Source organism: Nicotiana tabacum, chromosome 9, assembly GCF_000715075.1.
Source record: "Nicotiana tabacum cultivar K326 chromosome 9, ASM71507v2, whole genome shotgun sequence".
NCBI lineage: Eukaryota > Viridiplantae > Streptophyta > Magnoliopsida > Solanales > Solanaceae > Nicotiana > Nicotiana tabacum.
The window spans coordinates 7,802,834-7,874,922 of NC_134088.1; the positions used below are offsets into that span (position 1 = coordinate 7,802,834).

General features: G+C 34.8%; 3 protein-coding genes across 3 annotated transcripts; 1 reads left to right on the forward strand and 2 right to left on the reverse strand.

Moving 5' to 3' along the window:
• Positions 1-12,316: 12,316 nt before the first annotated feature.
• LOC107788102 (uncharacterized) lies at positions 12,317-14,350 on the forward strand. Its single transcript, XM_075221421.1, has 8 exons — positions 12,317-12,665; positions 12,757-12,801; positions 12,888-12,947; positions 13,031-13,089; positions 13,186-13,239; positions 13,425-13,487; positions 13,580-13,626; positions 13,702-14,350. Exons 2-8 carry the CDS (start codon positions 12,786-12,788, stop codon positions 13,787-13,789), a joined length of 387 nt encoding a protein of 128 aa, XP_075077522.1. The 5' UTR covers positions 12,317-12,665; positions 12,757-12,785; the 3' UTR covers positions 13,790-14,350.
• Positions 14,351-22,489: 8,139 nt separating this feature from the next.
• LOC107788104 (eukaryotic translation initiation factor 5A-3) lies at positions 22,490-26,092 on the reverse strand. Its single transcript, XM_016609763.2, has 5 exons — positions 25,877-26,092; positions 23,782-23,904; positions 23,620-23,676; positions 23,277-23,351; positions 22,490-22,855 (listed from the first exon to the last, which is right to left on the reverse strand). The coding sequence occupies exons 1-5, from the start codon at positions 25,997-25,999 to the stop codon at positions 22,751-22,753; spliced, it is 483 nt and encodes a 160-aa protein (XP_016465249.1). The 5' UTR covers positions 26,000-26,092; the 3' UTR covers positions 22,490-22,750.
• A 41,118-nt stretch (positions 26,093-67,210) lies between these two features.
• LOC107808304 (putative LRR receptor-like serine/threonine-protein kinase At2g24230) lies at positions 67,211-70,662 on the reverse strand. Its single transcript, XM_016632816.2, has one exon. The coding sequence runs from the start codon at positions 70,012-70,014 to the stop codon at positions 67,456-67,458; it is 2,559 nt and encodes an 852-aa protein (XP_016488302.1). The 5' UTR covers positions 70,015-70,662; the 3' UTR covers positions 67,211-67,455.
• Positions 70,663-72,089: the final 1,427 nt, after the last annotated feature.

The window sequence follows — 72,089 nt, forward strand, 5'->3', positions numbered from 1 at the left end:
AGTTTTAAGAAGTTGCTCCGATGGCACTTCTTATCTCCTTTTGATCTTTTCTTCGTGGGCCTGTAAAGAACCTTCCAATTGCTCCACCATCATAGAGTCTAAATCTTTAGATTCCTCAATAGCACACACCACAAAATCAAATTTAGGTGTTAAAGTGCGAAGGATCTTTTCTACCACACGGACATATTCTATGTCCTCCCCATATCTTCTTAGTTGATTTACAACAGCCTTCACTTTTGAAAAACAATCCGAGATGCATTCGGATTCTTTCATTTTTAAAACTTCAAAATCAGCCCTTAGAGTTTGAAGTTTTACCTTTTTCACCTTGTCAACTCCTTGAAGAGAATTTTGTAAAATCTCCCAAGCTTCCTTTGAGGTGGTAGCATCTGCCACCTTATCATCCAAACATTGGTGGATGAGCGTGAGAGCTTGTTGATCCTTCTTCCTTGTCTTTGCCAAGACCTCTTTTTCATTATGGGGCAGAGCGTCCTCATTATCGAGTTTTGCATACCCTCTATCTACGATTTCCCAAACATCTTGAGAGCCAAGGATGACTTTCATACGTAGACACCATTTCTCATAATTATCTTTTGTCAGACAGGGGTACTGAAAAGATAGCGGACCATTATTTTCCATGGCTCTGATACCACGTTATTGGGATAAAATAAATAATCCCGCTCAGGAATAATATCCACAGCAAATAATAATAACACAAGAGAGTAACAATGACATCAAATATTTTAGCGGGATAAAATATAATATCCGAGTGTAGCAATATTACCACTATAATATTGCAACTCAGTAGTGTCAATAGACTACTACAACTTTGAAAGAAATAACACTCTTTATATAAAACACCTCACTACAATATTACTACAACTCACTAGTTATCTCATAGACAACAATTTGTGGATTACTCTCTCTAACTTCTATTGTTTCTCTCTTATTTTGGTGTGATTCAAATGAAGAAATGAGGCCGTTATTTATAGGAAAAGTTTCCTTGTTTTCAGTCAATCATGGCATGCTTTGAAAGTTTGTTTTCAGTCAATCATGACATGCTTTGACAACTTGCAATTGCAAATTGGATTTGCAAATTGCATCAGAAATGTAGGCGCCTACCTTTGTCTTTCTCTTATCCAATCACGTTTTTTTTTTCTCTTTTTCATTTGTTATTTTTATTTAGAGACCCTACAAATCTCTCCCTTAATTTTGATTTTTCTTCTTCATTCCAAGTCTTGATCTCAATCTTTGAAAATCTTCAAACTTAAGAGGCTTTGTGAAGATATCTGCAACTTGATCATGAGACTTCACATATTTGAGCCCGACTTCCTTCTTGGCAATGCACTCTCTGATGAAATGATACCTTGTATCTATATGCTTGCTTCGATCATGATATACCGGATTCTTGGTGAGTGCTTGTGCAGATTTGTTATCAATACAAATCTCTGTAGCTTCCATTTGTGGCAAATTGAGCTCCTTTAATAATCTCCTTAGCCAAATAGCATGACAGGTACATGATGTTGCTGCTATATATTCGGCTTCACAAGTCGAGAGAGTAACAATGGACTATTTCTTTGAACTCCAAAAAATAACAGAATCACCCAAGAAAAATACAAAACCAGTTGTACTTTTTCTATCATCAATATCTCCCACATAATCACTATCACAAAATCCCACAAGGTTGAAATCATTAGAAGAAGAATAAAATAACCCAAAATCAATCGTACCTTTTAGGTAACGAAGAATTCTTCTAGTGACCTTCAAGTGAGTAGAGGTAGGAGCCTCCATGAAGCGACTTACTACTCCAACTACAAAAAGTATAACTGGTCTGGTACAATCAAGTACCTCAAACTTCCCACAAGACTTTTGAAGAATGTGGGATCCATTTTTTCTCCTTCATCAAACTTGGACAATTTTGTCCCACTTTCCATCGGAGTGTTCACGGGGTTGCAATCGAGCATGTTGAACTTCTTCAATATCTCCTTTGTATAGCTTTCTTGAGAGATAAAAATTCCATCCTCCATCTACTTCACTTCTAGGCCCAGGTAATATGACATGGGCCCTACGTCTGTCATCTCGAACTCACGGGACATATCTTTCTTAAAAGTTTTAAACAAACTTGGATTATTACCCGTGAAAATAAGATCATCAATATAAAGACAAACAAGTAAGATATCTCCATTAGTATGGACTTTAAGGTAAAGAGCATATTCATGGAGACAACGAGTAAACCCATTGTCTTGAAAATACTTGTCGATGCAACTATTCCATGCTCGTGGGGCTTGTTTTAATCCATATAAAGCTTTCTTCAACTGCAACACTTTATCTTCATGGTTTTTGACCACGAAGCCCAATGGTTGTTCAACATAGACTTATTCTTCAAGATAGTCATTCAAGAAGGCTGACTTTTGATCTAGTTGATATATCTTCCACTTCATTTGCGCCGCCAAAGAGATCAGCAAACGAATCATCTCCATGCGGGCAACAGGTGCATAGACTTCTTCATAGTCAATGCCTTGCCTTTTCTTATAGCCTTTAGCCACAAGTCGTGCCTTGTATTTCTCCACATCTCCATCAACATTCTTCTTATTTTGTATACCCATTTCACTCCAATTGCTTGATGACCCTTGGGAAGAGTTGTTAACTCCCAAATGGTGTTCTTCTCTATTGACTGGATCTCCTCCTCGATGGCTTGTCTCCACCGTTTGTCTGTAACAGCTTCATCAAAGTTCATTGGTTCACTGTCAGCAAAGAGACAATATAAAAAATCAAAATTAGTAACTTCTTCAGTGTCATCATAGATCTCTTGAATGTTCCTTGTCCTTTGCGGCTGTTCATTTGAACTTTCTTGAGAAGAGGGAGATGCAACATTTGTTGTAGAAGAAGGTGGAGTTGTGTCCTACCCAGGTTCCACGATCTCCGGTTCTTCTTCATCACCAAAGTATGGAAGAAAATCATATGAAGTTTCTTCCTCAACTTCCCAATTCCATGCCAGTTCTTCATCAAATTCAACATCACGACTTACCACCACCTTACCGCTGTTTGGGTTGTATAGCTTGTAGCCTTTTGAAATCGTATCATAGCCAACAAACACATGCTTGACACTTCGATCGTCAAGCTTTGCTCTCCTTTGATGTGGTACATGAGCATAGGCTATGCTCCCAAAGATTCTCAAGTGTTTGACACTTGGTTTTCTTCCACTCTATACTTCTTGAGGGGTTTGATCTCTAACATTTCTTGTTGGAGACCTGTTATTCAAATAAACTGCACAAGAAACAGCTTCGGCCCAAAATTTCTTAGGCATACTTTTAGCTTTCAACATACATCTAGCCATATTAAGAATCGTTCGATTCTTTCTCTCTGCAACACCATTTTGTTGAGGTGAATAAGGTACCATTAGAGGCGACGAATTCCATGAAATTGACAGAAGTCATTAAATTCGTTTGAGGTGAATTCGCCTCCTCTATCGGACCTTAGAGCTTTAATTTCATAGCCACTTTCTTTCTCCACAAGTACTTTGAAATTTTTAAAAGCAGCAAAAGCTTCAGATTTTTGGTTCAAGAAATAAACCCAAGTCTTTCTACTGAAGTCATCAATGAAAAGCAAAAAGTATTTTCTTTTACCAAAAGAAGGTGGATTGATTGGTCCACACACATCAGTGTGGACAAGCTGGAGCGGCTTGGTTGATCTTGACATGGCCTCCTTTGGAAAACTCCTCCTTGCATGTTTTCCAAGAAGACAAGCTTCACACAATTGATTGGGATGGTTAATTGATGGTATCCCATGCACCATGTTCTTTTCTCCCATTGATTTGAGCGCTTCAAAATTTAAGTGCCCAGCATGTGCCAACACCATGATTCATCTTGCACATTAGTCTTCAAACAATTTGCATCAATTGTTTTAAGATTCAGAGAAAACAATCTATTCTTTGCCATATGCACTTTAGCAATTAGAATTCCACTTGAATCTCTAAGCCAAAGATGCATATTTTTCATGTGGATGTCATATTCCTTTTCAAGAAATTGGCCCAAACTTAAAATATTACTTTTTAATTTTGGCACATAATAAACATCTTGAATTAACTTGTGACTACCATCTTTACAGGAGATCAGAATCGTACATATCCCTTCTATTTGAACCTTTGAGGTATCTCCAAAGGACACATTATCTCTCACTGTTTTATTGATCTCCACAAACTTCTCTTTGCATCCACACATATGATTGCTTGCTCCATTGTCCAAATACCACGAGCTGCAATCATCTCTATCTTCTTCCTTGAGTGCCATCAACAACGTTGACTCATTTTCTTCTTTCTTGTCGTCAACAAGGTTAGCCTTTTCTTCAACATTGCTACGACATTCCCAAGAGTAATGGCCAAATTTATGATAATTATAACATTCAATTTTTGATTTGTCATACATTTGTCCATTATTTTCTTGGTAGTATCCACGTCCTCTTCCTCTCCTTTGTCCACGACCACGACCTCTCAATGTTTGGTGGATTTTAACCTCATTGTTGAAGTTGTTACCGTTACTTCTTTCTCTTCCATGACCTCCTCGACCTCGACCTCGTTCTCGTCCGTTTCCTCGATAGCTTGTTTCACCTCCATGATCCTTGAAGGATGCCTGAGTTTTAAGAAGTTGTCCCGATGGCACTTCTTGTCTCCTTTTGATCTTTTCTTCATGGGCCTGTAAAGAACCTTCCAATTGCTCCACCATCATAGAGTCTAAATCTTTAGATTCCTCAATAGCACACACCACAAAATCAAATTTAGGTGTTAAAGTGCGAAGGATCTTTTCTACCACACGGACATCTTCTATGTCCTCCCCGTATCTTGTTAGTTGATTTACAACAACCTTCACTTTTGAAAAATAATCCGAGATGCATTCGGATTCATTCATTTTTAAAACTTCAAAATCAGCCCTTAGAGTTTGAAGTTTTACCTTTTTCACCTTGTCAACTCCTTGAAGAGAATTTTGTAAAATCTCTCAAGCTTCCTTTGAGGTGGTAGCATCTGCCACCTTCTCAAACATGACATCATCCAAACATTGGTGGATGAGCATGAGGGCTTGTTGATCCTTCTTCTTGTCTTTACCAAGACCTCTTTTTCATTTTGGGGCAGAGCTTCCTCATTATCGGGTTTTGCATAACCTTTGTCTACGATTTCCCATACATCCTGAGAGCCAAGGATGACTTTCATACGTAGACACCATTTCTCATAATTATCTTTTGTCAGACGGGGGTACTGAAAAGATAGCAGACCATTATTTGCCATGGCTCTGATACCACGTTGTTGGGATAAAATAAATAATCCCGCCCAAGAATAATATTCACAGTAAATAATAATAACACAAGAGAGTAACAATGACACCAAATATTTTAGCGGGATAAAATACAATATCCGAGTGTAGCAATATTACCACTATAATATTACAACTCAGTAGTGTCAAGAGACTACTACGACTTTGAAAGAAATAACACTCTTTATTTAAAATACCTCACTACAATATTACTACCACTCACTAGTTATCTCACAGACCACAATCTGTGGATTACTCTCACTGCTTTATGCTTCTCTCGTTATTTTTGGTGTGTTTAAACCGAGGAAGCATCTCTATTTATAGGTAAAATAGCCACCCTATCAGCCAATCAAAATTGACTTTTGCATTGCAAATTGAAATCTTGATCAGCTGCCCATATGCAATTTTTCAAGCAGCTTATTTTGTCCTCTCCAACTTTTCCATCTTATTTCCTTTAGTAAGTGAGGTATGGACCCCACAACGTAGTAAGTGAGGATATTTGTCTGTGCGGGATTATTTATTTTATCCCAACAACGTGGTATCAGAGCCATGGCAAATAATGGTCCGCTATTTTTTCAGTACCTCCATCTGACAAAAGATAATTATGAGAAATGGTGTCTACGATTTCTCATACATCCTGAGAGCCAAGGATGGCTTTCATACGTAGACACCATTTCTCATAATTATCTTTTGTCAGACGGGGGTATTGAAAAGATAGCGGACCATTATTTGTCATGGCTCTGATACCACGTTGTTGGAATAAAATAAATAATCCTGCCCAGGAATAATATCCACAGCAAATAATAATAATACAAGAGAGTAACAATGACACCAAATATTTTAGCGGGATAAAATACAATATCCGAGTGTAGCAATATTACCACTATAATATTACAACTCAGTAGTGTCAAGAGACTACTACAACTTTGAAAGAAATAACACTCTTTATATAAAACACCTCACTACAATATTACTACCACTCACTAGTTATCTCACAGACAACAATCTGTGGATTACTCTCTCTAACTTCTATTGTTTCTCTCTTATTTTGGTGTGATTCAAATGAAGAAACGAGACTGCTATTTATAGGAAAAGTTTCCTTGTTTTCAGTCAATTATGACATGCTTTGAAAGTTTGTTTTCAGTCAATCATGGCATGCTTTGACAACTTGCAATTGCAAATTGCATCAGAAATGTAGGCGCCTACCTTTGCCTTTCTCTTATCCAATCACGTTTTTTTTTTCTCTTTTTCATTTGTTATTTTTATTTAGGGACCCTACAAATCTCTCCCTTAATTTTGATTTTTCTTCTTCATTCCAAGTCTTGATCTCAATCTTTGAAAATCTTCAAACTTAAGAGGCTTTGTGAAGATATCTGCAACTTGATCATGAGACTTCACATATTTGAGTCCGACTTCCTTCTTGGCAATGCACTCTCTGATGAAATGATACTTTGTATCTATATGCTTGCTTCGATCATGATATACCAGATTCTTGGCGAGTGCCTGTGAAGATTTGTTATCAATACAAATCTCTGTAGCTTCCATTTGTGGCAAATTGAGCTCCTTTAATAATCTCCTTAGCCAAATAGCATGACAGGTACATGATGTTGCTGCTATATATTCGGCTTCACAAGTCGAGAAAGTAACAATGGACTGCTTCTTTGAACTCCAAGAAATAACATAATCACCCAAGAAAAATACAAAACCAGTTATACTTTTTGTATCATCAATATCTCCCGCATAATCACTATCACAAAATTCCACAAGGTTGAAATCATTAGAAGAAGAATAAAATAACCCAAAATCGATCGTACCTTTTAGGTAACGAAGAATTCTTCTAGTGACTTCAAGTGAGTAGAGGTAGGAGCCTCCATGAAGCGATTTACTATTCCAACTGCAAAAAGTATATCTGGTCTGGTACAAGTCAAGTACCTCAAACTTCCCATAAGACTTTTGAAGAATGTGGGATCCACTTTTTCTCCTTCATCAAACTTGGACAATTTTGTCCCACTTTCCATCGGTGTGTTCACGGGGTTACAATCGAGCATGTTGAACTTCTTTAATATCTCCTTTGTATAGCTTTCTTGAGAGATAAAAATTCCATCCTCCATCTGCTTCACTTCTAGGCCAAGGTAATATGACATGGGCCCTACGTCTGTCATCTCGAACTCACGGGACATATCTTTCTTAAAAGCTTTAAACAAACTTGGGTTATTACCTGTGAAAATAAGATCATCAACACAAAGACAAACAAATAAGATATCTCCATTAGTATGAACTTTAAGGTAAAGAGCATATTCATGGAGACAACGAGTAAACCCATTGTCTTGAAAATACTTGTCGATGCAACTATTCCATGCTCGTGGGGCTTGCTTTAATCCATTTAAAGCTTTCTTCAACCGCAACACTTTATCTTCATGGTTTTTGACCACGAAGCCCAATGGTTGTTCAACATAGACTTCTTCTTCAAGATAGTCATTCAAGAAGGTTGACTTGACATCTAGTTGATGTATCTTTCACTTCATTTGCGCCGCCAAAGAGATCAGCAAACGAATCGTCTCCATGCGGGCAACATGTGCATAGACTTTTTCATAGTCAATGCCTTGCCTTTGCTTATAGCCTTTAGCCACAAGTCGTGCCTTGTATTTGTCCACATCTCCATCAGCATTCTTCTTTATTTTGTATACCCATTTCACTCCAATTGCTCGATGACCCTTGGGAAGAGTTGTTAACTCTCAAGTGTTGTTATTCTCTATTGACTTGATCTCCTCCTCCATGGCTTGTCTCCACCTTTTGTCTGTTACAGCTTCATCAAAGTTCATTGGTTCACTGTCAGCAAAGAGACAATATAAAAAATCAAAATTAGTAACTTCTTCAGTGTCATCATAGATCTCTTGAATGTTCCTTGTCCTTTGCGGCTGTTCATTTGAACTTTCTTGAGAAGAGGGAGATGCAACATTTGTTGTAGAAGAAGGTGGAGTTGTGTCCTACCCAGGTTCCACGATCTCCGGTTCTTCTTCATCACCAAAGTATGGAAGAAAATCATATGAAGTTTCTTCCTCAACTTCCCAATTCCATTCCAGTTCTTCATCAAATTCAACATCACGACTTACCACCACCTTACCGCTGCTTGGGTTGTATAGCTTGTAGCCTTTTGAAATCGTATCATAGCCAACAAACACATGCTTGACACTTCGATCGTCAAGCTTTGCTCTCCCTTGATGTGGTACATGAGCATAAGCTATGCTCCCAAAGATTCTCAAGTGTTTGATACTTGGTTTTCTTCCACTCTATGCTTCTTGAGGGGTTTGATCTCTAACATTTCTTGTTGGAGACCTGTTATTCAAATAAACTGCACAAGAAAAAGCTTCGGCCCAAAATTCCTTAGGCATACTTTAAGCTTTCAACATACATCTAGCCATATTAAGAATCGTTCGATTCTTTCTCTCTGCAACACCATTTTGTTGAGGTGAATAAGGTACCGTTAGAGGGCGACGAATTCCATGAAGTTGACATAAGTCATTAAATTCGTTTAACGTGAATTCGCCTCCTCTATCGGACCTTAGAGCTTTAATTTCATAGCCATTTTATTTATCCACAAGTACTTTGAAATTTTTAAAAGCAGCAAAAGCTTCAGATTTTTGGTTCAAGAAATAAACCCAAGTCTTTCTACTGAAGTCATCAATGAAAAGCAGAAAGTATTTTCTTTTACCAAAAGAAGGTGGATTGATTGGTCCACACACATCAGTGTGGACAAGCTGGAGCGGCTTGGTTGATCTTGACATGGCCTCCTTTGGAAAACTCCTCCTTGCATGTTTTCCAAGAAGATAAGTTTCACACAATTGATTGGGATGGTTAATTGATGGTATCCCATGCACCATGTTCTTTTCTCCCATTGATTTGAGCGCTTCAAAATTTAAGTGCCCAAATCGCATGTGCCAACACCATGATTCATCTTGCACATTAGCCTTCAAACACTTTGCATCAATTGTTTTAAGATTCAGAGAAAACAATCTATTCTTTGCCATATGCACTTTAGCAATTAGAATTCCACTTGAATCTCTAAGCCAAAGATGCATATTTTTCATGTGGATGTCATATTCCTTTTCAAGAAGTTGGCCCAAACTTAAAATATTACTTTTTAATTTTGGCACATAATAAACATCTTGAATTAACTTGTGACTACCATCTTTACAGGAGATCAGAATCGTACATATCCCTTCGATTTGAACCTTTGAGGTATCTCCAAAGGACACATTACCTCTCACTGTTTTATTGATCTCCACAAACTTCTCTTTGCATCCATACATATGATTGCTTGCTCCATTGTCCAAATACCACGAGTTGCAATCATCTCCGTCTTCTTCCTTGAGTGTCATCAACAACGTTGACTCATTTTCTTCTTTCTTGTCGTCAACAAGGTTAGCCTTTTCCTGCAACATTGCTACGACATTCCCAAGAGTAATGGCCAAACTTATGACAATTATAACATTCAATTTTTGATTTGTCATACCTTTGTCCATTATTTTCTTGGTAGTATTCACGTCCTCTTCCTCCTCTTTGTCCACGACCACGACCTTTCAATGTTTGGTGGATTTTAACCTCATTATTGAAGTTGTTACCGTTACTTATTTCTCTTCCATGACCTCCACAACCTCGGCCTCGTCCTCGATAGCTTGTTTCACCTCCATAATCCTTGAAGGATGCCTGAGTTTTAAGAAGTTTCCCCGATGACACTTCTTGTCTCCTTTTGATCTTTTCTTCGTAGGCCTGTAAAGAACCTTCCAATTGCACCACTATCATAGAGTCTAAATCTTTAGATTCCTCAATAGCACACACCACAAAATCAAATTTAGGTGTTAAAGTGCGAAGGATCTTTTGTACCACACGGACATCTTCTATGTCCTCCCCATATCTTCTTAGTTGATTTACAACAACCTTCACTTTTGAAAAACAATCCGAGATGCATTCGGATTCTTTCATTTTTAAAACTTCAAAATCAGCCTTTAGAGTTTGAAGTTTTACCTTTTTCACCTTGTCAACTCCTTGAAGAGAATTTTGTAAAATCTCTCAAACTTCCTTTGAGGTGGTAGCATCTGCCACCTTCTCAAACATGACATCATCCAAACATTGGTGGATGAGCGTGAGGGCTTGTTGATCCTTCTTCCTTGTCTTTGCCAAGACCTCTTTTTCATTTTGGGGCAGAGCTTCCTCATTATCGGGTTTTGCATACCCTCTGTCTACGATTTCCCATACATCCTGAGAGCCAAGGATGACTTTCATACGTAGACACCATTTCTCATAATTATCTTTTGTCAGACGGGGGTACTGAAAAGATAGCGGACCATTATTTGCCATGGCTCTGATACCACGTTGTTGGGATAAAATAAATAATCTCGCCCAGGAATAATATTCACAGTAAATAATAATAACACAAGAGAGTAACAATGACACCAAATATTTTAGCGGGATAAAATACAATATCCGAGTGTAGCAATATTACCACTATAATATTACAACTCAGTAGTGTCAAGAGACTACTACAACTTTGAAAGAAATAACACTCTTTATATAAAACACATCACTACAATATTACTATCACTCACTAGTTATCTCATAGACAACAATTTGTGGATTACTCTCTCTAACTTCTATTGTTTCTCTCTTATTTTGGTGTGATTCAAATGAAGAAACGAGGCTGCTATTTATAGGAAAAGTTTCTTTGTTTTCAGTCAATCATGGCATGACAACTTGCAATTGCAAATTGGATTTGCAAATTGCATAGAAATGTAGGCGCCTACCTTTGCCTTTCTCTTATCCAATCACGTTTTTTTTTCTCTTTTTCATTTGTTATTTTTATTTAGGGACCCTACAAATGGGTGCCAGGTGGCTTGATGTTGGAAGATTTCTAATGGGAATTGGAGCGGGAGCTTTCCTTTATGTGGTAAATAGCTAAATTAAAAGCAGATTTCCATCATGGTGCAGGCTCCTATATACATTGCAGAAATCTCGCCACAAAGTATTCGACGGGCATGCACAGCTTCCATCACGGTAAATGAGAAACCATTGTTTTCTGCGACTTAAAACTGTTCAAATCTTGCATATTTAATACTGCTGTGCTTTTGCAGTTCATGGCATATTTTGGCATTTCAGTGATGTTTCTAATCGGGAATATCCTGACTTGGCGTCCCTAGGCTATAGTAGGTAGAGTGCTACCTATATTTATTGTTACTTCTCTATAATCATGTATGCACAGCCAGGCACAAAGAGAGAAGGGGCTGCAGAGAAGATAAGACTACATATTGTGCGGAGTAGAATAACTGATTTACTGTCTTTGCAATTACTTTTTCAGGAATTATACCCTCTTTGGTGCAGTTACTAGGCATATTTTTCATACCAGAGTCTCCGAGATGGTTGGTGAGTAGAGTATGAACTTCAAACAAAGATATATAGTGGAGCGTTCCCTGTCCAAAAAGGCAAAGTTTTTCATATTCCTTCTGTTTTCCCCTTTTATTGGAAGAAAGGGGGTGGGTTTTCTTGTTATGTAGTGTGTTTCTGGCATAGTTGGATTAATTTCCTTATTCACTGATTGAATTGTTTGCAGGCTGCGACTGGCCTGGACAAAGAAGTAGAAGCATCTCTAAAGTATCTGAGAGGAAAAAATGTTGATATTTCTTCAGAAGCAGCTGAAATTAAGGTGAGACTAGCTTCTGAATGTGTTACTGTTAGCTTAATGCTTACAATGAGCTTATTCTCTTTCCTGATATATTGCCATCTCTCATCTGTTATGTTGTTTGATTGAAATACCTTCTTCCCAGGAAAATGTGGAGTCCCTTCAAAAGCTCTCAGGATCAAGATATCTGGATATGTTCAATCGTGAATATGCTCATTCATTCATTCATTGTAAGCTTTAATATAAATATAATGCATAAGTACATTATTACACAATTATTGTATAATATTATATTTGTCAGAATCATTGCAGAAGAAAGGTATAACGCTTGGGAACCGGAACAGGATTAAGCCTTTAAGCATGCAGATGAGTGTTTGCTGTCAGCCCCAATCCTTCGGTTTCCGGATTGGAATAAGGAGTTCCATGTTCATACTGACGCATCACTCTATGCCATTGGATGTATGTTGGCGCAAGAAGGGCCGCTTGATCACTCCATCTACTTTTAAAGTATACGACTTTCCGCTTGGGAATTATACAACCACCGAACCTTCTTTATCATGATTCGACCCATACCTCAGACCCAAGATCGAGCACCAGAGCTGCTCATAACAACGTACCAAAAAGAATTTTGTTGCAGTCTGGAGGAACTGATGCCATTGCATCTTTCGCTAGTTCAATTTTCAAAAAAGCTGGTTAGCACTTAGCACCTCATAGACTGTTTGTAAAAGGAGCTATACTTCTATAGCATTTGGCAGAAATAAAGAGATTATTGCTTTTGTATAGGTTCCTCGGTTAGTTTTGCAACTACAACAATGGGGACTTATCCAGGTTTTGACTCCTGAAATCACAATGTGACGCAGAACTGTTGCTAAAAAGTTCTCTCAAACTATTATCTATTCATACTTCTCTTCCAGCTTCCTTTTGCTGCTACAGGCATATTATTACTATCTACTGGAAGACGGCCAGTTCTGATGGTTAGAAATTAGTACCTCTACTAATGTGTTTACTTTAATGATCAATTGTGGATCAATATTGAAGCTAAATGAACTGGTTTCAGGTTGCTTCGGCTGGGACATGCTTAGGAAACTTCCTGTAGGTATAGGCTTTTTGTGTAAGGTACTCAACACACCCTCCCCTCCCATCCTCTATAGATTGAGAAATGACTACAATTTCACTTTCTAGACTTTTCACTTTCCACATTTTTCCAAGCAGGATTATGATCAAATGAGTCAGTTCTCTGCCACATTGGTGGTAACTGGCATACTGGTTTGTGCTTCACACTCTTTTCCACATTCAACATTTACTTCTTCCTTCATCCCTTTAATTTGCTAAACATGTTGTCCTCGTATCTGCAAAAACTTCCTTTTACCAATTTGTAGCTAAAACTGTCCAGTTAATCTTGATTACAACTATAATCAAGATTCATGTATTGCTAATCCATATGTTAACAGGTATTCAGTACTATATTTTACTCAATGGGTGTGGTTGGTGCAGCTATGGCAATTATTTCAGAGGTCAGCTATATAGCAATCTTCCTCCATATGTACATTACACAACTTATACCTTTTCAAGTACAATAGTTACTGACTAGTCATTACCAATTCAGATATTTCCTATGAACATAAAAGTATCAGCTGTAAGTCTTGCCTTCAGGTATGCATCTCTCCAGAAGAGCTCGAACCGTTGTCTTCTTTTTTTTCAAGGTCTGATAGTTCTGTATTTTACTAGGTGTGTTCTTCATGTTCACAATCTTTGCCGGGTTGATGATTCCATTTGTTGCAAAGATAGTACCAGAGACCAAAGGTCGGACGTTTGAAGAAATTCAGGCATCCATGACATTGCTCAACTGATATTGATTTCCTTTTCAAGAAAAAGGATTAGTTCAACCCTCAGATTGACCTGGTGTCAATTGACTTGAGCCTTGGGTGGTCTCAAGTTCGAAACTCATTGGGTGCAAACAATTTCTGAGGGCCATCGGACCGTGTAAAACCTGAATTAACCGTGGTGCACTTGCGGGAAACTCCTTGCCGAGGGCCTGTGCACCCCCGGGAATAGTCGGGGCTCGAAGAGACTCGGACACCCGATGCAAATCAAAAAAAAAAAAGGATTAGTTCATCCACATTTTATGATTTATCGTACTGATTCCATTTTGCTCAATCTTTACTAAATTCTTTAAAGAATCTGACTCCAGACAAGCTTTTACTAATTGAATATTCTTTCCAAATATAAGTGATCAGTGTAGCAAGCAAGCAAGCCGCCACCGAATATAATGATAAATTCTTTCTTATTGAATTTTGAAGCCTTAAAATTGGATATAACTTTACAGCCATAATTTATTTTATTTTATTTTTTCCAGCGAGAGGCTAGTTGGACAAGATACCATTTAGCCTAGGAGCTAAGCTTTTATCAAGTGACCTTTATCTCAAAATGTTGCTTGCCTCCATTTTATCCTCCAAAATAGAGTAAAATTGCTTTAATCATTATTTCATTTTTTACTCCAAAAAAGAATATTTTATTTTATATTCTTCTCTCTTTTCAATATTATATTATTATCTTCTATTTAAATTTTATTTTTTTATTTCTATTAAAGAAATTTTATCTTTTTTTGTGTGGCTATTTTACACATTCATCACATGTAATTTAATATAAAATTATTTTATATCATAAATTTTTAAATAATATAATTTGTAAGCAAATATTATAGATTATATATATTAATGGATAATTCAAATAAAAGAGAATCATTGAGATACAAGATAATTAAATACATATTGCATTATGATAAAATTCAGATTAAATACTGCATAAGTATTCAACTTCCACTTCTAGTATGCTCCCATAAATTATCTATAAATGCATTGTAAAGTACAATTATATGCCAAATAATAAATGCACGAAAATTAATTTTTCAAATTTATACGTCAAAGTTAAGATATAAAATTATTATTATAAAGATATTACATAAACATAATTAAGTATATTAATAAAAAGAAATAAATTAGAAGAATTAAATAATAAAAATAATAATAAGTAAGGATGAATAGTGACAGGGGAAATGAATAATTTGGAGTGACACAATTCATCCTCCATTTTGCAGTCAAAAATAAATCACTGAAAAAACAAAGGAAAAAGACAAGGGGTGACTCACCAGCCACAAGATATCCCCAGCCTTCTTAGAAATAAAAATGAAATTCCAACTAACAACTTTTTTTAGTGTTGGTGGTCCCCAATTATTTATTTAAGTTGTCAATAAAAGATTATATGTGTCTTTTTATTTTCAAGGGTAAAGGTAATAAGTATTTTGATTTATTTCACAGTATCTTGTGATAACTTTGAAATAATAAAATGCAAAAATTTGGCACCTAAAATATCTATCTATATTTATATCTATATTTATCTATCTATATCTATATCTATATCTATATTTATATTTTACACTAAATATTGAGAGACAAAAATATCCCTGTAATATTGATAGACTTTTATGCTCTTAAAAGATTAAAATATTTGTTAACAAACCAAGTTAAAAATGGATGTAATTGTAAATTTCAAAACATTATCCACGGACAAACTTCTTATTCGATTTAAACTACACATGAATATAAAATTCTAATTCATTTTGGACTACTATTTTACTCGCCGCCAATATGCATATGGTTCAAAGGATATCATTATTCTTTATGGATAGCAATATATGCATGCTAGATGCTTGATTTTTTGGTTCTCCAATTTGAATGAAAAACTTATGCTTACTCATATGCTTTATACTTTTACGTTTAATAGGTATTTATTAAATGTTGAAACTATAGTAAAATATATTAAATTAAAAGTTTTCGTAAAACAATATATTACGTTGATCGATTTTTATGTCTTTTCAAAGCTAAGTTCCCTCTAAAAACAATTCCATGTTGGATAAAATCATTATCTTATAAAAAGTTTATCCAATATTTACGACTTTAAATCAACTAAAAACTATCCTTTAATTACTTATGTGAAATTAGAAACCTAAGATTAAATATACTAAACTTTCCTCTAGGTAAACGTAGAGTACATACAATCCAATTCAGTGGAAGTTAAATCAATTTTATATAGTCAAATATTTTTAAAAAAACTGAAATTAAATTTATTAGGAGTAGTTACAAAATTGAAGCAAAATAATATCTTTATAAGTTCGATTTTAAAGTGATTTTACTACTTTTAACATAACTCTCATAATGTTTAATTCCATTTTTTCTCAATATTGTGTCAAAATTTTATTAATGTTATAAATAATATTTTATTTATGGTGAATGTCTATATTTAGAGAGATCTTAGGGTTTGTTACTTGGTGGCTAAGTAAAATTATGATATCATTATTATGATAGCAGTATGTGATAAGTCTGAAAGAAGATAAAATTATTACCGTAAAGGTATCAATGGATGTGTACGTGGTAATAGACGAAATTATAATCATTATCATTGTGATAATGAGAACAATAAGAATTCTCAAAATAATCCTTCACTTTGTGAAAGTAATATTTGTCATCGATTTGACATGAGATTTTGTAAAGCACATATAGATGATTATGGTCCATTTATGATGTGAATGTGGCAACATGTGATTTATGAATATATATTCATGCTTGGAAGAATATGAACGTGCTAGTGGTAGTGAATATACCACACTCACCCCTAGAATGAGGTTTGAGGGAAAATAAGAAAATAATATCATTATTATGGCGTGAATGGTCATTGATCACGTACCTATTGTGATTAGCCAAAATATTATGGCAATGCGATTATTACATGGCAAAAGTAATAGAAGCAACATATCTTGCCTATAATGATTTTGACCATGGCCATAATAGTATAACTTTCTCTTTAAAAGACATATTCACCATATGGATGTTGATAAATATGTGGTCGTACCAAATTAATTGAGAGCTTTGGAAGAGCCAATTATTACTATTTTGGAGAAATATAATTGATTATCATGTCAATTTATTGTGTTGTAGTAAGTCCAAAGAAACTTATTGACTTTTTAAAGTATTCGCGAAAGCGGTTGGTTATATTAAGACTATAAATAAAGGAAAGATTTAATATCTTCTATTACTACAACTTGTAATATGTATGTAAAAAGTTACCCGCTTTATTCTCCTGTTTGTACTATACAAACAAAAGAATGCCACAATAAAGTAGAAGTTTATTGATATAAAAACTCATATCATAATAAACTTGAGTTTATTGATAATTGCACACGTCATGGTGTAAATCTGAAGTTTATCAATGTTGATAATTTATTCAGTTGGCATAATTGGTTTAGCCATATCAATTTAAGTATGATGTGCAAAAATTAAAGAGAATTCATGTGGGTAAATATTAAAGAACTAGAAAGTTCTTTACGAATTCTCTTATGTTACTTGTTCTCATTAATTAATAAACCAACTAAAATTGGAATTGAATTCCATGAATGCTGAAAATATCAAAAGTGAATATGGGCTCATTCACCTGCCATGTATACCACATAAGATGCATTTATGAGATGGTTACACGTGCAATTATTATCAACCCGCAACATGGTGTTTTGCGAGGTAACTTGCTCAATAATTTAATTTCGAGCATAATTTCCAGATTTTCTATTCAAGAAGTTCATCTTGATAAGTTGGTTTACATCATAGTTGGTTTAGCAAAATAATTTAGTGAGTGCCTCCACTTAATAGGTAAACTATTGCTTATGAGAACAAAGTTATATATATCAGTTTGATATACGTTATATACGAAAGTATATTATTTTCTCCCCTCACAAGCGGTTCAGGGTCAGGAACCAAATAATTCCATCTTATTATTATTGATGTGCGGTGTATATTTTGATTAACACCATAACGCACAAAGATGGGTTCTCAAAGTTGAGGAAACAAGTTAGTTTTTCTAACATGAAGGGGAGACATGATAAACATTTGAGAAAAAGTTACGTGGAATGAATTATCATTTGTATATTTAGATCCTCGAATATGATAATATGAACTTGAAGTTCATAAAAAGATAATTCATTTGCAATATACTGCAAAGCATGTCAGATGCATTTGTTGACCCAAAGAAAGTAATTGTATTCTCATTGGAAATGCCCATATTAAGTCCTAGAAGGACAAAGTCTATAGTACGCTTAAAGCGTATAGACAAATCGGTTTCAAATAAATTTCTTGATAAAAAAGATGAGCAAATGATCAAAATGATCATAATAAAGGAGGTAAGTGATCTAGAAGATCACATGATATAACATTTCATAAAATCTCAGGAGAGACAGGTATCTGAATAAATGAATGAAGAGATCTCTATGTTATGTCTATATGAAAATAAGGAGGTTGGAACCGATAAAATGTTTGTCGATGACATCTATAATAGCGCTAAATATATATATAAGGATCTTAAGTCTAGAGAAACAATTCAAGTAGAATTGGTTTCATATGAAAGATATGTTGTTTTGGACATGCAATTCAAACACCTGAAAGTATAAAGTCAATAGCGTGTGCAATCACTTTTATTTATTTTATATGTCTAGCATGACATGAAAAGTTGATATGCATTTAAAGTCTATTTAAATGGCTTATTTGACTATACTTATATGACAATCCCCAAAGGATTTAAATTGCTTAAAGCATATACAATTCTTGATCTTGAAGTACCACATCCTTAGCGCAATTTGTGCACAAATGTATCTTGCTATAATTATAAGCATGATAATGTGATAGCGAGAATTTTCAAGGTGCAACATATTCATTGGAGTTAATATGGGTGATTTATTCATCAAATCTCTGTCGACGTCAACCTTCAAGAAGCTAGTGCACAAGATTGGGATACGAAGGCTGAAGGATGTGAATTGATGCTCTCATCAGGAGGAGTTAATACGCGTTGTACTCTTTTTTCCTTACAAGGTTTTGTCTCATTGGGTTTTTCTTGCAAGGTTTTTAATGAGACAACCAAAAGGCGTATTGTTAGATATGTGTACTCTTTTGCCTTCTCTAGAATTTTTTTCCCATTGGGTTTTATTTTAGTTAAGGTTTTAACGAGACACATTATCTGTTGAATAGACATTCAAGGGGAAGTGTTATAAATAGTATTTTATTTATGGTGAATGTCTATATTTAGAGAGATTTTAGGGTTTGTTACTTGGTGGCTAAGTCATTTTTTTCCCTATAAATAGAGGGGTTCTATTCCATTGTAATTGATCCCAAATCAATAAGAATTCTCTCTCTATACCTTTCTCTGTAATACTCTTATTCTTCTTTTATTGTTTTATAACGATTAATGAGTTGTTCGAATTATATAACATATATTTTTTTTGTTTTAAGGAACTGAATATTAAACTTTATACATTTTCAGTAACAAGTAGCAAGGTTAATTAGAATTTTTAGGTAAGTAAAAATTAATTTATTACACATTTTGTAATATTTGATATAAAATATTTCGTGCGAGGCACGAACATAGAGACTAGTTATTAACTATATTAAAAGCACGAAGGCCCCTAGCGAAATGTCGTTCGCCTTTTTTACCCTCTAAAAATAAAGTTTACATTGGACAAGATCGTAATTAAATTATCTTTCTAATATTTAGGATAATAAAATCAGCTAAATTATACTTATCTGATCGGCAATATGTATATTTGTGTTGCATAATTTTGAGTTACTAAATTATATAAAATATCAATGGTTATTTAATGTTAGAACATGTGAGTTTTGATAGTTTCTTGGTAGCCTAATACTTGTATTGGAAGTTATTGATCTGAATCATGAAGATGAATAGTTAAATTAAGTTAGATAGATATTTTAATTACTTCTATTTTATAAGGTACAATTAAAAACGTTAGTACTTAGTTGTATCTCATGATAGTTCATTTTTTTTATTTAACGGATTGAAGTTCTTATTTAAAGATGTATTATTAATAGTGATGAATACATGATTTTGTTTAACGGGATAACTTGCTATACTGAAGTGATAAAATTATATAAGTAGAACAAAGTTAAGTTGAATATAATATTAAGTAAGTTTATTTAGCATCATTACGGGTGGCAATTTGAGCTCAAACCCATCTAACCCGCCCAACTAACCCAGAGATTAATGGGTTGGGTTAGAAACATTTTAGCTCATGGGTCAATTTGGGTTGAGCCCAAGTTAACCCATTATTTTTTATAGCTTATTCTGACCCATTTAACAACCCAAATACAACCCATGAAACTCACCCAAAACAAAGGATCTCAACCCAACTTATCTAGAAATTTACTTAGTTACCACCCACCCCCACCCCCACCCCCGCAATTTTTTTGTTTAGCCCATCTTGATCCAGCCCATCTTAGCCCAAGTACACTTTGGGTTGGGTTGGGCAATGACCCATTTAATGACCTAACCCATCTTGACCCGCCCAATTTAGCCCAACCCGCCCATTTGTCAACCCTAAGCATCATGCTGATGAGAGTGGCGCATAGCTTAACCTCTTTAGTGCAAAACCAATTTGTAGACCAACTTGAACTTCTCTTTATTGCATGCGTTTTACATGAAAACGTAAAAAATGCGGGCAATTTTTTGTATAATAATGTGCCAAGTATTTTGTGGTACGAGCTATGAAGCTTATCCATAATTATATTCAAAATAGTCAAATAAAATTTTAGTTTCAATTATATGATGTGTAACTATCATTCTTCCTAATTAGATTTAGGAAAAGATATATATATTTTGCCTAGCATGTTACGTTGTAGCAATAGAGGATTCTTTGTGCTTTTGTCTCTGTATTTTACTTTAAAACTTAATTTTTAGATTATTACATTGGACATGTTTAATATTCAATAATTAAGTATAACAAAGTCCTCCTTGACCATAGGCTTCGAACAGCTAGTATTTCAACAACAACAACAACAACAACCCAGTAATAATCCCATTTAGTGGGGTCTGGGGAGGGTAGTGTGTACGCAGACCTTACCCCTACCCTAGGGTAGAGAGACTGTTTCCAAATAGACCCCCGACATCCTCCCCTCCAAGAACTTCCCCCTTGCTCTTGGGGAGACTCGAACTCACAACCTCTCGAACAGCTAGTATTTCATTGCATTTAAAAGTTTTGGTAGCTAGATATAAGATTTGGACGTCGAGTGTGAGATTGTTAAATATTTTTCTTTTGAGATACTTGAAGCATAATTTATGATTAGATTGAATGACTTATATAGCAAAAGAATCATAAAGATCACAAGTACGTAATTCCATAAAGTTGTTTGTTGAATAAGTTTTATATTTTAAAGATCTAATGATATCTTTAGGATGTACTATTGGTCAAATGTGTAATTTAATTATTAAATATTTATTATTTTTCATTAATTAAGAATTTAACGATTGGATATTTATTTTTTTATTTAAATTATGTAGAAACTCCTAATATTCAATTGAGTAAGATTTTACTAATATAAATTCTACGAATACAAATAGACTAAGTACAGCACTCTTAATTATTAACTTAACAAATTTATTCACAATAAAGTTGTAAAATTTAAAGATGTATTATTGGTAGTGATGAGTACTTGAATTTGTTAACAGCAAAGGAATCACAATAACTTATGAAATTAAACTGATACATTAATTATAAAAGTAGAAAAATTTAAGTTAGAATATAATAACCTCTATTTTTCAGTTTCTTCCTTTATTGAGCTAGCTTTAGGATCAATACTCATCATTTTCAGAAATTTACATTTTTATTTATAACTCAAACATTTTTATATAATATTTATGTGAGTTTTGTAAAATATAATACTCATTGAAACAGACCACACACCCTGAAACTAGTATAGTAATAATTGTGTAAATAAAGAAAAAGTAGATTGTTGGACAAAAAATTAGTCGACAGGTTAAGTGCTCTTAGAAATTAGAAATCATCGATCCAATCTCGAAACCAAACAATCCTTTAATTCAGATACCAATTAAAACCAAACCTAAAGTGTATCTCATAGCTCAAATACATTACATTTTGAATTATGTCCCAAAGTTGATAACTTTACTTCACACAAACACTACAACCATGTCCTTGTGCTTAAACCAAACCTGTGGCTACCTTGCAAGAGAATGTATGTTGTTTTAACCTCTTCTACTTATATACTAGACTTCTATCTATGACCCGCGCCTAACCTACACATCACACGTTATGCTTTTGTCGTTGAACAATACCCCTAGGAGTGTATTGCAAGTACAAATAAAGATTTTTTTAAAATAGTGGTGCATAGCCAGTTTGTGCTCACCTCGACTGATCTACCGAGTATCTGTTACCTCCCACCAGAAAATATATCAAGTAACTCAATCCATCAAAACTTAGACGGATAAGAACCACTCAATCTTTTTTTTTTTTTTTTACTTTTTTGGTGTGTGCGCAAGAATTTATGAATTAAGGGCACATTCTTTGTCTAAACATCTCCAAAATGAGATTATTTAAGTCATCAAGATATCTTGAAGCTTGCAACAGATGCATATGTTTCAAACTACTACTACTATCTTCACTGGATGCAGATTAAGCAAAATATAAGGCAAACAATTAATTAAAATAACAGAAGTAACATTCCTGATTGTGCTGTCACAGGCTCAAAGCCATTTCTTTCCCTAACCAGCAGCAGTTGTCTTCTATCTTTGTTTTAACAGTGCAAATCAAAACATTCAAGCCATCTCAATATGAGATTTTTAACGCGAGTTTTTAATCAAGTGATATCGAAGTACCACGTTAGGATATGATAATGTCTTAACTAAAGCAAAGATTTATGCTGCAGAGACACAACTAGTTCTTGGTACCAATGTCCTTAACGGCATTAATCTGCTCTTCGCCCATTGCAGACATAACAGACACCACAAGATCCTTTCCTTCCTGAAACCCATCTTTAACCTACGAAACACAAAACGAAAAAAACTCGGTCACTGCCACTGTGTTTGGTATGACAAAAATCATTTTCCATGAAAAATGTTTTCCAGGAAAATAATGGAAAAATCCTAGAAAATGTCTTTCGGTCTTTGGTTGACGAGTGGAGAGTATTTTTAAGTGTGTATATATATATACACACACTAAAATTAATAGTAATATTAGCAAATCAGATTGTTTTTGACAAAATATTTGAGTACTAAAGATTAATAATAGTGTTGTTAAATGTTAGTTGGAGCAACTAATATGCAGTTAAAAAGGCCAATATAGTTGTAAGGAAAATAACTTCTGATCACAAGTGGGGGAAGTCATATTTGTTCCTCTTTTGTACTGTATAAAAAGTTAAATTAGAAGAAACATTTTTTGCTGTATAGTCAAAAGTTTATACCTGCTTCAGCAGAGCTTCATCGGTGGGGAGACGGAGGTCATCCTTGGTGTTTCCACTTTCAGTAAGAAGGGAGACCTAATACAATGAAACGAATCAAAATACATTGAGAACAACTGAAGAAAGAATCAGCAAACGAAATTCCAGCTTTGCAAACAGAAATTCAAGGATTAAATTTTGGTATTAAATCGAAAAAATTGGATAAATTGTATCACAGAAACTTGGCAAACACCCAAGTTATTTTCCACTATTGACTTCTCGCCCATTACTCAATTTGGTCTTACTAACACCTAAAGAGTATCAGTGACTGATCCCCACTTCACATAAGTGGTAAAAGAAAACTTACAAAACCATCTTCAGAGATGTCAATCAGCTGATAGTCTGTACGATTGACATGTGGCACCTGAGAAGAACATGTACAAAACAGGATAAAATCAAACTTCCTTTGCTGGTAGACCAAACAATACAATAGTAGAGACAAAAAAGAGGAGAAAAAACACTTCGTTACATCACAGTTGTGGGAGGAAGGAACGATATCTTCAAGTTTCTTTCCATTGAAAATGTCAATTGCCACAAAGTGACATTTAGCATGTCCGTGCTTGCCAGTTTTTGAAGTGGAGACCTCAACAACCTGCTCAAGATTACCATAATAAAATTCAACAACCTTCTTTGAAGAGCCACACATAAAAGTAGACCAGTAAATGAATATACCAGGTAGCAACAAGACCAAAGAAAATAATGGTAACTCAGTATTTTGGCTGACACAACAGTCACACTGAACTAGAACCTATACTGGCCTTGCCTTTCATCATTTTCAGGAATAGAGGGGGGAATCAAGCGAGATAATGTGTTAATCTTTTAAAGTGAACTTATTTATACTACAACACTTGCTGTTTATTTACTTTTACAGCTGAATAGTACTTGAAGATTCAAATCCATGATAAGGTTGCTAGTGAATAATTAAAAATCCGAATAGTCTGATGTAAATGGACTAGTCAATTTTATAGAATCCCAGGAAGTTCCATTATTGCCTAGGAGCATGAGCACTATTTAGATATTTTATCCTCTTTGACCACCTTTTTCAGACAACGTCAGGTAGCTCTATCATCGGGCAATACTACGATATTTTTCCATTTCAGAATGTTGTTTTGAGTAAAACGAGTGTAATAAATACATTGCAGAAGATATACAATAAAGAGAAGAGACGGCAATTGATGGAATGTATCCAACAGATAATAAATCTGAGTTAAGATCCACTTCCTCGCTCACTTGGCTATATCCGCCATTTGAAAAGACATGGGTTGTCTTGAAGAAAAAAATCTTGGGTAAAGAAAGAAGGTAAATGTGGCACTAAAAAGCCGCTAGTAATAAATTTAGCCCTCTATCAAGGTTCCTAATTCTTAACCTGGTCCTGGTTTGGTTTGAGAAGAAAATATGGTGAAAGAATGAGATGAAACCATCTCTTTTCTTTCTGTCTCATTCGTCTTGAACCTTACCATGCACTAAATTAAAATGTAAATGACATCCCTTCCTAGTTGTAAAGGGCGAGCTATTTAGAAGTCAACAGTCATATGGCACGAAAAAGTGCTAAATATGGTTTTGATGGTTTGATCGTCACTACCACCAAGCAAAACTTTACTCCGCATGACAGACTAATCTCATTACACCCATCCTCACATTTCCTAGCGAGATCAGAAGGTTGGGCTAAATAGCTTGCTAAGAGCATATATTAATTAGTTTGCAGGCTACTCCAACAAAAGACAAACTCGGGAGTGACGAATGACTGTAGAAGCACCCGTAAAGAAGTTCAAAGAGATTGAACCTTAAAATTGCATTTCAAAAGGAGCCTTAGGTAATGGCAAATATAGATACTAAATCGAGCTATTCAGTTTAGTTACCAAAACCAATCCAATTCAGCAAACATTTCTCAAGCATCTACTCAATAACCAGATTCTGAATAAGGTTTCAAAGATTTTGACTTTCAGACATTTGACTCATTCCAATCACCCCCTCTGTCCCATTTTGTGTGATACACTTTCAGTTTTTAGTCTGTCCCAAAAAGATTGACTCCTTAAAATATTTAGAAGCACTTTAGCTTTAAACTTCTCATTTACCGTTAGTGTAATATTTTTATAGCCACAAAAATATATGCATAAAACATCTTGATTTCTCGTTTATAGTCAAACACCATCAAATAAATTCGGACGGAAAGAGTAATAGATAAAGCACGGAAAAGTACAGCATACCAATCTGACATGTCAAATTACCAATAAAACATACTAGCTGACCAATATATACATACACATTAATTCAATCAATCATCATTCTTTTTTTTAAAAAAAGACAATAAATCTAAGCAACTAAACACACCCTTTTTCCTCTATCAGTAAATACATCTAAAAATAAATTAAAAAGAAAGATCCAACAGAAACTTAGGCCAATCAGATTCAGAAAACAACACACACAGGGATCATAAGGAGATTATCATCAAGATCCGATTTTTATGCACACCCAATTCCAGAAAAACACATCAAAATTCAAAATATATGAACTAACAAGGTGAATTTAACCAAAAAAGAAAAAGAAAAAAAAGTGAATTTAACCTTGCAGGGACGGCCCTTGATGACTATATAACCATTTTTGCGGATAGTACCAGCTTGTTGAGGGTAAGTTTTGGAGGCGCCTGCATCTGCCTTTGACTCAAAATGGTGTTCTTCGTCCGACATGCCTATGCTTCTCTCTTTCTCTCTCTAGATTGGAATTCTTTTGCTATTTGGGGGAAGAACACAAAATTTGAGGACCCAACAAAACTGAGGTGACGCTTGTTTTATTTACGGAAAATTAACCCCCTTTTGCAACACATTTTAGTGGGCGTTTGGACATAAGAATTGTAAATTTTCCAAAAATATGGAGAAAAAAATTATAATGGTATTTAAAAATTAGAGTTGTGTTCGGACATTAATATAATTTTGGATTATTTTTGAATTTTTTTGAGTGATCTGAGGAAAAATTTTGTAAAATATTTGTTTGGAGTTTTTCAAATTTTTTAAAAATTCCAAAAATCATGTTTAGGTGAAAATTAGAAATTATATGGCCAAACACTGATTTCGGAAAAAAGTAAAAAAAAAATTCATAGCCAAACGGGCTCAATCTCACACAAGTGTAAAATTTAGGAGTAAGTACACGATTGGCCACTAATAACACATGTATTTATTTTTAAGTTACTGTTTAAAATGTCTTTAGTGTTTAGTCACTGCTTTAATAAACTTTAATTGCCCAGATGAAAATACCCTTCTGCTCATGTCCTTAACTTTTGAACTTAACTTCTGGACATAAGGACTACATGTCCTTAACTTTTGAACTTGTAATTCTAAGTTCAGGACTCCAGGACTACATGTCCTTAACTTTTGAACTTGGAACTCTAAGTTCAGGACTTCAGGACTACATGTCCTTAACTTTTGAACTTAACTTCAGGACTTCAGGACTATATGTCCTTAACTTTTGAACTTGTAACTGTAAGTTCAGGACCAAGTGTCCTTAACTTTTGAGCTTGTTAGTCTAATTTTATGACCTATTTTCCTTAACTTTTGGGCTTCTTGGCCTAAGTTCAGGATCTATTGTCCTTAACTTTTGAACTTGTAACTGTAAGTCCAGGACCTATTGTCCTTAACTTTTGGGCTTCTTAGCCTAAGTTCAGGACCCATTATCCTTAACTTTTGAGCTTATTAGTCTAAGTTCAGTACTTCAGGACCTATTGTCCTTAGGGGTGTTCAAAACTGATCTGAAATCGAAAATCGAACCGAAACCGAAGTTTAATGGCTTATTGGTAACGGCTTAACGGACGAGCAATGGATTGAAATTTTTTTATTAACGACTTATCGGTTTAGGGGGAAGTGTTGCCTCAGTTGTAAGAGAGAGAAGCCAAGAGGTGGAAGATTTGGAGGTGGTGGTCGCGGTGGCTTCTCTAACAGAAGAGGTGGAGGTAGCTTTTCTGGAGGAAGAGGGGGAAGAGGTAATGGTAACTTTGGTTGCAGATTATTAGGAATGAATGCTGATACAATTTTTTTGACACAGCTGACAATACAAGATTTTGTCCAGTTGCATTCAAAATTTTGGTATAGCGAAGAAAATATATCAGATTTCATTAAAGATTTCTTACTATGTATTAATTAAATTTATATAGGTTTCTCCTCCATGCACCTCTGCTTCATTCAGCTTTTCACTAGTTGGCCTTTCTTGTAAGGAAAAAGAGTTGTAGTATTCCGGTTTTACGATATGTTTGGTTGGACAATTCAAGTTATTGGATGACCATTTGGTTTTGTTATTATCTGCAGAAAGCAGATGCAATTCAATTTTTTAGATGGAAGTTTATTTATGATATACAGAATTCAGATTTTATTTATGTCCAAGCAGAAGGAAATCAGGTGGACGGTATAAAATTTGGATGTTTGATTCTACCACCAGTCTCGTTTTCTTGCATATATAGGTTGAATTAGGCCGATAAATCGTCTGATAACCGCCTGATAAGAGCTAAACCGATACCAATCCGCCAGATATCTTATCGGGTGGCTAGCGGATTAATACATTTAACTTTTGAACATGTAAATGTAAGTTCATGACCTATTGTCCTTAACTTGAATTTTGAAATTTGGGAAACTTCTGGTTCTTAATTAAGATCTCTTGTTTACCTTATTTCTTTTTTTAATTGCTATTAATTAAGACTCTACTTTAAAGTCTGTTCTAGACCAAAGAAAACATAAACTACAAACCAAGTAGCAAACCTGATAGAAAAGCTTGAGATTTCTTAAGAGTGCAGTATCTCTCATTTGGTCGATGTTGAATTGTATAGTCTGTCACCTAATCCCCAAGAGAGAGAGAGGGAACTGGGTTGGCTAGTGAGATGAGCTCACCTAGCCGATTTCGAGGATGAGAAAAGGAACAAAGAGCAAGGACTTTTGACACTGAAGCAAAGAAGATGTGCTGGGCCAAGGCGGGGTCAAGAGATAGAAGAAAGGGTAACACCGTCTTTTCATATTAATTTTAATAGACCAGTGGCTAATTTTGGTCAGCATTAAAAATGTTGGATAAAAAATAAAGTACCACTTTAAAAAGTAGCTACCCCACGCAATTTTTACTAAAATTTAGCCCAAGGAATGTTATGTGATGCATATAATTTTTACGTCCTTGATTAAAAATAAAATTTTTAGCTAGCGTTTAGACATAGATTTGGTTGAAACTTGAAAAAAAAATAATTTGAAGTTATGCTAAAAAATAATTTGAAGTTGTGTTTGGACATGCATTTTATTTGAAATTTTTTTAAAAAAAATTAAAATATTTTCAAAAACTGATCATATTTCATGAACAAATAATGTTTCAAATTTTTTTCGAAAAATAATAGCCAAAATTTATGGCCAGATAGGATATTAATGTATATTTGATGTTAATATTAAATCAATAAATGCGTAACCTGAAGAGTAGAGATACGTAATGCCAAAGGGTTTGATTGAATTTAATTCATCAAAAAATTATACTACACAAATAGAACAAGAACAATTGTTTTGTTATATATAAATTGTCGAATCACCTTAATATACGGAAGGATTCTAATGTAATATAAGAATGAATTCAAAAAATAGTTAAGGCTATAAGTTAAAACCCAAATTATGATGTTTTAGAGAGGTAAGATGTAAAATTTTAACTTCGACATGAAAAAAAGCTTATCCACGTCGGATATTTACACCTAATATAATTAAGCTAACCATAGAAGACAACTAAGATCTAAGAGCCTTATTTTAAATAAATAAATAAAAATTAAAAAGAAAGAAATAACAACGTAGAAGGAGTAAGGTCTAAGAGTCCTGCTTTCTTCATTCCTTGAGTATTCCGAAACAATAGCCTACTAATTCAGATTAAGAGCCATAACATAAAAAAAAATTATTTAAGCTTTTATATTTTCTACTTGTAAATGGCAAGAATCTTTCATAAAGCATGATGGTGTTTTGCTCGATTTAAATTGAATTTACTTTTACTATAATAATTACTGGAAAGTTAATGCAAAGTATTTTGCCAAGAACTCAACCATAAGTTTATATTATGGGAGATAAATTTTTCTGATAAGCATATATTATTAGTTATATCTATACAGTAAAAAGAAATTACAAATATAGCTACGATATTAGAATAGAAGTAAAAATTTCTTTTCCAGATAAAAACTAAAATATGTTTGTATAACTAATTATAATTACAACAAGTGGAAGGAAAAAAAATTATGTTGCTAATGACGCGTAATGGCCGATGATGGCACAAAAACAAACTGTACCGTCAATTTGATGTTACTGTTAGCATAACGGAAATATGAAAACATTAAGTATTTTAGTAGACTATTATTATATTTAATATATCTCAAAACTAGTTAACTATAATTAAGTACCAATAATTCTAGTTAAATAAAGTGACATGTGTTGATTGTTTAATGGCCGGGTGCCCGGTACGGGTAAGTTTTTTCCCTTCGACATTGCTTGACGTGTTTGGACGTTGCACTTAAATTTATTGTACAAACATTGGATGGGGTAAGTTGTTATTCCATCCATTTCAATTTAGATGTGGTAATTTGACTCGATACAGAATTTAAGAAGAAGAAAAAAAGACTTTTAAAACTTGTGGTCTTAAAAGGTTAAGAGGTAAAAGTTTTGTGGGGCAATGACATTTGTGTGGTTATAAAAACTTCTCATTAAGAGTAATTAGGTAAAATGAAGAGTTTAAAGTTGAATTATTTCCAAATATAGAAATGTGTCATTCTTTTTTAAGCAAACTAATAAGGAAAGTGTGTCATCTAAATTGAAATAAAGAGAGTACTATTTTTAACTAGACTAGTTCTCGAACACGTGCGTTGCACGTGTATAATAAGTGTCCGCTAAGTTGCACAGAAATTGAAGAGGAAAATTGCAAGCTCAATGTGATGAATAATGAGCTTATAAGTCAACCGATATTTATTATCATTGCAACGCACAATTATATTGAAAATTGCTAGGAAATGAATTTCAAAATTAATATTCGAGCAAATTCAATCATGCAATTCTTATAATATTTCAAGTAATCAACTTGACAGTAATTCCTTTTGAATATGTTAACACAATTTAAAAATCATCTATGACTACAGATATTTCATGCCTTAAAGTATTAGCCTTTTTTAAGAAACTGTAGCCTTTACCTTTTTTACAAGAAATAAAAGGAGAATTATCGTAAAAACAAGCTCTAGAAATATTTTACACATGCATGAGATGTTTATAAAATTAACTTTATATAAAACTGGGTAGCCCGTGCTATTTTAACAAAAACTTGTGATATGAAGCCTCTTTCCCTTTAATAGATCTCTTGTAACATAAATCCGAATTAATCAGATTAATAAAATTTAATATTTACTTCCTCTGGTTCACAATAAGTGACCAATTTATTTTTGGCACGCTCATTAAAAAAATATTAAATTGTGTACAAAAATACCTAGTATGACTAAACTATCCTTAGTTAAATATTTAATGTAAGGAGTAAGAAAACTTTTTAGGGATATGCATATAAGGATAATTTTGTAAAAACAAATTGAATTTTTTCTTGATTATATAAATAGACACTTATTCTGGACTAAAATAAAAAAGTAAATTGATCACTTATTATGGACCGGAGGGAGTAATAATTATTCTTATATGGCTTTTTGTTATTAACCAAGATATTAGGCTAAAAAGAACTATTGGGCCGAGAAGAAGCCACAAGGCGAGAAGGCCTTAGAAAAGGTTAATTTGGGATACGGGTCCAAGAAGTGCAATCACACATCAATTAAAAGGGATTAGGCGTTAGCATGGAGATGTTAGGCTGAATTTTGTAGAAACTTCCCCTCTCTGATTTCTCTCCCTCCAGTATTTCTCTACGTGGCTCTGTCTCTCTCATCCCTTTTTTCTGTTATTTAGTTATTGTTACTTTTCGGGATAATTCCTTTATTATCAATATCAATATATCAATATGCTATTTTTATATTGGGTCGCGAATATTGGATTCATAATACTTTTGAACAACAAACAGTCACATCAAAAAGGGGATTCTGGCTTTATGATCAAATTCGTGCCTGAAAGGTACATGTATTTATTGCTTTAGTAATAGACACTATAATGTTTGGTACGACCCCATTTAATTATCTATCTTTGACTTTATACAGCTAGAAAATATTTAGGGAACGTTTTGTATCAGGAATAAGAATAATAATTTCAGAATAAAATTTAAAATTATATTTATCCTATACTTGATTATATGTATTTTGAGATAAATTTTACGCAAAAATGATAAGAATTAACTATCCATATAAAATGTAATATAGCTAATACCATAAAATATCCTAGTTTATCTCACTATTATACCAAACTATTATCCTATCAAAAAATGAGGGACATCTTTCACTAACTTTTTTTTTTTTGTCAATTTAAGCAAGAATCTTGAAATTGACAACATTTATTTAACGTTTTCTAAGACTATTGGAGAAGGAATTAGATGCTTCTAGTGAATGGACAGAACAATTCCACATCCTCATGCTATTTTTAGGTATAATATCTTATGATTAATATTTATTCACTTTCGATTTTTATATTAAATCGAATAACTTAATTTTAATTTTAAATTAAGTAAAAATAATTAATGTTATATGAAAAAAATATTTTGTATTTATTTTATTTGATGTAAACATCAAATTTGCAAATAAATTTTTACCATTCCTTATTTTTATCTTCTTGTTGATAAATATCCACCTTATTTCTTTCAAGTTATTTATTTTATTAAGGGAAAATGTATAAGTACCCTGACTTATACCCGAATTCCCAACTACACACTTTATCTTTATGGGAATCCTATTACTCCCCTAAACCTTTTTTAAATGGAATAAATACCACCCTAAAACTAGACAATCAAACTCTTGGCAAGTAGTGAATTACACGCGCTCCCACATATATTTCTTATTTCTTATTATTCTCATTTTTTTTTGGTTATTTGATTCTCTTTCTTTTTGATCACCGGCAGCATAAAATTGTGGTCGTCGAAATTTTACAAACACCATTTTTTCCGGCGATTTTTTTTTTCCGGCGACAGATTTTTATCCCGATCTAAGTGTGTTTTGTTTTATATATATATAAATTTTTCTTGAAAGTATAATTTATGTGTGGGAGGAAAAGCAAAAGAAATAAAAATGAATATAAGCTCAGAAGACTTTTTCCAGTTAAAATTTCAATACATCATCTTTTTCCGGCGTGGGAAGATTTTTCGATGCTGAATTTTTTCCCCCAAATCTAAGTGTATTTTGCTTTGCTTATGAATAGATCTTTTTGAGAGTTTAATTTGTCTGTGAAAAAAAAAATGAAAGAAAAGTGGTTTCACAAAGTCACCGGTGAATGAATATCTACCGGAATTAGAGAAGAAACAAAAAAAAGTAAAAGAAAAAGACAAGGAAAAAGGAAAGGAAAAGGAAAAGGGAAAAAAAGTAAGAAAAATGGTAAAAAGAATAAAAAAATAATCTGAAAATCATTTTTTTCTTGTTTCTCACTCTCCTTTGGGAGAGTGAAATACACACACTCTGCCATGTCAGCGTTAAGGGTGCAAATAATTCCATTTAAAAAAAGTTTAGTGGGGTTATAGGATGAAGGATTGCGTATAGATGTTCGTAACACGCAGCAGAAGACAATAACAATCCTAGCCAGAACTTTTCGCGTTTAAAATTTATTTACATGTCAAAGATCGGATCTAAGACGTACCTAGTGAAGAGAGTCTCGTTTCAAAATTTCTTCGATAGTGCGAAGACTCTATGTGTATCCACACCGAGACCGATCTTTACTATCAATTCTTTGAACAATGAAACACGCGAACAAATTGAACGAAAAACTTGTGCTGAAATTTTTCTCAAAAATCTCAACTTAATGTTAGAAGAACAAGAAACACTTTTCTTGTAATTGTATTTTCTCTCTTGTCTTGTGTTGCACTCTCACTTTCACAAAGTGTTTTTCTTTTCAAGAATTCATTGGCAAATTTTCTTCCACCATCCTTTATATAGCATTACATGTAAACCCTTTTCCTATTTGATTGAGGTAATGATTTAATTAGGGTAAAAATTTATTCCAAAAATAAACGTATAGAATTTTCTAGGAAGAATTCGTAATCCCATTCTCAATGGTAACGTTACGGTCGATTTCATTGACTTTCCATGACGTCCAATTCCAAGTATTGGAATTTTCTATTGAAAATAATGAAACCAAATTTGAGGTGGTAGGCGTCCTTTTAGACTTTTACGTGAATCCAAATTCCAATTGAAACTCACTTAACAAAGTTTCATCAAATCTTTTTAGTAATATTTTCCTACTGAAAATATAATCCCATTCTAAATGGGTTTAAAATTGCCGACAAGTCCATATGGACTTTCCACAATTAATTAATCCAATTTAAAATTGAATTTACTAACAAGACTTTATTAATATTTTATATAACATTTTTTATATAAAATAAGTGTTAATTATATATATCACATATATATTTTAATAATATTTTATTTGGACTAATAACTAATTTATTTGACTAATTAAATTCTTTAATTTAATTATCAAATAATAAAATAATTTATCCTTTAGCAAAGATCAGAACACTCGTTAGTGTGCGACCCCATAGGTTTAATACTAAGCCGGTAGCAAATTGATCACATCAATATACTAATCAAGAGTGACGTTTAGCAATACTCCTTAACGACCGGATAACATAAAGTATATAATTTACTCTCAAGAACCCGTAAAAGAATAGTGTAGTAATTCCTTCTATCCTTATAGCTCTGGATCACCATAGGATATGGTTCAACTGTCAAATCCTAATAGGCGACCAACTATGTGTTCATGTCCAATATAATCGACCATTGAATGACTTAAGAAACTCATTTCTTCTTTCATTCAATTGCTCTGGCCAAGGTCTTAGTTTGGTCGTTTATAATTCATGACAACCTGGAGCTTAAACTCATTACCAAGAGTTGACAAATTCCATCTTGATCAATCGCTAATTCTACAAGTATTTAATCATACCCAATATCCTTTCAACTATCGCCCTAGGGCCATAGGTGTTAGGACCGAAAAAGTTAGGTGTCATACGGAATCTAGCAAAATCAAACCTTGAGCGATGATAAATCATACAACAAAGGAGAAATATACCAAAAGAGACACAAACATTTAACGTGATTCGGTCAACTGACCTACGTCCACTGCGGAGATCAAATTGAAAGGAAAGTCTGGAGCATGCTTGACATCTTGAAGAACTAACGTTGAACCATTATTAGTTTTCAAACAAACTGTGCCAACACCAAAAACCTTAACTTCACTGGCGTTGCCCATTTTTAACACTCCAGAATCAATAGGAGTATAAGATGAGAAAAAGTCTTTTCTTGGTGTGACATGTTGGGTAGCTCCAGAATCTACTATCCAGCCCGTCTCATGGGATACCAAATTGATGACATTTTCATCATAAGCAAAAAGAAGGTCATCTCGAACAATAGCAGCAACATTGTTCTCGTTATTTTCAACTTTCTTTCCTTCTCTAATGTCTTGATTCAACTTGCGGCAAAACCTTTTGATGTGTCCTTTTTTGCCACAGTGGTTGCATGTAATATTATAGTATTTGGACCTTGACTTACTTCTACTTTTATCTCTATTCCTTGAGCCTCTTGTTCTATCTCTCCCCCGGTCTTCAGTAACCAAGATATCTACTTGTAAGGACGAACCCTGAGATTTTCTCCTTACTTCCTCGTTCAATACACCACTCTTGGCATATTCCATGGTCACCTTACCTCCAGGAGCTGAATTTGTCAAAGAAACACGAAAAGTCTGGCAGAGTGTTAAGAAGCCAAAGTCCTTGTATCTCATCATCAAATTAACTCCCATTCCTGATAGCTGGTCAAGGACGCCCTGAAAATCATTTATGTGATCAAGGATAGGGATGCCTTCCTTGTATTTAAAGGTCATCAATTGTTTTAGCAGAAACAATTTGTTGTTCCCGATTTTTGAAGCATAAAGAGTCTCTAGCTTTTCCCACAATGATCTCGCATGTATCTCGTTCACAATATGGTTGCGAACATTATCTTCAGCCCATTGTCGTATATATCCACATACTTGTTGGTGCTCGAAATCCCAATCTTCATCTGATATACTCTCGGATTTATGAGCTGAAAAAAGGGGTAGATGCATCTTCTTCACGAACAACAAGTCTTTCATCTTGCTTCTCCAAACATTATAATTTCTCCCATTTAAACATACCATCTTGCTCATATTCGCCTCCATTTCGTAATAACCCGGATAAATAACCAAGGCTCTGATACCACTGTTATGTCGAGGAAGAGGCAAACCCGAAAATAAAGAAGATAAAGAACACCAAATTTTAACGTGAAAAACCCTTCAAATCGAAGGTAAAAACCACGGGATCACAAAGATCCAAAAAGCTCCACTATAACAATAAGAGGGTTACAAAATTTCTCCAAATTGGCTACACAACAAGTGCCAAACACGGAGCAACAATAACAACAAGAGTAACAACTAATCAATTGAAGAAAGAGTATAATCCACAAAAATAAAGCTAGTGTTCGAGGCTCGAAATCAGATGCTACGAGCCTCCAAATCCGATATCCACCGTTCAAATCTAATAGCAAGATGTTACGAACACTCAATCAAAATTTTAGTCCGCTCCAACGGTTAACGAATCGGAAAACGTGATTTGAAGTTGGCTGGTCGGAATAAAAATCTGTAGCAAAACAAATATTTTTCTTCTCTCTTCTCTCTTGATGAAAGCTCTCTCAAAAATCACTCTTATGTGCTTAAGTCTTTCAAAGACTTGTATCAATGAGCATAGAATAATTCTCCAAGGTTGTCCTATTTATAGATCATGAGTGGTGCTTTCTCTTAAAGGTTAAAACCCACTCAAAATAGGAATAAACCAAATCCAATTCCAACTAGGATTGGAAATCAAAAGAGAATAGGATTAGACCATTGGGTCTTTGGCTGGAAAACATGGGCATGAGCCCAACAAACTCCATGAGAATGGCACATATGAGTTAGTGAAATTGCCGAAAGGTAAGAGAGCTTTATATAACAAATGGATATTCAAAATAAAGCAAGATAACCATACATTTGCGCCTAGATACAAGGCGAGGTTAGTTGTTAAAGGTTTTGTCTAGAAGAAGGGAGTTGACTTTGAAGAAATTTTCTCCCCTGTTGTGAAGATGTCTTCTATTCGTATGGTTCTAGGCTTAGCTGCAAGTCTAGATTTAGAGGTTGAGCAGATGGATTTCAAAACTGCTTTTCTTCATGGTGATTTAGATGAGGAGATTTATATGGAGAAACCTGAGGGTTTTGTAACTAAGGAAAGATTAGACGATGAAGGTTACCATAATGCCCTCTTTAATGGCCAATGGAAGCTCACCAAGGGCTCGTTAGTAGTGGCTCGAGGAGTCAAGTCTGGTTATTTATATGTGATACAGGGCTCTGTAAGCACGTGATTTTTGCCCTATATGAGAATTACTCCCAAAAAATTCCAAAAATAAAACAATTTTTTGATTGTTTGCAATTGTTGTGAATTTTGTGTTATTTTTCTTGTATTGTTTGCATTTTGTCTGTGCATGTTTATTTGCTAAATTAATAAAAAATATAAAAATATGTCGCATTTGCATTTAGGATTTAGATTTGCAATTATGAGTAATTAAGTTTGTTTTACAAGAATGAAAATTACAAAAATAGGCATCTTTTGTATTTTTAGCCTTTAATGTCCAAATTGTGTGATTGTATTTTAATTGTCATTTCATTTTATATGATAATTGTTGCTAGGAACTAATTAGTATTTTTAACAAGTTAATTTAGTTTGTAACTTAATTTAGAATTTTAATTTTTAGAAAGTAAAAGAAAAGAAGCAATAAAAGAGGAAGAAAATCGGATTGGGTCACCTTCTAATTTAAATCAACCATGGCCCAAACCAAATAAACTCCTACCGGGTCGACCCGACCCGGTCCGCCCCATAACCCCAAGCAAACACCCCCACCCTTTCTTCCATTTGGATTTTGTTTTGAAAAAAAAACCCCTAAAAACCTAAAAGCTACCCCCCCTCTTCTTCTTCTTCTTCTTCTCAAAACCACCCCCTACTCCTACTCCCTCCTCCGCTCACCACTGCCAAAACCACCAGTGTTGCTGCCCTCCTCCCATGGCTGCCCTCGCTACTTCTTCTTCGTCATCAGCTGCCCGTCGACCACTCTTTAGTCGAGCAGTTGCCCCCTCCTTCTTTTCCATCGAGCAGCAGCATCTCCAGCTCTCATGCCCATGGCTGCCCTCCCGTCGTCACCACCCCAGCTTCGCCTGTTGCTTCTTCTGCTTCATTTTACCAGTCCGTCAACGTCCAGCCATCGTCGACCAGCATCTCACTTCGAACAACCACCCCCACTGCTCTCGACCACTCTGCCAAATGACCCCTCTACGCCCATCCAGTAGCCATGAACAACCCATACTCTCCATCTTCCTCGTCGTCAACCAGTCCATCGCCACCAACGACCCCCCCAGTCCGCCTGATGCTGCGTTCCTGCTCGTCGATATTCAGCCATGCTCAACCATGAACATCACCCAAACTACCATCAGCTTCCATGTCCATGGCTGCTGCTGCTTCATCTCCTCATCCCAAGCAACCACTCGTCGAGCAACCCAGCTCACTCGTCCGACGCACAGCAGTCCGTCGACCACACTGCCGAGCTCCGCCATTGACGAGCATGCAGCGCTGTTGCGTCGACCAGCCTCACGCTGCTTCATCGCTGTCTTCGTGGTCGAGTTCTTGGCCGTCTTCGTCGTCCAACTTCATCGCCTAAAATCAACCAGAAAACATACAAAAAATTTCGGGCAGATTCGAGTTATTTTGGTTTCAAAGTTTCCGGGCAGATTTGTTTCCGTTCGAGTTCGTCGTTGTTCCGAACCGGTTAGTTGGTTTAAGTTTTATTTTTGTCCTTATTTTGTTTGATATTCTCGGATCTGAACTCAGTATATGTTTGATTCTTTTCTTGTTCGCTGTTTATCATTTCTTGATTATTTCTTCAGTTTGTTTTTATTCATTTGTTCTTGTTTAGTTTTAATATAAGAATGTGTTAGATTTAATTCGGGTTCATTATTTTGTTTGAAGTTTGTTAGTTTTTCATCAAGTGATTTAACGTGAGTGTTTATGTGTTGGTCTTTAGTTTTTGATTTAGTTTGAATCATTCATCTTTGTTATGATGTTGTTTGATTTAGTTTGAGTTCAACTGATGTAGAGTTTAATGATTTAAATCTACTTGTTTGTCGTGTTAAGTTTGTTGATATGAATCTGACTATGTTAGTAATTCATGAATGTTGTTAATTTGGCAAGTTTATTATGCAAAAGTTGATTATATGTTGATGAAATTTGATTAGGAATTGGTTATAGCTGCTATAGTTTGGTAAATTGATTTAGGAGGATTGGATATAGCTGATGGGGGTAGAATAGTAAACTGCAGTATTTTCAGGGGTAGAATGGTAATTTCAGTATTTCAAGGGCATTTTCGGGATTTTAAAGGAGTCTTAAAAATAACTAATGAGTGCTTTGTCCACTAAGTATTAAATAATATTTAAATAATATTAAGTAGTGGAGGACAAGACATAATGGTGGGGAATTTATACATTGTTTAATATAGTGGGTAACAAAACATGCGGTAGTGGGGCAATAAGTGATTTAAATAAGGGAAAGATATGTGTTAGTGGGAATTAATACATTGTTTAATATAGTGGGAGACAAAACATTAGGTAGTGGAAAATTAAAGGGGGATGAGTAGAAGATAGTGGGATTTAATTTTAAAATGCTGGAAGTTGGTAAATAAATAGAGGAGCTAGACACAAAACGAAAAGAGGGGAGAATTCCAAAAATATTGAGAGAACTCCGAAAATATTGAGAGGATATAGGAGATTTTCTGAATATTAAGAGAGATTTGAGGATTTTTCGGAACAGAAAAATATTCTGGAAATTTAAAGAAAGAGTAGTATACACCCGATATACAATTTGAATACACTGAATATACGGATTCAGAAATTAAGGGTTAAACATTAACTGGTCTTTCAATCTGAAAAAGATTCAATTTGTTTCTGCCCGTTGATTGTTGTTGGTGTTTCTGGATTTTTCATTTGGTTTGTTCCTTGAGTTTGGTTGGTTATTTGCTACTACTTCACTGGTTGTTGCTGGATTTCTGCTCGGTTTTTTTAAATCTGTTATTGGGTGTTGCTGTTGTTGTATGCTACTGCATTCCTACTGATCTTCCTTTTCTTTTGCTTCCAATATCAGTTACACAACTGACACGCTGGTTACTGTAAACTGAAATATGAAGCATGAATATTAAATGAAGAGTTGAAGTTCTGAATTATCTTAGTTATATTCTCAATTTTATTTATATATATACATTATTTAGCTTCCTCTAAATCAGAATCATGTAGTTGTTTAATATATATAATGGAACATATGACAGTAGCTTAGTGGACGAATTGTCTATGTATTGCCTAAAAATAAATAAATGGTGTAGTAACTTTGTCCATATTGTGTTTACACTCTGATTTAACAAATCACGTTCGGAACCCGACTATAACAACTCGTAAGCATGTAAATAAATTGGGATCTTTTCTCTTTCATTTTTTAGAGACAAATTTAAAATAAAAAAATGTAGGCATTTTAGGATTATCTTTTTAAAATAAATGAGATGAGCCTCACCCAATAAAACGCACAAGTTGCGGGGCCCTCAATAAATGGTTAATAATTGTATAGACTTCGGGATCGGTCGTTTATCAAATTTCACGGCCTTACCCAAAATAATGATACACTAGTCGTTTTAGGTGCGCCTTTTACAATTTATTTTTTTAAACTCGGGTGCACATTTATGTGACCCAAATCCAAATCTCAACAGAGTCGAAATATGTCGATAACCACGGGTACATTGATATGACGTGGTTCGAGATATATTTTCACGATGTTGCAATTCTCTGTTAAAATAATAATAATGATAAAAGCGGTTAAAAGTTAAAATTCACACATATATTCAACATGTATTATATCAGATAATCAAGCCGAATATGACAGTTGAGCGACCGTGCTAGAACCACAGAACTTGGGAATGCCTAACACCTTCTCCCGGGTTAACAGAATTCCTTATCCGGAATTTCTAGCGCGCAGACTGTTAAACATAGTCAATATTTTCCTTGATTCGGGATTCAACCGGTGACTTGGGACACCATAAATCTCTCAAGTGGCGACTCTGAAATAAATAAATGGTTTCGATTGTCCTTTAATTGAAAAAAACTCCTTTCCGCATCCCTTTGCAGGCGGCGCGGGCGAAAAAGGAGGTGTGACAGCTCTGACGACTCTGCTGGGGATATGGACCCAGACGTTTTGTTCAGGGTTCAGAATTCGAGCTTAGATAAATTGTTGTATTTGGTTATATATGATTTTCCTACATGATTTTCAGAACGTGCTATATGTTACCGCTTTGATATTATCTAAACTATATATAAATTGTGCCGACACCCTTCTCTCTTCACCTCCGGGGATGTGCTTACTGGTTGAGACTCCCTATTCTGTTAGTGTCATACCTTGAAATAAGAAAGAGGCTTGGATAAGTTACTAAGCCGGATGACCTTTTGGTTCCCGGAAAGTTGCCCCTCCTCGACTCGAGTTGTCCGCTCGGGCGCACAGTCTAGAACACCGACCCAGGTTTTGAACATAGAATAACGTGACTTCATGCCGGATCCCTAGTAGGTTGCATCACGTTGCATTTGACTTAGGGGACTCAACACAGGGGTTGGGCCCGTCTAGGACTAGCAACCTGAAATGAAAAGACCATCCTGATTCATCCTATTTGTTTTCCGTGCATTTATTTGTCTCGCGCCCGCATGCTGACCGGCTTTTGAATATTAGTAATATTGTGAAATTGAGTAAAAGAAAAAAAAGAGAGAAATAGCGGTTAGGGAGTTAATTGTTTATTTTTGAAAAATTCAATGCCCAAATACTGTCGAAACTCTGCCGAAATTTTGAGAAAATGAAAAAAAAAATGTTTTGTTAGTTTGTTTTACTAAAAGCAAAGGAAAAATAGAAAATAAAAGTCGTTGTTCTGTCGTGTTTTCAAAAATAGAAAAGGAAAATAGTTTATCTTGCCATGAAAAAAAGTCTTATTTTTAAAATAGTTTTTTTATTTGTTTATGAAAATGCCAAAAATGAAAAGGAAAAGAGTCGTGCTTTGAAAGTGGTTTTGTTATTTGCTGCCAAAAATGAAAATAAAAAAAAAAGTCCTGTTTTAAAATAGTTCAGTTAATTTGGCGAATTACGTTGGTTTGATTTTCACCGGATGTGAGATACGTAGGCAACCTTCATTGGGTCCAACCTCCCCTTTTGCAAAAATAGCCAAAATAATGTCAAAATTTTTTGTCATAGAGTTTGATGATGCTGTTTTTGTCAGAAATAGCCGAATGTTCCCAAAAAGGACGCCGGAATGCTGACTTTGCATAAACGGCCACCTTTGGTCATGTTTTTAGGATTTTGGTCGGTTAGCTAAAGCAGCCTTAAAATCTTCGTCCCCGAGGTGCTGAAAGGCCGCGTTGGCAAAACCTGGTCTTTTATTTTAATTTGAAAAATAATAAGAAAAAGAGTCATTGGTCAAGAATCCCGTTTAGATTTTTGGTCAAAATAAGCCGAGCCAGCTTCGGCGGTGTCTTAAACCGTTCTTGCCGAGATAGCCTTAGAGTATCTTTCAGTTGTCAAAAGGCTATTTTCGTAAAAGAACAGACAAGTTTGTGAAGTGTCATAAAATAATCTTCCCGGCCTCAAAATTCATGTGAAATTGGGAAGGGGCCACGTTTGCAAAAAATAGCCGTTTGGTCAAAATCGGCATATAGGGGAAGAAATCTGTCATTTTATTTTTCTTGAGTTTGTATTTCTTTTGATTAGAGTATGTGGGCCGTTTGACTTTCGAGTCTGTTGTTCGTCTTTAAATGATTCCAAAAATATTTTATTACCTTTTAGGTCCGAACTACGCAAGGTCTGATTCATGCGGGGTCATGATACGTAGGCAATCTCCATAAGATTCTACCACAATAAAAAAGAAAAAAGAAAAAAAAAGAAAAAAATCGAAAAAAAGAAAGAAAAATGAAAAAAGAGGGAAAAAGATGTTGTTAATAACGAGGACCGACTGAGTCCATTCTAACCTGTTTTGTTTTGAATTGCAAAGAAAGTTAAAGTGGTTGGTTTGTGGTAAGCCGGAAACACAAGATCCAGGAAAACCTGATTGTAATCCAAGACAATGACACCCAGAATATCACGCAGAATTCTTTACCTGCACATCATGATGCACACTTTGTGGGGATGAGTCATGATGACAGGGAGCACTCGAATCCTATTGGGAACTTGTTGACTGAGGTTGATGATATTGAAGTTGGTAATGGTCTTGGCAATATTGATGCGAAGCTTAGTGGCTAAGATGTCAGGTTTGATAAAGTGGGAGGACGCTCCGTTCCTTGGTTAGCAAGAGAGAAGCTTTTGGTGGCTTATTTTGTCGTCATTTCTGTTGTCCGGATTATTCTTAGGGTTGTAATCCGGATATTGTCTTGTGTCAAACTTTCTTATCTTTCCATTTTTGTCATAGCGGTTTGTTTAGTTTTGTCCAGGTTTGTTTTGGGATTTTATTCTGGTTTGTTTTTGTTTGTTTTGTTATTCAAACCATTTCACCGTTAGTCTAATGCAAAATCCGGTCTTTTATTATTTCCAGTCATCTTTTTGTTTAGTTCTTTTATCATTTTGTTCAGCGCCGATTCTAGTGACATGACATGCGCACACAGTTTGAGCCTAATCTTAAAAGTTAATCATAAAACCATTGAGAGGTGATCGGAACATTTAAAGGAAATAAGGACGGTTTGAGATTATTCGGAGCTCGAGTCATGTGGAACTGGGGCAAGTAAAACATAAAGAAAACCGTTAAAGGCAAGATTCGCCAAATTGACATGAGGGTCGTTCATGATAATGAGAGTGAGAGTGTTGCCCAACAGTGCTTTAGAGATGACAAATGAAAAAGCAAATGTGTGAATATAATTGTCAAGTTCAGCACCATCAGAAGAGGCTACAAATCTTTTGTGTTGTTTACACTTGACATGTTTTGAAGATTGGAATGACGAAGACATTTTATTCTGCTATCTAAACACTTTATCCTTCGTTAACTCTTTGAGCCTTATTGGATTTCTTTCATACCCCTCGTTTGGAATCAGTAGCAACGACTAGAAAACATGAGCATGGAAAAAAAAAAGGGAAAAGAAAGCAACAAAAAACAAGAAATGAGAAAAAGAAAGGAAAGAAAAGAAAATAATAGGTAAATGAAAAAAATAAAATAAAGAGGAATTGTGAACTACGTTCGACCTGATTCCTCAAAGAGGATACGTAGGCGCCTCATGGCTCGGTCATAGTGTAACAAAAAAATTAAAAAATCCCCAAGCAAGAAACTGGGGCAAGGGTTGCGCTTGTTGTAAACAAATATGGTTCCGAAGGTTGTAATTTTGAACCCAAAATTGATTTGTTTTTGAGCCTTTAATACCCTTTCTTTCTAGCCTATCCAAAATCTCACATTACGGTCCAAAGAAAGACCTTCTGATCAGTCTTCAAAAGATGCCAGGTCAGACAAATGAGAGTCTTAGCGGTGAACATAACACTCTGATCCACAGCAGAAAGGACTCTGATCCCCAACAGAAAGGAAATAAAAAGAGAGTCTTATGGGTAACACCCCAATCCCCAACTGGAAAGTAATACAAATGAGTCTTATCGGTGAAGATCTTCACGGGCACCATAAGACGATGAAAGCTGAGAGAAAAACCAAAATGAGAGAGGCTTGATAGTGAAAACCCTTCGGGCACTACAAGTCGAATAAGATTGAGAATAAGATGGGGAATCACCAAATGAAGATCTTGAAAGACGATTGACGGCAGAGGATAGGCCACATGTGCATGTCATGACCATTAGAGTCGGTATCTGCGTTTGATAGGTTTTTATTTATAGTTTCTCTTGTTAAAGAGTCATCTTTTTCCTTTGTCTTTTATTCGGTTCCTTTTTGTTTTTTTATCTTATCTTTCTCCTTTCATGGAAAAATTTCCCAGTAGAGTCTGTTTAGTCAGAACAAGTGAGAAATGACTTCAAAATATGCCATCATCTTTCCAATTATGCAAGACCAGATCTGATTAGAACATCCAAATGGTCTAAGTCAGGAAGGAACAAGCGTGAGGCCAGTGTCAAGAAAGATATCCCCAGCAAAAGGAGATTGACAAAAGGATGGACGAGTGTCAAGAGGGATATCCCCGCCGAAATCAAAGGTTATAGACCTCAAGGCCAAGGCCCGTGGACAAATCAAGAAAGAACAACACGGAGAGCAATGGACATGATTTGGGAAATTCATATGAGACTAAAAGGACGTGGAAATGCCAGTTTCCGAGCTATGCCACAAAAGAAGAGGGATATCCCAGGAGAAAAGGTTGTTTTCAGTGACACGAATGAACAAAGAATGTGGTTTATCAGCAAAACATTGCAAAATCCTCAAGGGGAATCAGCTATCATGGAAAAGATACATGGACAGATGGAAAACAACATTGAGAGGTTGGTGAATAAGGAATCGACAATAAGGTCGGAAGTTATCGCCCAAGTTTCAAGATAGCCGAACGACGCAAAGCAGGGCAAGTCATTCTAAGACCAGCAGGAATATCATCCCCAGCAAACAATATCATCCCAAACAAGTTTTGATAGTGTAATGGAACGCAGAGCAGGGAAGGAGAAAGGGAAAAACCATCCCCAGCAGGAGTATCACAACAAACCATCACGTTTTAAACTAACAAATTTTGTTTGATTTGAAACAGGTAAAGGAAATGGCATTGATGGCGGAAATGCATGCCACAAGGGAGATTATCAAACTGGGGCAGAAAATTTTCCTTTCATTTAGAAAATTTTCTGGAAGTTAGGTACCCATTTGGGGAAGAATAAAGATAACACCAGTCTCAAGGGAAGTGGTCTTTGAACCAGTGTTATCCCCAGCATAACAAGTTTTAATGAAGGAAGTTGTCCCCCAGCGGACAGAACAAAAGGATGAAACTTGTGCTCGGAAAAAGCAAAAGGCCAGTGTCATTCCCAGCAGCCTTCAGAAGAGTGAAGCACTAGTTTTAAAGGAATCAAAATCCCCCAGCAGTGTTATCCTCGACAGCGTTATCCCCAGCTGATAACATTTTTATCCCCAGCAATGTTGAGAGAAAATAAAAGTTTTGAAGGAAGTAGTTTTGGGAAAAAAGGGGAAGAAAGGAGATTCCCCCAGTAGTATTATCCCCCAACAGGTAAGTAAATAATTCCCCTGCAGTGTTATCCCCAGCAGTTTCGAGGGAAGACAACACGAGTTTTTAAGGAAAGCAGTTCTGTAAGAAGGTAATTCAGGAAGAAGGAAATGGTTCACGCATAGGAGACGCACTTCCTAAATTAAGATTTCTTGCATAGGAGACGCACTTCCTAGTTTAAAATAATTAAAGTTTCACCCATAGGAGACGCACTTCCTAAGTTTATTTTTACCCCTAGGAGACACACTTCCTAAGTTTATTTCTACCCATAGGAGATGTACTTCCTAAGTTTATTTTCATGCATAGGAGATGCACTTCCTAGATTAAGATTTCATGCATAGGAGACACACTTCCTAGTTTAAAATCATTAAAGTTTCACCCATATGAGACGCACTTCCTAAGTTTATTTTTACCCCTAGAAGACGCATTTCCTAAGTTTATTTCTACCCAAAGGAGATACACTTCCTAAGTTTATTTTCATGCATAGGAGACGCACTTCCTAGATTAAGATTTCATGCATAGGAGACGCACTTCCTAGTTTAAAATCATTAAAGTTTCACCCATAGGAGATGCAGTTCCTAAGTTTATTTTTACCCCTAGGAGACGCACTTCCTAAGTTTATTTCTACCCATAGGAGATGCACTTCCTAAGTTTATTTTCATGCATAGGAGACACACTTCCTAAATTAAGATTCATGCATAGGAGACGCACTTCCTAGTTTAAAATCATTAAAGTTTCACCCATAGGAAACGCACTTCCTAAGTTTATTTTTACCCCTAGGAGACGCACTTCCTAAGTTTATTTTTACCCATATGAGACGCACTTCCTAAGTTTATTTTACCCATAGGAGACACACTTCCTAAGTTTATCTTTACCCCTAGGAGACGCACTTCCTAAGTTTATTTTTACCCATAGGAGATGCACTTTCTAAGTTTATTTTACCCCTAGGAGACGCACTTCCTAAGTTTATCTTTCCCCTAGGAGACGCACTTCCTAAGTTTATTTTACCCCTAGGAGACGCACTTCCTAAGTTTTTTTTGCCCCTAGGAGACGCACTTCCTAAGTTTTTTTTGCCCCTAGGAGACGCACTTCCTAAGTTTATTTTACCCCTAGGAGATGCACTTCCTAAGTTTATTTTTACCCATAGGAGACGCACTTCCTAAGTTTATTTTACCCCTAGGAGACGCACTTCCTAAGTTTATCTTTCCCCTAGGAGACGCACTTCCTAAGTTTATTTTACCCCTAGGAGACGCACTTCCTGAGTTTATTTTACCTCTAGGAGACACACTTCCTAAGTTTATTTTACCCCTAGGAGACGCACTTCCTAAGTTTATCTTTACCCCTAGGATATGCACTTACTAAGTTTATTTTTACCCATAGAAGATGCACTTCCTAAAAGTTTGTTTTCATCATAGGAGACGCACTTCCTAAATCAATAGTTTAGTCATAGGAGACGCACTTCTTAGTTTTAGTCATTGAAGTTTCACTCATAGAAAACACACTTCCTCGTCTTGGTCATTTAAATTCACCCTTAGAAAGCACACTTCCTAGTCTTGACCATTTAAATTCATTTTTAGGAGACGCACTTTTTAAGTTCGGTTCATTCAGGTTTTAGGATAGCAGACGCATCTGCTAGTCAGAGTTTTAGTTTTACTCATAGGAAACGCACATCCTAGCCTAGTCATTAGTTTACTCTCACCACTGCATCGATAGTATAAGTGGTTTACAATATTGCTAACAGTTCACAAATCTACCTAGTGCAAACTGGGGCAGAAAATTTCCTTTGTTTTGTCTATTTTGTAGCGGTTAGGAGCCCCCCTGAAGAACAGAATGACGATTTATTTTTAAAGTTGTTGTCGAGGTCAGGAGCCCCCCTGAAGAACAGAATGGCGATTTATTTTCGAAGTTGTTGTTGAGGTCAAGAGCCCGCCTGGAGAATGGAGGCTGAATTTATTTTAAGTTGGAGAAGTCAGGAGCCCGCCTGTAAAATGGAGGTTGTTATATTTTAAGTTGAAGAAGTCAGGACCCCGCCTGGAGAATGGAGGTTGCGTCACCTTTCAAAAATTAAGTTGGTGTCAGGAGCGTCCCCGCCTGCAAAATATAGGAGTACATTTCAAGATCAAATCAGAAGTCAGTAATAAGGAGGGTTACAACAAAAATACCCAGCATAGCAAGCTTTAATGTAGGAAGCAGTGTCCCCAGCAGATAGAGCGGAATAATAAAACTTATGTTCAGAAAGGCAAAAGGCCAGTGTCATCCCCAGCAGTTTTCGAAAGAAAGGCACCAGAGGAAACACAAGCCGACAAGAGACACAAGAGCATGACTGAAGATCTAGATAAGATTTTGTAATTCATAGACTATAATTTAGTCTAGCTTCTTGTTTTCTTTCAGCATGGTGTAATAAGGAGGTCGGCAAGCAGTAATAACAGCATGCAACAACAGTAACATTGCAGTCCCATGGTAATCCCAGCTACCAAAACTTCTCGAACTACATTAACCTGATTCCCTTCTAGCCAGGGATATGTAGGAAACCTTTGAAGCAAAGGTTCGGTTAAATCTTTTTCAAAAAAAAAATGCTTCACACGGAGTATTCGGATGGGCAAAAATCGCTCACTTTATCTTTGCACGAAAACTCTTCGTGTCTTCGGACAAAGAGGGGCAGCTGTAAGCACGTGATTTTTGCCCTATATGAGAATTACTCCCAAAAATTCAAAAAATAAAACAATTTTTTGATTGTTTGTAATTGTTGTGAATTTTGTGTTATTTTTCTTGTATTGTTTGCATTTTGTCTGTGCATGTTTATTTGCTAAATTAATAAAAAATACAAAAATATGTCGCATTTGCATTTAGGATTTAGGTTTGCAATTATGAGTAATTAAGTTTGTTTTACAAGAATGAAAGTGACAAAAATAGGCATCTTTTGCATTTTTAGCCTTTAATGTCCAAATTGTGTGATTGTATTTTAATTGTCATTTCATTTTATATGATAATTGTTGCTAGGAATTAATTAGTATTTTTAATATGTTAATTTAGTTTGTAACTTAATTTAGAATTTTAATTTTTAGAAAGTAAAAGAAAAGAAGCAATAAAAGAGGAAGAAAATCGGATTGGGCCACCTTCTAATTTAAATCAACCATGGCCCAAACCAAATAAACTCCTACCGGGTCGACCCGACCCGGTCCGCCCCATAACCCCAAGCAAACACCCCCCACCCTTTCTTCCATTTGGACATTTGTTTTGAAAAAAAAAACCCTAAAAAAGAAAACCTAACCCCCCTCTTCTTCTTCTTCTCAAAACCACCCCCCTACTCCTACTACCTACTCCGCTCACCACTGCCAAAACCACCAGTGCTGCTGCCCTCTTCCCATGGCTGCCCTCGCTGCTTCTTCTTCGTCATCAGCTGCCCGTCGACCACTCTTTAGTCGAGCAGCTGCCCCCTCCTTCTTTTCCATCGAGCAGCAGCATCTCCAGCTCCCATACCCATGGCTGCCCTCCCGTCGTCACCACCCCAGCTTTGCCTGCTGCTTCTTCTGCTTCATTTTACCAGTCCGTCAACGTCCAGCCAGCGTCGACTAGCAGCTCGCTTCGAACAACCACCCCCACTTCCCTCGACCACTCTGCCAAACGACCCCTCTACGCCCATCCAGTAGCCATGAACAACCCATACTCTCCATCTTCCTCGTCGTCAACCAGTCCATCGCCACCAACGACCCCCCCAGTCCGCCTGATGCTGCGTTCCTACTCGTCGATATTCAGCCATGCTCAAACATGAACATCACCCAAACTACCATCAGCTTCCATGTCCATGGCTGCTGCTGCTGCTTCATCTCCTCATCCCAAGCAACCACTCGTCGAGCAACCCAGCTCACTCGCCCGACGCACAACAGTCCGTCGACCACACTGCCGAGCTCCGACATTGACAAGCATGTAGCGCTGCTACGTCGACCAGCCTCACGATGCTTCATCGCCGTCTTCGTGGTCGAGTTCTTGGTCGTCTTCGTCGTCCAAATTCATCGCCTAAAATCAACCAGAAAACACACAAAACATTTCGGGCAGATTCAAGTTATTTTGGTTTCAAAGTTTCCTGGCAGATTTGTTTCTGTTCGAGTTCGTCGTTGTTCCGAACCGGTTAGTTGGTTTAAGTTTCATTTCTGTCCGTATTTTGTTTGATATTCTTGGATATGAAATCAGTATATGTTTGATTCTTTTCTTGTTCGTTGTTTATCATTTCTTGATTATTTCTTCAGTTTGTTTTTATTCATTTGTTCTTGTTTAGTTTTAATATAGGAATGTGTTAGATTTAATTCGGGTTCATTATTTTGTTTGAAGTTTGTTAGTTTTTCATCAAGTGATTTAATGTGAGTGTTTATGTGTTGGTCTTTAGTTTTTGATTTAGTTTGAATCATTCATCTTTGTTATGATGTTGTTTGATTTAGTTTGAGTTCAACTGATGTTGAGTTTAGTGATTTAAATCTACTTGTTTGTCCTGTTAAGTTTGTTGATATGAATCTGACTCTGTTAGTAATTCATGAATGTTGTTAATTTGGCAAGTTTATTATGCAGAAGTTGATTATTTGTTGATGAAATTTGATTAGGAATTGGTTATAGCTGCTATAGTTTGGTTAATTGATTTAGGAGGATTGGATATAGCTGATGGGGGTAGAATGGTAAATTGCAGTATTTTTAGGGGTAGAATGGTAATTGCAGTATTTTCAGGGGTAGAATGGTAATTTCAGTATTTTCAAGGGCATTTTCGAAATTTTAAAGGAGTCTTAAAAATAACTAATGAGTGCTCTATCCACTAAGTATTAAATAATATTTAAATAATATTAAAATAATACGTAGTGGGGGACAAGATATAATGGTGGGGAATTTATACATTGTTTAATATAGTAGGGGACAAAACATGCGGTAGTGGGGCAATAAGTGATTTAAATAAGGGAAAGATATGTGTTAGTGGGAATTAATACATTGTTTAATATAGTGGGGGACAAAACATTAGGTAGTGGAAAATTAAAGGGGGATGAGTAGAAGATAGTGGGATTTAATTTTAAAATGCTGGAAGTTGGTAAATAAATAGAGGAGCTAGACACAAAATAAAAAGAGGGGAGAATTCCGAAAGTATTGAGAGAACTCCTAAAATATAGAGAGGATATAGGAGATTTTTTGAATATTAAGAGAGATTTGAGGATTTTTCGGAACAGAAAAACATTCTGGAAATTTAAAGAAAAAGTAGTATACACCCGATATACAATCTGAATACACTGGATATACGGATTCAGAAATTAAGGGTTAAACATTAACTGGTCTTTCAATCTGAAAAAGATTCACTTTGTTTCTGCCCGTTGATTGTTGTTGGTGTTTCTGGATTTTTCATTTGGTTTGTTCCTTGAGTTTGGTTGGTTATTTGCTACTACTTCACTGGTTGTTGCTGGATTTCTGCTTGGTTTTTTTAAATCTGTTGTTGGGTGTTGTTGTTGTTGTATGCTACTGCATTCTTGCTGATCTTCCCTTTCTTTTGCTTCCAATATCAGGTACACAACTGACACGCTGGTTACTGTAAACTGAAACATGAAGCGTGAATATGAAATGAAGAGTTGAAGTTCTGAATTATCTTAGTTATATTCTGAATTTTATTTATATTTATACATTATTTAGCTTCCTCTAAATTAGAATCATGTAGTTGTTTAATATATATAATAAAACATCTGACAGTAGCTTAGTGGACGAACTATCTATGTATTGCCTAAAAATAAATAAATAGTGTAGTAACTCTGTCCATATTGTGTTTACACTCTGATTTAACAAATCACGTTCGAAACCCGACTATAACAACTCGTAAGCATGTAAATAAATTAGGACCTTTTCTCTTTCATTTTTTAGAGACAAATTTAATAAAAAAAAATGTAGGCACTTTAGGATTATCCTTTTAAAATAAATGAGATGAGCCTCACCCAATAAAATGCACAAGTTGTGGGGCCCTCAATAAATGGTTAATAATTGTATAGACTTCGGGATCGGTCGTTTAGCAAATTTCACGGCCTTACCCAAAATAATGATACGCTAGTCGTTTTAGGTGCGCCTTTAACAATTTATTTTTTTAAATTCGGGTGCACATTTATGTGACCAAAATCCAAATCTCAACAGAGTCAAAATATATCGATAACCACGAGTACATTGATGTGACGTGGTTTGAGATATATTTTCACGATGTTGCAATTCTCTGTTAAAATAATAATAATGATAAAAGCGGTTAAAAGTTAAAATTCGCACATATGTTCAACATGTATTATATCAGATAATCAAGCCGAATATGACAGTTGAGCGACCGTGCTAGAACCACGGAACTCGGGAATGCCTAACACCTTCTCCCGGGTTAACAGAATTCCTTATCCGAATTTCTGGCGCGCAGACTGTTAAACAGAGTCAATATTTTCCTCGATTCGGGATTCAACCAGTGACTTGGGACACCATAAATCTCCCAAGTGGCGACTCTGAAATAAATAAATAAATCCCGTTTCGATTGTCCTTTATTGAAAAAAAACTCCCTTCCGCATCCCTTTGCGGGCGGCGCGGGCGAAAAAGGAGGTGTTACAGGCTCTATTCTTAATGACTCAATAAATCTGGTGGAAAGTGATACTTTGTCATAATTGTGGCATCGAAGATTGAGTCATATGAGTGAGAGGGGAATTACGTGTTTGATTAAGAAAAGTTTGCTTTCTGGTGTGAAACAAGCAAAGCTCAAAATGTGCATACATTGTTTAGCTGACAAACAGAAAAGGGTTTCCTTTCATAGCCATCCTCCCTCAAGAAAGACCGATTTATTGGAGCTAGTACACTCTGATTTGTGTGGTCCTTTAAAAGTAAAGTCAAAAGGTGGTGCACTTTACTTTGTGACCTTCATTGATGATCATTCTCGTAAGCTCTGGGTGTATCCTTTGAAACTTAAAGATCAAGCACTTAGCGTGTTTAAGGAATTTCAGGCCTTAGCTGAGAGACAAACGGGGAAGAAATTAAAATGTATTCGCACTGACAATGGTGGTGAATATTGTGGTCCCTTTGATAACTATTGCAAGGAAAAGGAATTCGTCATCAGAAAACTCCGCCCAAGACACCTCAATTGAATGGTTTGGCAGAGAGGATGAATAGAACTCTAGTTGAGAGAGTTAGATGCTTACTTTCAGAGGCTAAACTTCCAAATAAATTTTGGGCGGAAGCACTTAACACTGTTGCCTATGTTATCAATTTGTCTCCTGCAGTTGCTTTGGATGGTGATGTCCCAGACAGAGTTTGGTTTGCCAAAGATGTTTCTTATGATCACCTGAGAGTTTTTGGGTGTAAAGCTTGTGTGCATGTTCCTAAAGATGAGAGATTGAAACTGGATGTAAAAACTAAGCAGTGCATCTTTATCGGTTATGGTCAAGATGAGTTTGGGTATCGTTTTTATGATCCAGTTGACAATAAACTTATTAGAAGTCGTGATGCAATATTCTTTGAAGACCAAACTATTAAAGATATTGACAAAGCTGAGAAGATAGATTCTCAGAGTAATAAGAGCTTAGTTGATATTGATCCAGTTTCAATTACTAAGGCACCTATTGCACATGAAGGAACCCAAGACAATGATGGAGATAGTGATCAAGATCAAAATGATCATCATGGTGTAGATGTTATGGATGCTCCAATTGATGAAATTGTGGTTGATCAGCAACCAATTCATGTACAGGTAACTATTTCGAATGCTCCTGAAACCTCTCTTAGAAGGTCTACAAGGGAAAAGCAAAAATCCATGCGATATCCTCCTGATGAGTGTCACACCTCCTTTTTCGCCCGCACCGCGAGGGGTGAAGGAGTTTTTTCCAATTAAAGGATAATTGAAACGGGATTTATTTATTTATTTCAGAGTCGCCACTTGAGAGATTTAGGGTGTCCCAAGTCACTAATTTTAATCCCGAATTGAGGAAAAGAATGACTCTGTATTACAGTCCGCGAACCAGAAATCCGGATAAGGAATTCTGTTAACCCGGGAGAAGGTGTTAGGCATTCCCGAGTTCCGTGGTTCTAGCACGTTCGCTCAACTATTATATTCGGCTTGATTATATGATATAATACATATTATAAACTTATGTGCATATTTTATCCCTTAGCCGCTTTTATTATTATATTTCAAAAGAATGTGAACATCGTTTAAAAACATGTCTTTGGATTGCGTCACATGAAATGCACCCGCAATCCGGAACATATTTTTATTCAATGTTTTGGGATTTGGATTTGGGTCGCATGAAATGCACACCCGAGTTTAAGAAGGTAAGATTATTAAAATGCACGTCTAAAGCGATTAGCGTATTTATTATTTTTTGGGTAAGGCCGTGGAGTTCGCTAAACGGCCGATCCCGAGTTCTAAGTAATTAACACATACATTTTATGAGGGCCCCGCAATTGGTGCGTTGTATTGGGCGAGGCTCATCTCATTTATTTTTAAAGGACAATCCTAAAATGTCTACATTTTTCTCTATTAAATTTGTCTCTACAAAATGAAAGAGAAATTGTCTTAATTTATTTACATGCTTGAGTTATTATAGATGAGTTTCGAATATGATTCATAAAATCTGAAAATGATGCAAACAGGACAGTCCGTTGCCAATGTGGGCCCAGACCCAACGTGTATGGCATAAAACTAGACCTGGGCCGTCTTATTCACATGTTACTACCTAGTTACATTATACTAGGCATGTTCTCAGTTTGTCAAATTAAAAAAAACTTAGCAATCTAATTTTAATCCTAGATCATTTACATGCTGAAATTAACCAATATTATTTAACTAAACAATATTCCTACCAAGTTCCTACTAGATGTTCGTTTGATTTTTAACTAGACGGAGTTACTACGCCATTTATTTATTTTTAGGTAATATATAGATAGTTCATCCGTTAAGCTATCGTCAGATGTTTCACTATGTATATTAAATAGCTACATGATTCTGATTTTTGTAAGCTAAATAATTTATATATACAAATAAAATTCAGAATATAATTAAAATAAATTTAGAACTTCAACTCTTCATTTTCGTATTCATGCTTCATGTTTCAGTTTACAATAATCAGCGTGTCAGTTGTGTACCTGATATTGGAAGCAAAAGAAAAGGGAGATCAGCAGAAATTCAGTAGCATACAACAACAGCAACCCCAACAACCAGTAACAACCAGCAACGAGAAACCAGTGACCGATTTTAAAATCAAGATAAAAATCCAGAAACACCGACAACAATCAACGGACAGAAGCCAAAAGAATCTTTTCAGATTTGAAAGACTAATTAATGTTCAACACTTAATTTCTGAATCCGTATATCAGAATATTTAGATTGTATATCAGGTGTATACTACTCTCTCTTTTGATTTCCAGAATGTTTTTCTTTTTATTTTCTGATGTCTTAATATTTTTAGGATTTTTCTCTCTCTTAAATATTCAGCTCCTTTTTTTTTCTCTCTCTATCTTCTTTTTGTATTCTTTTTTCTGTCTCTATTAAAATCTGATCAAGTCTCCCTATTTATTACCATATTTCAGCATTTTTAAACATAAAACTCATTATCTTCCCACTCATCCCCTTTTAATCCCACTACCTAATGTTTTGTCTCCCACTACATTAAACAAATATATCAACCCCACCCCATTACATCTTGTCCCCCATGCTTAACATAAAAAATTATATTATTCCCCTACTAATTTATGTCTTGTCCCCCATTATATTAAACAATTGTTCAAATGTTTAATTCCAAAAATACCCCTCCGACCTTACTGAAATTACCAATTTACCCCTGAACGTACTGCAAATTACCAAACTACCCCCATCAGCTATAACCAATTCACCTAATCAATTTCAACCAAAATACAGCAAATATGACCAATTTCTAAACAATTTTCAACAACAAATTCACACTAAATGATGAACAACAAAGAAACAACTAAAATTATTTTGATTGAACAATATTTTTTAACAACAAACAAACCTACTTTCAGATTCAACAACAACAACAACAAACAAGTATATTCAGATTTCTAAATTCAGTAATCATTTGAACTTAAAATTAAATCTAACAACATTACAACCAATAATTTCTATATTAAAACTAAACAAGATCATGAAAGAACTGAAGAAATAATCAAAAATGATAATCAACAAACAAGAAGATCAAACTTATACTAATTTCGGATTCAAGAACAATCAAACAAAATATGGACATAAATGAAAAGATTCAACAACAATAACAAGAAAGTTTTATTCAAATTCGAATTAAACTCGAATTAAGCTTAAACAAAACAAATAAACATATTCAAATCACTAAACTTCAAATAATCAATTGATCTTTTTAAATTAAATCCAACAAAATTATAACAAAGATACATTGAATCAAAAAACTAAAAACCAAAACATAACTTCACATTAAATCACTGAATTAAAAACGAACTTCAAACAAAATGAACACGAATTAAATCTATATTAAGCAACAAATAACGGATTCAAGTAATTTAAACTAACACTCTTTTATATTAAAATTAAATCCTTTTAAATTAATAAAACAAACTAAAAAATAATTAATTGAATCTTCAACTTAAATCTAGCAACATTATAATTAAGCTAATCAATTTCTACCTAAAAATAATAAAAAAGAAAAAATGAAACAAACTGAAGAAAATAACAAAATGATAAACACTAAACTAATATCGAACATATCTAATTTCAGATCCGAACACATCAAACAAATTACGGACAGAAACAAAACTTAAGCCAACTAACCGGATCGGAACGACGATGAACTCGAACGAAAATAAATCTGTCCAGAAACAATTATCGCACCAAAATAACTCGACGCCGAAGACGACCACGAACGGACCATCGAAGAAGATGGTCGTTTGGTGTCGTTTGAAAAACGAAGCAGAAGGCGAAGAAGCGGTGAAGCAGTAGCAGCTGCTACTGCTGCGCATGCTCGATGGACATGGGAGATTTGGTAGTCGTCCATGGCTGGACGTAGCAGAAGGCAGCAGTAGCGACGGGGTTCGTTTGGACGTGATGGACATGGTTGGACGTAGCAGAAGCAACAGAGGTTTGTTTCAGGTGGCCGTCCGACATGGTGAGGAGGAGCTGCGTATGTGTATTGACGGAGATGAAAAACGAGCAGCTTATGGGAGCTGGGGTATCGAGGGTGGTCGACGATGAGGGGGGGTTGCCGGACTGCTCCTTGTTTGAGAAAGCGAAGCAGCAATGTGGTGGCTGGGAGTGGTCAACATGGAGCTGCTGGTGTTTTTAGAAGAAGAAGAAGAAGGAGGGCAACAGGTGGTCGTGGGGATGAAGGTGATGAAGGGGTGGTCGGAGTAAGCAGCCATGGCTGCTAGGGCTTGGAGTAAGAGGAGAAAGAGAGGAAGAAGAAGAGAGGGGGGAGGGACGGGTAGCTTTAGCATTTTTAGGGTTTGTTCAAGAATGAAAATAGAAAGGGTGGGGTGTGGTTTTGGGTTATGGACTGGGTCGACCCGGTTTGAAATAGACCGGGTCGTAAGGGAAGGTTAGGTATCCTTGGGCTTGTGGTTTAAAATTGAGGAAGAGGCTCAATCCGATTTTCGTCTATTTTTTGTTCTCTTTTCTTACACTTATTGATAAAACTAAAATGTATTAAATTATAAAAAAAAAACCAAAATTATCTAAAAATACTAATTAACTTTTAATAATGATTATCACCCAAAATTAAACATCAAATAAAATCAAATCACACGATTTGGACATTAAATGCTAAAAATGCAAAAAATGCCTATTTTTGTAATTTTCATTTTGTAAAACAAACTTAATTACTCCTAATTGTAGAATTACACATTAATGCAAATGCGACATATTTTTTTATATTTTTATTAATTTAAACAAATAAGCATGCACAAACAAAAATACAAATAATTATACAAAAATACCACAAAAATACAAAAATTGCACACAAAAGGAAAATTGTTTTTTTTTTTTGAATTTTTTTTTGGGAGTAATTCTTTCATAGGGCAAAAATCACGTGCTTACAATGAGTATGTACTTTTGACTGACATGGGAGAACCTAAGAATTATGATGAAGCCATGCAAGATACTCAAAAAGACAAGTGGTATCAGAGTGAGGTTCAAGACAGGTTTATCTTGGCGGGTTCAGTTCTAGCCGCAACATATTTGACGATAATCGTGATTTTTGTCTGAGAAATTTGACCGTGTACTACGCACGTTGAGACAAACTTTGTGGTGGAGATTTGGAGATGCAACCTGTTGAAAGCTATGTGAAGAAGGTTGATCAAGTTTATTTTGTTAGAAAATTCCGGCCAATGGGGGAGAATTATTAGGTGTTTGCCATAATTTTCTTACCATATTTGGTTTTCCTATTTGTTGAAGGAAAGGGCAATATAAATACCTTAATTGAGTTTTCCTTTTTGTAGAAGGAAATTATAATTCTCCTATACTTGGCTAGTCCTTTTTCTTGTAGAAAAAGGTTTGGAGTTCTATAAATTGAAGATCCGTCCTTCTCATTCAGTAGCATCCACAAAGTAGCCATAGGGGCTTGAGAGTAGTGTTTAGGGGGAGAACTTTACGGGACAAGTGTTAGTGTGTCACTTGTGTTTGCCTCTTCGTGAGGTTGTTCTCTCGATATTTTGTACTCTCTTTTATTATAATGGATTGCTCATCTCCGTTGTGGACGTAGGTCAATTGACCGAACCACGTTAAATATTTGTGTCTCTTTTGGTATATTTCTATTGTTGTATGATTTATCGTCGTTCAAGGTTTGCTTTGCTAGATTCCGCATGACACCTGATTTTTACTGTCCTAACAATAGGTGTCTAGTATCAAAGCACAATAAATAACTTGTCAATTACTATGACAATCTCAGGTCAAAGGAAATTGTTACATCACATTCTTCAAGAGAATATCCTATTGACAGTTTATGGTAATTCTAATCATTAGGAATTATCCAATGAGTCGGTTCAATGATCATATCTCTATATGCATCATCTACCTATATGATTTAGTTAATGAGATCAACTAATCTTTATCCCATAAAGAGAATCACATAAATATTGATCTAACCAGATTACTAATGTCCAAATTAATAATCCTACGATCAAGAACAAATTTTAGATTAAATTATAAGAAACTCCACTCTCATTATCATGATCTCCATTACAATGTCAAGTCTCAAAATTTAATCAAGGATCTTATCAAATTAATCAAGCAATTAATAATAATGATAAAAGAATATCAAATGTCATATATACTATATCAAATGACGTTCACAAAACAAGTCATCAATATGAGATTGGATCTAGGGCATATCCATTATATTTCTAACATAGGATTCCCATAAAAATAAAGTGTGTAGTTGAGAATCCGGATATAGGTCAGGGGGTACTTATGCATTTTCCCTTTTAATTAAGTAGACTTCCTTGTTTCAGCTTTCATAATCCATTTTTAAGTTTTAAGTAGTGGGAAAAATAATCAGCAAAAGCGTTAAAATTTTAAATTCTTTAAGTAAGCTTTCTTTTATGAAATTTTTCTTTACTTAGGTATCGTTGAAATAACTCTTTGATTGAAAAAAGATAATTCTTACACTATATTAGTATAGCCACGAACCCCTTTTCTCTCGGTGATAGATTCGAGAGCAAATAAATTGATTTGGAATTTGAATTAGATCGTAAACTCTTTTAAACACTAATTAATTTCACTTATTGAGAGTAGAAATGAACTAAATATATAATCATACATTTAAATAGCATATGAATCGCGGAGTTATCTATTTACATATCCCGATCTTGTTATTTTTGTTTATTCGTAAAATAGTACAGTTGAATTTATATAGTGATTTATAGACACATGAATTAATTTGATCTAAAAATAAAATAACGAAATACACAACTAAATTACTTAAAGAAACTTAAAGAAAATACAAGCCTGATTGTGAAATGAACTTCTCCGGAAGCAAGGGTAAGAGCAATATATTGAGCAGAAAGAAAGAATATTGTTAATAGAATAAAAGTAAGTTTAGCCTTTTTGCGTACTAATATTTTTGTCTCCTACAAATAATACAAATTTTTCTATTTATAGTTCAATTTAGGGAGACGAGATCCCTAAATTAAGCTTTTCTTTAATGAATAAAACCCTTCTTGATGGCTGCATAACGTTTGAGTACAAATGCAGAGATTCTTTGTAACGGTTACTCATTGAATGCTGTCTTTTCCAACCGATATCTTCATTCCTGATTTTCGTCCCCGATTCTTGCGTCGAAACTCATTCAGCACCGGCCACATGTTCATAACCGGTGTCAGTCATTTGTTGGTTCTTCTCTTACTTGTCTTCAATGCCACGTATCAACTCAACGAGTATTCACCCGTCGTTCGTCAATTTTACCCCATATAATTTTCTTGATTTATTACTTGAGATAAATTCATTATCCATAAAGAGAAAGCTTTTTCTTTTTCCCCCTTTATGCAAGAGTTGCTATATAATAAATCATAAGTAATGTTTTTAGGCAGTACTACTTTTTTGAACATTTTGTTGGATATTCTCTTGCTCAGAGTCATATACGGATAAAGCTATTGGATATAGTAAATAGTTATTTTGTGGTCAGTATTTTGTTCATTCTCTATCTTCAACGCAATATTATGGCTATACACTGTAAGAATGAGATAAACTTATCCTTTGGTTTTGTGACTTTTGTCCTTAATGTTTTAAAATATTAGTTGGCCACATTGCCAATTCGTTCTGAATTTGTTCTATTTACTAATTATTAGTTTACCTATGGTAGATCTCCAATCATATCTTTAATTCGTAAAAATTATAGCAAGGACTAGCCAGTTTTCGGACTGGTCATTCAGAATTAGCCAGCGTTTGCAAAGTCATTGAAAAATAGCCGCTATTTTGTTGCAACATGGAAAATTCCAGCTAGCATAATATACTAGAGATCGGTGCACCTATGTATGAACTTCCAACGTATTATGTTGAACCGGTATATTATACTGGAACTCCAATATATTATGCTGGAAGTCCATTATATTATGCTGGAAGTCCAGTATGTTATATTGGAACTCCAGTATAAATATACTCGAGTTCCAGTATACTTATGCTGGAACTCCAGTATATTATACTGAAGTTCCAATATATTATGCTAGAGTATTTTTCGGATTTTGAATAGTGTTTTCGTTCAGATTTATCTTTACATGAAAAATAACTAAATTTCGATTACTTTTGAAATTGTGACTATTTTTGAATGATCACTTGTAAATCTGACTATTTTTGAAATTTTCCCCTTTAATTCTGCAAAAGCACAATCATATAATTAGCTTCTTTAGAACTTAAAACTCCTATATAAACAATATCATTTTTGTGTGTTGACTTAAATTGACCCCATCCTCCTTAACTAGATCAGAAGGAGTGAGGCGGAATCAGAAGATCAGATACAAGTTCGGTCTAACTTAATAACTTTTATTGAAATAATATATTTGCATTAAAAATTTGTTAAATATGGATAATATATTAATTTAAAAGCCAATTATTAACACTTCAAATCGTTGTTCTACTATTCACAACTTGTAAAATTGAAATTCTAGCTCCGTCACTGCCAGAATGCCCAAAGTAGGGGTGTCAAATGGGCGTGTTGGGTCAATTTTGGGCGGGTCAAAATATGTTGAGTCAATCGACCCGCCCAAAAGTTACTTGGGCTAAGATGGGTTGAGTCAAGATGGGTTAAAATTCGGGCCATAACCCAATCCGCCCAACTCTTATTAAACTTTAATTAATATATGTTATTTTCTTATAAATTGTATAATTACTAAATAAGGCTTTTTTGCTTTTGTTATGGTCATATTTAAAATATTAAACAAAAAATAAAATTATTTCTAAGATATTTTGACAAACTTACTCATGGATCAATTTGGGCTAAAAATTAGCCCAACTTTAAATGGATTGAAATGGGTTGGGTCAAGATGAGCTAAGTTCAATAAATGGGCGGATCAATAACTAACCCAACATTGAACGGGTTGGGCGGGTCATTTGGGCTTGGGCCAAATTTGACAGCCCTAGCCCAAAGTAACCACTAACCACTATAACAAATGTTACATGCCATAACGGTCATCAAGCAAATAATAGCATAATTTTGTCGCCATCATATGGCTATATATTAGGTGATAAGATAGGTGAGCAATGAAGATCCATTAAAGGAAAAGGTTGGCAAGTACTCATTATAGGAATGTAAATAAGACCATTATCGGCCAAATTCCAAATATAGAGCTATATTTCATACAATAGTACTAGGGTGAAAGTTTAAAAATAGTCAGATTTACAACCGGCAATTGAAAAATATTCACAGTTTCAAAAGTAATCGAAATTTGATAACTTTTTATATAAAGATAAAATCTGAACAAATTAAAATTACCGTTAAAAATCCAAAAATATTCCTGCATAATATGCTGTAGTTCAATTTTTTTTACATATGAGCTTATAACATAATATTTTGGGGTTCCATCATAATATATTGGAAGTTTATATGTAGGAGCTCTATAATCCCACATATTATGTTGGAACTTTTTGTGTCCTGGAGTTTCAACATAATATGCTGGAATTTATACGCAGGAGCTCCATAATTTCGTATATTATACTGAAACTTTTTGTGTTTCAGCAAAATAATGGTTGTTTTTCAATGACTTCACAAATACTTACTATTTTTCGATTACTAATCCGAAAAATAGCTAGCGCATGCAATTTTGACTAGTATTATGTACTTGCCAATGTTGGCTGCAGGAGAGATGCATGATGTTTTTGTTTTGAGCATGTTAAGTTGTAATCTGTGCTATTTTTTCAACCCAATTTAATATGATAATGTTGATTATTTCTACTCCGTTTTGGGTGTAAGACTAGTCTGTCTTGTCTTAGTATGTTAGTAGTACATGTTGTGTTCATACTATTTTTCCGCTTCGGTTTTCTAGTACCTTACCATTGTACTGATTATTGATATTGCTTCCATTTATTTTTTTGAATTCTTAGGTCGCTGGTACTATCTTTCTGGTGTCTGTTGTTGTTACAGTTAAACCTCTCTATAACAGTCTAGTTTGTTCCGAATATTTTTGGATGTTATAGCGATGTTGTTATAAAGAACATATATTATAACATAACATGAAAATTGATTCCGGAAAAGCTTGGCTTTTATAGTGAAATGTTGTTATATAGGGATGTTTTTATAGAGAGGTCTAACTATACTGTTCTATTGTCTCTTTTCAACTTCTTGTGCCGAGGGTCTATCAGAAATAATTTCTCTATCCCAATGGTAAGGGTAAGGTCTACGTACACACTATCTTTCCTAGACCCCATTTATAAGATTATACTGAGTTATTATTGTTGTTGCTGATTATTTGAATTTCATAACTAAAAACAGCTCATAAGTTGTTGTAGCCTGTATTTTTACCCTTCAATTGTTTTGAAAAATTATTAATGTATTTAATAATCACCTATCTAACTAGTAACCAAACAATTTTCATTCCGAGAATTGAACTTGAGATTTTGAACTCCTCGACACCCAAACTCGTCCATGAGTTAGGTCTAATTAATTGTCGGATTAATATGTGATTATGATTTGGAAGTATTCTATTTAAGCCCAATTAATGGTTTGGACTTGATAAGCTTCTTCCTTTAGGATTTAGCCCGAATTTTATAGATTATATTTTCACGTCTTATACATCTGTTCATCACTTTGTTCTCTAACTCTTTTCATTTCCTGGGCAAGAAAAATACAAAGTAGAAAACGAATTGTTTATAGAAGGCGCGAATCAGTAAAATGTACAAAAACTAATACCTCTAAGAGTATTTATTTTAAGTTTACGTTTTGTGCATTAATAGTGTATACGTTATAATTATTTAAATTACATTGATAAGGTAAATAATTATATTATTAGTGTATATAAGATTTTACCCTTTTAGGTAATGTAGCATGATTGAAAATCTTGAGGTGTACAAGCGTTCTTGAACAAAATGATCATTGTGTATTATCCTTAGTCATTACTCCACTAAATATTTTACAATAATTCATGATTCACAACATGAGAGCTGCACTTTCAAGTCTATAGTTATCATTATGTTTGGATGTTGGTAGCTGTGACATGCAAATTTTGACGAAGAAATATAATTTCCTAAATCTTTTTTCTTCTCTCTCTTTTTTTTTCGTGTGTTTTTAATATTTATATTTATCTTTGGTGTTGAAGAAAGCCGTGAAACCTAATTACAAAATTTTCTACCTCTTTATCAACATCTTATGTACATTTCACGTTAAAAAAAAAAAAAAATTATTTGTGTCAGTATCTTGCATTTACACAGGGTTCAAGGAAGAGTTGCACCTTAAAGATGTAATGTAAGTAATTTAATTTGATACAAATATCAGTGGCTGATTCCACAATCCGAATTCGTGACTTATGGTTATTACGTTAGCATTTTGCATAAATTACTCTTGGACATTCCCCTACTATATTGCAAAAGTATGTTATCTAATTAAACTTAATTTATCTTTTAATAACTTCCTACTTCCCTTATTATTACACTTCCCAAGAAAAACCAATGGTTTATTTTTTTTATTGTTTATTTCCCATTCAAAATATTTTAATTAGTCAATACCAACTTCTTATACCATTCAAATTCAATTCAAACCAAATAAATTATTGAAATAGCACCATACCAAGTGTACAAATACTAGCACTTAATGACAAACACTTAATATTCCAACCCATATTTCCTGCAATTGGTTTTAGTATTTAAAACCCTTTTTTTTTCTTTTTTTTTTCTTTTTTTTTGGCCTGTCTGTAACTCCTTCTTTCTTATCTTTCATAAGTTGGGGGTTTATCAGAAATAATTTCTTTACCTTTTTTAAGTAGGGTAAGGTCTATGCACACACTATCCTCTCCAAATTTCACTTATAAAATTACATTGTACTTTTTTTTGTTATTGTTTTTTCTGTCTTTCATAGCACGAGGCTTATTTTCTGGTTTTGTTATTGCACTTCAACTATTTTCTAGTTCTTATGTTGCTGTTATTATTTCTTTGGTTTATGTTTGATGGTACTAATATATTGTCTCTTCCCTTCTCTTTTCGTTTTTTCCGTCTTCTTAAGCTGAGGGTCTTTCGAAACAACCTCTCTACTCCATCGGGGTAGGAGTAAGGTTGCGTGATGCCCTCCCCAGACCCCAATTGTGAGATTTTACTGGTCGTTGTTGTTGTTAGTTGTTTTTTCTGTCTAAAACATAAATATATTACAGATAGCAATTGGTGCCAGTTCTTTCCACCCTTCAGTAAATTGAGTCAGAAATTCCTGCAAACATGCTCTAAAACCAAACCAATGAATAGCATCTTGCATTTATTTAATATTTATTAGTATTATAAAGTACTACATTGTACCAGTATTTGTGACAGGTAGTATTCAAGATTCCAAGAACATGACATTACTGATTAGGTTGGTTGTAATTACGATATTGTAAGCACACATCTTGCTAGTATCTAGCAAGATTTGTTTGTTTTCTCTTGTTGAAGTCATATTAGGCATATAAACTATGTTATAAAGAAAATTTACATTTTTGTACTATTAAGTATTAAGAACATGGACCAACACCCTCACAACCCCCATCCCATCCCCCACCCCCCTCTCCAACCTCCCAAAAGAACAAGAAATAAAGAATATAAACTAGAAAAGTATTTAAAAGTCAATAAGCACTTAAAATAAGTCAATTCAAACGTCCTCTGTATGTGGTGTTTGAATCAATTTGCGCGTATTTCGACTATTTCATCGAAAATCTATTTATCCATCAAAGTTTAGTCGAATAGGAAAACAACACCTAATATTTTATTAACTTTGTTGGACTTTGTATCCTGATTTCTATAATTTTCACGCGCTTTATTGACAGTTAAGCCAGTACAATAAATGACTAAATATATATGGTGTTCGAACCAATTTGCAAGTATTTCGGCTATTCATCGAATACCTATTACCTCCCTTTGTTCGGCAAAGTTTAGTCGTTTAGGAAAATATCACCTAATGTTTTTTTTAACTCGGTTGGACTTTGTACCCTGATTTCTATGATTTTCATTACCGTTAGGCCAGTGCAATAAAGGACTAAATATATGTGGTGTTAGACCCACTTTGCGTGCATTTCGGCTATTTCATCGAACACCTATTACCTCCTTTTTGTTCACCAAAGTTTAGTCATATAGAAAAATATCACCTAGTGTTTTTTTAACTTTGTTGGATTTTGGATCCTGATTTTCTATAATTTTCGCTCCCTTTATTGGCCGTTAAGCTAGTGCAAATAAAGGACTAAATATGAAGGACCTAGAACATGAAAAGCATCTAAATGATAAAGGTAGCAAGATTCTGAGAACATAGCAACAGAAAAAAATTAGTCAAAAGTGATTAATTATATTAATGTTTGAGGAGTTAAAATAATCTAAACTTCTTGTCCTGTATATAGTGACACTTACTTCATGAAAAAGACCACTAGAGAAAGTGGTCCTCCATTGATTTTTTCTGCAATTACTGTTTCCAAGAATTGTAATATGGAATCCCATAAATTAACAGCAGCTCCACCATAATATACTAATGAAAATATTTTTGCCTATGTAAGTGTATTCACTGAAAAAGGTGACTAATCTCATTTTTTGGATATATAAAGAAAGTATCTTTGGAAACCGCTTCTTGCAGAAATAATGGATCAAGTTACCTATAATAGACGTTTGTGATCTGATCCTTTCCTACACCCTGCAAATCTGATCCTTCCCTACACCCTGCAAATCTGATACTTCCCTATACCCTGCAGACTCACTACTCGTATCCCAGAGCAGGTGGCCTATGGTTATCAAACTCCTGTAGTGCTACCGGTTGGGGGAGTTCAGCCAACTATTGTCGCGCAAAGTATAGGCCCGCGATGTCGCGTGTAGCGGGAGCTTAGTACAAGTGTTTAGTCTTGATTGGTTCCACCTCTTTGCAAGGTGATGACAACGGTTGCTGTTATGCACAAATGACCATTTCTTGGACTATTGAATTCCATCGTAGAGCTCTTCTCTTTACAGTCAAGTGGCTTTTACTCCTACTCTAGATTACTGTGTGTCTAATTTTCGCTTTTCACAGTCAAAGTCAAAGGTTTGTTAGTAGCAAAATCGGCATGCCTTCTAGTTGTAGTTGACTTTAAGTGCACCACCGGTTAGGGGAGTTTATCCTACTATTATCGCGCAGCCTGAGGGTAGACCCTCGATGTCGCGCATAGCAGAAGCTTAGTGCACCTAGCTACCCTTTTTTTAAAAAAGAAAGTATCTTTGGATGCTGTTCTATGACACCTAGCAAGCATCTAGTATTTTTTTCCTATGAACTTTAACAGAATGAATTCATAACATGAAGAAAAACAAGGCTAAATTTATGACGCAACCAAAAGTGCCAAAGCTTGTAAGAATCTCAAAGAATTGGAAAACACAAATGGAAATGAGTGAAAAACTTTTGTTTCCTTCATCAAGGGTCAAGCAAGTCTATTTTGTACTATAACTTAAACCTTTGCAAGTGGAAATGTTAAAAGGAAAATGAGAAACATGGCATAAAGCAGCAAACAAAAATACTGGACTAATGTACAATTCCTCTTGTGGCAAACACAAGAAGGAGAACTCAGATCACAAAAATGAAAGAGGGGTAAAAATTTATGCATTGAGCCAATGTTTCTGTATCCTCAAATCTTCATTGTTGTGTAGGCTCAATATCCTTAAGCAGTCCAACTACTTGATGCATGCTCGGTCGTTTCGCAGGAACTTCAGCTGTGCATAAATAACCAATTTTCAAGGCTTCTAGTATTTGAGTTTGCGATGCAGTTCCACGAATTTTTGGATCGATAACTCTTGATCCCTCGTTGTTCCTTACTAATCCTCTAACCCAACCAACCAAATCAGCATCCTTGTCTTCCGGATAGTCATCTTCAACTGGCTTTTTCCCAGTTATTAGCTCGAAAAGAATGACTCCAAATCCATAAACATCAGACTTTGGTGTTGGATATTTCGGGGAGCTGCTACTCTCCGGCTGAAGAAACTCTGGGGGTATATATCCAGGTGAACCGCGAGTTATCTCGTCCTCGAGTCCGGTGCCAAAAATCTTGGCCAATCCAAAATCAGATAATCTTGGTTCCAAGTTTATATCAAGATAAACACTGCTAGCTTTGACATCTCTATGTATAATTGGAGGCGAGCAACCATGGTGAAGAAATGCAAGGGCTCTAGCCGTGCCAAGCGCAATCTTGTGCCTAAATCTCCATGTTGTCAACAATCCTTCAGAACCAACATTCTGAATACTGTTATTATCATCCTCTTCCCACGTGTCCGTGCTCCAGTCCTCGGTAGTTTGAACCCCGAGTGGCAAGTCATGAAGCAAATTTTGCAAATTTCCGTTCTCCATGTAATCATAAATGGCAATTCTTTGCTCACCAGCCAAGCAGTATCCGGTCAATGGAACAAGATTCGGATGTTTTATCCGGCCAAGATACTCGAGCTCTCTTGCCGCTTCGTGGTCTGTCATAGTCGAACCGTGAACGAGAACTTTCACTGCCACATGAATTCCACCTGGTAAAAAGCCTCTATAAACTGGACCAAACCTACCCTCAGCTAACAATGTACCTCGATCGAAATTAGAAGTCGCAGACAAGAGGTCTGCGAATGTGAAATTCAACAGTGGCTTCTCAAAAATCACCACGGGTACGGAGTTAGCTTGCTTAACATCAGCAACCCAAGTGGTTGAATCAGTCTGGAATGAAAAGGGGCCAGAAATAGTCTGTTCTTCTTTGTAAGAATTCTGTTTAACTGCCCATATCGTGGTTTTCCTTCGACAACCAAACGCCAAGAACAACAACCCCAAAAGCAGAAACACCATAGAGAAGGTTAAAGCCAATGCAAGTTTGAGTCCTCTATGTTTTGGAGCTTTCCTATGGAAAAGAGCAGGATTGGCAGCAATAGGACATCCATTTGATGACCCAATGAAAGCCGATCGGAATGTTTTCGGGGAGAACTCAGAAGCACAAAGAGTTAGATTATTGTAAGAAAAGTTGAACCTTTCCATATTCGGAAGTTTCTCTAGAAGTGGCAAAGGGATATCACCAGTCAAATTGTTGTATGAAACATCAAGAACTTGGAGATTTCTATTGCTTAGTACAGGAATGCGGTTAGCAAGATGGTTTTCGGATACATCAAGGATTTTCAAGCGACTCAACGACGAGAGCTCGCGAGGAATATGGCCAATCAAACTGGTTCCAGACAAATTAAGATACTCTAAACCAGATAACATATCAACATGTGGAAATTCTTGTGGTAAAAATCTATTATGTGCAAGATTAAGGTACAAGAGTTTTCGAGCATTGTTCAACTCTTTAAATATCTCTCCACTAAGCTGATTCTCAGATAAATCAAGATAAACCAAATGAGACCAATTGAAACTGGAACTGAAGTTTACCTGAGAAATATGACCTTGAAATTGGTTTCTACTCAAATCAATCACTTCCAATGGCCCCTCAAAAACGCCAACAACAGAACCCTTAAACAAATTTCCTGAAATATTGAGATGAGTAATCGAAACCATCCCTAACAAATCCGAATCTTTCCCATTAATCTCATTTTCCGCAAGATTCAAGAACTTAAGCTTTGGAAATGCAACACCAAAACCATCATGTAAACCACTAAGTCTATTTTCTGAAATATCAAGAAGTTCCAAAGAATGACAATTCAAGATTCCATAAGGCAAATCTGACTCAAACCCATTCTTACTAAGATTAAGAGAATGCAATCTTGAAAGTGAGCTAATGGCTTCTGGAATCTTACCAGAGAAATTGTTAACAGAAATGTCCAAGATTTCAAGCTCACCAAAATTGCCTATATTACTTGAAAGATCATTAGAAATGTGATTATGTGAGAGGTTAAGGTACTTAAGTGAACCTAAACTCCAAATATCAGAAGGCAAACCAGTGAGATTATTGTTACTCAGATCCAAATACTGAAGCTTAGTGAGTTTACCTATAGTATTATCAGGAATAATACCAGATAAACCAAAACTTTTAGCTGTCAAATTGACAATATTTTCTTCCTTTGAATCACAACCTACACCTTTCCAAGAACAAAAGTGAGCTGAAAAGTTGTGAACTTTACCCATTTTTTTCAAGAAATCAGAGACAAAGAAACCATCAGTGTTTGGTTGCTGACAAACCAAAGGCCTAAATAACACTGTTAAAACCAGAAAAAAAACAAGAATCCCAATTCCCATTTTTGTGATTCAACTGTCAAACTCAGAGAAAAAAAGAGAGAGAACCAAAACCCTCCAACAACACCAAAAATCTCTCCTTTTTCAGAACTTCAAAAGCACCATTTTTGACTAATAAAACTTCTACTTTCCAAGAATCAGCAAAAACAAACACTTTCTATATTTAGTAACAAAAACCCCCCACAAGCCAAGAACTTCAAGAACAGTATAAATTGGCCAAAAGTCAAGAACTTTAACAAGAAAAATGGTTAAAAATCAAATCTTTAAACAAGAATTCAGAAGATAATGGGAATTTCAGAGGACAACTAAGATTTTGGGGTTTCTGAATAATGTGAACTTACTTACCTTGTTGCATGTCTGCTAATGAAGCCAACAAATACAACAACATAAATGCTTTGTCTTTGTGTTTCAACAAAGACAAAAAAAAAAAAAAGTTCTAATCTTTTATATAAAATAAACAAGACTAAAAAAGGAAGAAAAAGATACTTAGAAAATTGACAGTGTTGTGTAAATGTGTTGTGGTAAAAATGTTGGAGGGGTTTCATAAATGGAAATGAGAGTTGGGTTGGTGAAGTTAGTAGTAAAGGTGTTGGATGGGAATTCAATGATTCTGCTATGTTCATATCATCATTTACTTCATAGCAAGTGGAAATACAAATATTAGCCCCCAAAAAAGTGGAAATATAAATAGTAGTAATACATATGCTTCTCTTGATTACTATCTTTAAAGAAAATACAACAATAGTGTACTATTTTAGGCTATTTTAATTAAGGGCTTAAGTTATATCCACTATCAGTATAAACATATTGTGCATTATCGGTATGAAAAAACATATGATAGCAGCTTATTTATTATTTTTATGATTATTAATACCTTTTATAAAATGTACATTCAATTACCTTATAATTTATATGATTATAGAGAGAGATAGAGAGAGTGTGTGTTTAAATTCTATGCACTAACGACTTGTTTGGTACGAAGGAGAAGGGATAATTAATCTTGGGATTAAATTTGAGATGAGTTTATTCCACGTTTGGTTGGAATAAAATTGTGGTAGAACTCATCCGGGATTGTAGTATTATTTTTATCCCCATAAGAGGTTAGGATAACAATCACGAGAAAATTACTCCCGAATAATTGGTTTTGGGATAACTTGTTTCCCAACCAAACGATCCCTACTGTATAAAAAATATTACAATTAGATCACTTATAAGATAATTATATGTAAATATTTTGATCAATATTAATTAGTAATGTAGTAAAATTGGTAACTACCGACCTAATATCACAAGTGAAAATTACTATTACTTCCAAAAAAAAAATTACATTGTCAATATATATAACACTTGAATTTTTTAAGTATTTCTTATAGTTCGATGAAGAGAACTTTAACTCATCAATTAATTTATTAAGGAGTGGAACCAAACTAATTAATGGAGAAAAATAAATAAATGGGGTGGTCACTTTATGAACACTTTAGTCATATAAAATATCTAAAGGGAAAAAATAATAAAAATTGCTTGAGGACTATCCAAAATTAAAAGATTTGCTCACTTTTTCTACACTTTTTATAGCTATTCAAGAAGGAGAGAGATTCAATATTTCTTTACTATTTTTGGTCTTATATTCTCATTGACTTTTTGATTTTGTACTACAAATTCTGGAAGATCTGCAAGGACCAATAATTGTGGAATTGAAATATTTTGCATAACTTGGTGTAATTTTAAACAAAAATAAATGCCTAAAATTTGCCTCTTACCCTTTGATAGTAGTTGATTATGTAATTATATTTTTAGTTTTTTTATATTTATTTTATTTTGTTTAAACTATAATATTCCGAGTCATGAGATACGTGTGATCTGCAAACAAACACAATGCATGATCAGCCAACTACAAAACTAAATGCATAGTCATCGTATTGTTGATTTTCCCAATTTATTTAAAGGGCTATATGATTTGAATAATCCAATTAATTATAATTTTAAGTTTTTATTAATTATAAATTGAATAGTTTTACGTTGACCATTAATTTACTGTACTAAAAAGGGCAGTTCAGTGCACAAGGTATCCCTTCGTT

Excerpts from the sequence above, each read along its gene's own strand:
- LOC107788102 (XM_075221421.1), top strand. Across the intron at positions 13,090-13,185 it reads GTATAGGCTTTTTGTGTAAG|GATTATGATCAAATGAGTCA; the intron begins GTACTCAACACA and ends TTTTCCAAGCAG. Across the intron at positions 13,627-13,701 it reads GCTGTAAGTCTTGCCTTCAG|GTGTGTTCTTCATGTTCACA; the intron begins GTATGCATCTCT and ends GTATTTTACTAG.
- LOC107808304 (XM_016632816.2), bottom strand. The coding sequence starts at position 70,014 with ATGGGAATTGGGATTCTTGTTTTTTTTCTGGTTTTAACAGTGTTATTT.
- LOC107788104 (XM_016609763.2), bottom strand. The coding sequence starts at position 25,999 with ATGTCGGACGAAGAACACCATTTTGAGTCAAAGGCAGATGCAGGCGCC. Across the intron at positions 23,352-23,619 it reads ACATCTCTGAAGATGGTTTT|GTCTCCCTTCTTACTGAAAG; the intron begins GTAAGTTTTCTT and ends TCATTGTATTAG. Across the intron at positions 22,856-23,276 it reads ATGAAGCTCTGCTGAAGCAG|GTTAAAGATGGGTTTCAGGA; the intron begins GTATAAACTTTT and ends TGTGTTTCGTAG.